Genomic DNA, 57,713 nt, shown 5'->3' with positions numbered 1-57,713 from the left:
AAGATGTTAGAATAAACTGGATTCCAGGGGTGTCTGGGTAGTTCAGCCAGTTGGGCATCTGACTCTTGGTGTCAGCTCAGGTCATGAACTTGGGGCTCAGGTCATGAATACAGCCACCTGCCAGACTCTGGGCTGAACAGGGAGTCTGCTTGAGATTCTCTCTCTCCCTCTCTGCTTCTCTCTCTCTCTCCAAAATAAATAAATAAATCTTTAACAAAGAAAAGAATAGAAAAGAATCTGGATTCCAGAAAGAGAAAGAGGAATTATGGGACAGAAAGTTTATTTAAAAATGTAATAGTTGATTAATCTCCCAAACCAAGGGAGAGATTTGGACATTCAAGTTTTCAAAGCTAATAGATCATTATCTGTGCCCTATTATCTCAATGTGAAAAGATGTTCTCCAAGAACATTTATAACAAAACAATTGAAAATAAAAAATAAAAAAAGAAACCTAAAGAAATTGAGAGGGAAAGAGTGCATAACTCACAAAGGAACCACTATTAGTCTGTCAGGGACTACCTCAGTGGAAACCCTATAGGCCAGGAGAGTGTAATAATGTACCCAAAGTGTTGAAGATAGTAACTGGCATCCAAGAATAGTCAATGGCAAATTCTGCTTCAGATATGAAGGAAAAGTAAAGACATTCCCAGATAAACAAAAATGAGGAAGCTGATCACCACTAGATCAGTACTTCACAAAAATAAAATAAACTAAGTCCTTCAAACTCAAATAAAAAGATGTTAGTCAGCAACATGAAAACATATGAAAGTATACAACAAACTGGTAAAAACGAAAAATATATTGTCAAGTTCAGAAAACTTTAAGTCTATAATAAGGTAGTGAGTTAACCACTTAACTATAGTATAAAGGTTAAAAGAGGGGAAAAGTACTAAAGTAACTCTAATGACTTTAATTGGTTAATAAATGAACAATATATAATGACATAAATTGGGACATCATAAATATAGAAGGTAGGAGTAAAAGTAGAGATCTTTTGTCAGCTATTGAAGGTAAATTGCTATAAACATAAAATGGTCACCTAGCTAACCCACACGCAGATTCTTGACCCACAGAAACCTTAAGATAATAAATGTTTGTTATTTTAAGCCATTACATTTCAGGATATTTTGTTATGCAATTAATACGTAATACATTGTCCTTGTGACATTTCTATATAGTACTCATTCTATTTCATAAAATGTTGATAAGCTATTTTATTCTATCATGTGAATTACTCTCATAATATAGAAATTATCCAAAGAAGATGTAGTGTGTACACACACACACACACACACACACACCCCCAATGAATACTATGCAGCCATCAAAAGAAATGAAATCTTGCCATTTGCAATGACATGAATGGAACTAAAGAGTATTATGCTGAATGAAATAAGTCAATCAGAGAAAGACAATTATCATATGATCTCTCTGATATGAGGAATTTGAGAGGCAGGGCAGGGGGTTGTGGAGGTAGGGAAGGAAAAAATGAAACAAGATGGGATCAGGAGGGAGACAAACCATAAGAGACTTAATCTCACAAAACAAACTGAGGGTTGCTGAGGGGTAGGGGGATAGGGAGAGGGTGGTTGTGTTACGGACATTGGGGAGGGTATGTGCTATGGTGAGTGCTGTGAAGTGTGTAAGCCTAATGATTTGCAGACCTGTACCCCTGGGGCAAATAATACATTATATGTTAATAAAAATAATTTTTAAAAAACAGAAATTATCTGTTTCTTGAAAGTTGTACATAAATTCTAGCTTGAATGTGAAAAGACAGAACTTTGACTACTTGCAATTTTATTTTATTATCTAACTTTGTTGACAACTGTATTTCCCTTAAAGTGTCCATTTAATTCAGATATTTGATATAGGAAGTTTGTGGTATCATGTTATAATCTTTAAATTCTTCTCTACCTGTTATTGGAAAAGAAATAAACCAAAATAGTAGTAAACTTTAAGTGGTAGTATAATGCATTATATTTGTTATTACCTTAATATTTTTATGGGTTTTTCAATTTTAAAATAAAAAGACTATTGAGGAATCAAAATTTGAAAAAAATGAAAATATAACAGTCTATAAGCATCTGTGGGTGTATATGTGAACATGTATTTGTTTATATAAAGAGAAAAGTTATAAGTGACTTAGTACAAGTATTTTCAGTAGAAAAATGAAGGAAAATGTCAGAAACCTACAAGGTAGGAAGTGACTGGAAAGAATTGGGTTTAAACAGAACATATACTACTATTTTCCTGAGAGGAAAGGTGAAAAAGGTAGAGTCTTACATAAAAAGTAAACTAAAGACAAGAAAAATAATTTTATATTTTGTTTTTAAAGTACAAGAACTTGAGGCTATTTACAGACCAAGGGTAAGGAAACATTTAATTTAGGAAGACTGCAACAAGAAGAAAAAGAAATAATTGATGCATTAAGGACTGCACAGCTTTCAACATTACTGAATACAGGGAGGGAAGGCAGACAATAAACACTTGATTATAAATTATTTATTGAGTATTTAGTGCCTTTCTGGAGAGTTATGTCCAATCAAACCCAGTAATTTTCCTAGTTCTAATTTACTATCTCATGGTAAATTAACTCCTATCTCCTTCTGCTGTGACAGTTTGTACTTTGATAACTTGATAGCTATCTGATTTTCTTCTCCGTGTTCTTCTAAGGAAAGGTATTTCTCAATGTGCCTTTTCCCCCACCCCGAGGCCCTAAACAATCTGGTGATAAGCTACCTTTCAACATTCACCTGATGCACACCAACCCACCCCCAGAACACAGTGAACTTCTTCTTATCCTTTCTTGGATGTCCCTGATTGCCAGCCCATGGATCACACAGTGTTCTTGGGCCTCCTGGGCAGGCTATCAAGCCCACCTCCTGGCTCCAGATTTACCTGGATAGGAAATAAATATTTATAGAAGATGTCAAAGTATCACTGAAAATTCTGCCCTCAGTGTCTCATAAGGGATCTTGATGATGTGTGTTCATAAATTTGATTTCTTTGCAATGTAAGCTATACTTCCAAAGCTTTTCCTCACAATCAAGAAGGCAAGAATTCCAAGACACATAAGAAAAATCAGTAACTTCTGAATTTATAATCAGAGATACTAAAGAATCCAGGTCAGAAAAGTTTAAGTAAATGGAACAGTCCTCAATAACCAGCACACACCCCCAAAGACCCTAAAATCTCACTGTGAGTTTTTAGGGTTAGGGGAGATACTTATTCCCAGGTACTACTGTCCCAGCAATTTCAGAGGAGAAAAATCATGAACCCAGACTTAGGGAAAGTCATCTCCAGAGCTTTCAGCAACCCCACTGGCTTAGACTAAGACTTCGGAGGTTTATGTCTTTCAAGACCTACAGTAATGGCACCACGTGCCTCCACCAATCTCATATCTTGAGTCAGCTCAAGAAGTCATTTTCAAAGTCTCAATAGCCAGGGAGGACCTTCTCCAATAATGAAACTATGTGTCCCATTCTCCTCCTGTTAGTGAGGAAATAAATTGAATAGTTTAACTCTGGAAATGCCTTAACCTTTACACTTCTGCCAGGACCCATAAGACAATGATTTTTCACAGACTCTCTTCTCCCTTCACTATGGTTTTCCTCCTCTGTAAGTGTTGTGCATCCTGTTGTCCTTGCCTACACCCAATCAACCATTTGACAAATGTACTTTGAATGACTGATAGTCATCACTTCTCGGCCTTTTGGCTAAGATCAAGTGAATGACTGATTGTCATGTCCATTGCATGCTGTTTCCTGATATGAAGGCTCATTGGAACACAGAAATGTTCTTGCTACTCAGAGGTTCAATAATCATACAACAACTCATCTCTTGAGTCCTAAATATGCAAAGACATTCTCTTCATCCAATCTACTGATTCTCTCCAGTTATTCAACCATGAGGGTCTTGTATTCCATCCTTGGAGTCCTTGCTTTGCTGTCCATAGTTCCTCAAGGTAAGACCAAAACCTTTCATTCCAGAGATATGAAAATATACATGAAAGAAAATACAAGGTCTTCCAAGAGTTTGAAAATAAATTAGACAGTTGCAGATTAATGAAGAATGTGAGAGGAGTGAATTGGCCCTCACAGGAAGAGTTCATGCTCATGACAAATTCTTAAGGTGGTCCCCTTCAGTGATTACACTTATTTTGAACTCTAACTTGAGGACTGTTGTTTGATGCAAAGATGGTGAAAGGATGTTCACAGAACACAGGAAACTTGAGCAATTGAAATAATGGGAAGTAAGTGGTGATTAGAAAGGCCAAGGGTGAAAAGGAGGCTTCCCCATCATAATCTGTGGTTCACAGAACTCTGATCACCAATCTCAGTAAAGACATCAGTGGAAATGACTTTGTGTATGATGGGAACTAAGATTCCATCTTAACACTATCCAAATGACCAATTATACAGGCATATTATTGAATGATTAATCTAACCATCCCAAGTTAATTTTTAAATCCACCAATACTATTTAATAAAAGTATATTCATCATTGGATTTATTATAGGAATTTATATTATTATCTATGGATTTACCTCTCTTTTCTGATGCATCCATTACCTTAGAGTACATTTTAATAGCTGGAAATTTAAGATTCCTCTCTTTGTTCTTATTTTTTATGTATTTTTGATGAGATAAAATTAACTCTTTTAAAGTATACCATTTCAGTGGTTTTCTATATATTCATAAAGTTGTGCAACCATCACTACTATCTAATTTCAGAACATTTCATCAATTCCATAAAGAAACTCTGTGTTCATTAGTAGTCATCCCCAATTCTCCCCTCCCTTCAGACTCTGGCAGTCTCTAATCTACTTTCTGTCTCTACCAATTTACCTATTCTGGGTATTTCATATAATCAAACAATATGTGACCCTTAAAGTCTGTTTTCTTTTACTTGGCATATTTTTCAAAGTTCATCCATGTTGAAGCATCCATCAGTGCTCAATTTCTTTCAACTGAGGAATGGTATTCTATTGAATGAATATACTACCTTTTACTCATCCATTCCTCAGTTAATGGACACTTAGATAGTTTCTACTTTGGAGCTATTATGGATGGTGTGCTATGAACATTTATATCCAGGTTTTTTTGTGGACATATTTTCAATTCTTTTGAGTATAAAACTTAGAATTGCTGTGTTATACAATAACTATGTTCAGGGGCACCTTCATGGCTCAGTTGATTAAGCATCTGAGTACTGATGTGGCACAGGTCATGATCTCGGGGTCCTGGGATCGAGCCCCAAATCAGGCTCCTCACTCAGTGGAAAATCTCCTTGTCTCCATCTCCCTTTGCCCCTCCCCTTGCTCACTCTTTCAAATAAATAAATACATCTCTTTTTAAAATGTACATTTGGGGCACCTCGGTAGCTCAGTGGGTTAAAGCCTCTGCCTTCAGCTCAGGTCCTGAACCCAGGGTCCTGGGATCGAGCCCCGCATGGGGCTCTCCGCTCATCAGGGAGCCTGCTTCCCCCCTCTCTCTGCCTGCCTCTCTGCCTATTTGTGATCTCTGTCAAATAAATAAATAAAATCTTTTTTTAAATGTACATTTAACTTTCTGAGTAATTGTCAAACAATTTTCTACAGTTGTATGTTTCATCTTATAATCCTACGCTGTGCATGAAGGTCCAATTTCTCTACATCTTCACCAACATTTGCTATTGTCTGTCTTTGTTATTATCATTATCCTAATTGCTGTAGCAATATCTCATTGTAGTTTTAATTTGCATTTAACTTGCAACTTAATGATGCTGATCATCTTTTCGTGTTTTATTGGCCATTTTTGTATCTTCTTTGTAGAAATGTTTATTCAAATCCTTTATTCACTTTTTAATTAGGTTGTCATTTATTATTGAGTTGCCAGTTCTTTATTATTCTGGATGGGAAACCTTTATCAGACATAGGTTTGCCAACATTGTCTCCCATTCTGTGAGGTTTTTTTCTTTTTTAAATCTTTTACTGTAAATGTTTGCTGTACCACTGAGTATGTTTTCAGGTTCAAGCTACAAACAACTCAAATTCAACTGACTTAAACAATAAAAAATATATATATATTATTGCACATAAGAAGTCCAAAGGTCAGAGAGTTCTGAACTGGTTAATCCAACAGATCACCCATACCATCAAATGTTGGAAGAGAGTCAGATTTATTCTTGACTAGCTTTTCCTATGGTCACAAGATACCTGTCACTGCTTTGGACATCATATCCAGATCCACCAAATTACACCAGTATAAACAGAGTACATTTCTTCTTATATTGAAAAGGAATATTTTCTCAGAAGCTCCCCAGAAATGAATTGCATACATACCCTCAAACTAATCACTGGCAGAGAAATAAAGAACACTATCATTGGCTTAAGCTAATACAGATTTTTACCTAGGATAACTAGAAGAATGGTAGACAACCAAACATTAGTATTTTAGCTATAAGAACACATACTAAGATTCTGATTCCAAAGCACATATATCTATACACTGTTGTTTAGTTTTGTCACCTTGCTTTAAAATTCATATAAGTGAAGTGATATAGTATGTACATTTTGTATCTGGCTTACTATAGGCCATACAACATGCATGGAATTCAGCTATGTTATTGTATACAGCTGTAGTTCATTTGTTTTAATTCTTTTATAGTGTTCCTTCATAGTAATATGCCACAATACATTTATTCATTTTACCATTGAACATTTAGATTGTTTCTAGGATTTGGCTGCTATAAAAACTGTTACTGCTGTAAATTTTTGCTAAATGATTCTTGTTGTATATGTGAACACATACTTATCATGTATATACCCAGGCATTAAAGTTTTTTCATAGAACATGTATATCTTCAACTTTAGGAAATAATGCCAAAGAGTTTCCCAAGCTGTTGAACGAATTTACAATATCTTCATCTGTGAAGAACAGCTCTTTTGGTCCACATGCCCACTAACAGTTTAAATAATCAAGGTATTAATTTATAGCCATTCAGCAGATGTATGGTAGTAACCAAATGTACCTCACATTCAAATTCCTATATTAGTAGTAAGACTGAAGATATTTTCATTTGTTTTCTTGGCCACTTTAATATCAATGCCCAAATATCTTTTAATTATTTTGTCCATTACCCCATTGGGTTGTTATTTTCTCAACAATCTGTAGGGTTTTAATATAAATTCTGTATGCAAATGCTTTATTACATGTCTTAAAACCATCTTCTACCCAATGGCTTGCCCTCTTACTTCCTTTATGATATCATTTTATAAAAAGAAATTTTAATGTCAACAGTCCAATTCATCAAACTTTGTTTTAATTTGGGCTTTTTGTGTTCCTTTGTCACCTAAAGTTCATAAAGATATTCTCTGAATATTTTCTTCAAAATGCTTTCTGTATCTTCCAAAAGTTTTATTATTTTGCCTGTCAAATTTAGATTGTAAATCTCTACCTGGTATTCATTTTCATGAAACTGGGGACAAATTTATTTAAATTTGTTTTTACCATATAATATAGCTAATTGACCCAACAACCTTTCTTGGAAAAAAAATTTTTTTCTCAATGATTTACAGTGCTTGTTTGTCATAAATCTAGTGTATACCCTAGGCTATCTACTCTGTTCCATTGCTCAATTTGTCTCTCTTGGCACAAATAATATACTGTTCTAATTAATGAGAATTTATGATGTCTTCATATATGGTAGAGAAGATGTCTACATTTTCTTTTTTTTCAAGGACTATCTTGAATATTCTTGCTCCTTTGAACTTCCATATATATTTTAGGATAATCTATTCAAGTACACATACATGCATATTTAGTGAGAATTTTCAGTAAGACTGTAGTGATTCTAGAGGTCAATTTAGGGAGAGCTGACATATTTACAAAATTAAATCTTTCTACAACTTTGTAATATTTTGAAATCAGGAAATGGGATCCCTCCAGCTTTGTTTTTTTCTCCCAAAGTTGTTTTGGCTCTTCAAAGTCTTTTGTGGTTCCATATAAGGAAAAATAATTGACATAAAGTAAAAAAAAAAAAAAAAAAAAAAAGAAGAAGAAAGAAAGAAAGAAAAGAAAAGAAAAAAATCAATGTAATCAAAAGCTGGTTCTTTGCAAATATAAACAAAATGTGTAGCCCCTTAGCCAGACTCATCAAGGAAAAAAAGAGAAAGGATACAAATAAATAAACTCAGAAATAAAAATGAGATTTAACAACTGACATCATAGAAATACAAAGGATTATAAGGGAATACTATGAAAAAATACATGCCAACAAATTGGAGAACTTGGAAGAAACTGATAATAAATTCCTTAAAGAATATAATCTTTAATAAATAGCAGAAAGAGAAATTAAGAAAATAACCTCATTTGCAATTACACCAAAAAGAATAAAATACCTAGAAATAAACTTAACCAAGGAGGTGAAAGATCTGTGTTCTGAAAACTATAAAACATTGATGAAATAAATTAACGACTACACAAACAAATGTAAAGATATTCCATGCTTATGGATTGGAAGAATTAATACTGTTAAAATGTCCATACCACCCAAGGCAATCTGCAGATTCAATGAAATTCCTATCAAAATACCAATAGCATTTCACAGAACTAATCCTAAAATGTATGGAACCACCAAAAAACCCAAATAGCCAAAGCAATCTTGAGAAAGAAAAATAAAGCTAGAAATATCACAGTTCTGGATTTCAAGATATACTACAGAACTGTGGTAATCAAAACAGTATGGTACTGGCACAAAATAGACACATCGATCAATGGAACAGAATAGAGAGCCTAGAAATAAACCCACATTTATATGGTCCACTAAATTGTGACAAAAAAGACATGAATACACAATAGGGAAGAAACAGTCTGTTCAATAAATGCTGCTAAGAAAACTAGACAACTACATACAAAAGAATGAAGCTACCACTTTCTAACACCACACACAAAAATAAACTCAGAACAGATTAAGGACCTAACTGTGAGAACTGAAACCACAAAAATACTACAAAGGAACACATGCAGTAATTTATTTTACATCAGCCATAACAACATGTTTCTAGATTTGTTTCTTAAAGCAAGGGAAACAAAAGCAAAAATAAATTATTGGAACTACATCAAAATAAAAAGCTTTTGCAAAGTAAAGAAGGCTATCAATAAAATAAAAAGGCAACCTGCTGAATAGAAGATATTTGCAAAATGGTATATCTGATAAAGAGTTAATTTGCAAAATATATAAAGAACCTATACAACTCAACACCAAAATAATAAATAATCCAATCAAAAATGGGCAGAGGGCTTGAACAGACATTTTTCCAAAGAAGACATAAAAATGGCCGACAGACACATGAAAAGATGCTCCATAGCACTAATCATCAGGAAAATGTAAATCAAGACCACAATGAAATATCACCTTATGATATCTGTCAGAATGGCTAAAATCAAAAAGAGAAGAAATAACAAATATTGACAAGGATTTGGAGAAAAAGAAACCCTTATATGCTATTGGTAGAAATGAAAATTGGTACAGCCACTGTGGAAAACAGTATGTAGGGTCCTCCAAAAAGAGAAAAATAGAATTTTTCTATTTTCTAAAAATAGAATTACTAAATCATCTAGTAATTCTACTACTGGGTATTTATCCAAAGAAAATGAAAACACTAATTTAAAAACATATATGCACCCCTATGTGTATTGCAGCATTACTTACAACAGCCAAGATACAGAAGGAACCTAAGGGTCCATCAATAGATGAATGGACAAAGAAAATGTCATATATACACACACATAAAACACACACAGACACACACACACATGGAATATTACATAGCTATAAAAAAGGATGAGATCTTGCCATTTGCAACAACATGGATGGACCTAGAGGTTATTACGCTAAGTGAAATAAGTCAGCCTGAAAAAGATAAATATTGTGATTTCATTCATATGTAGAATCTAAAAAATAAAACAAATGAATAAACAAACAAAAAGTAGTATCAGTTCTATAAATACCAAGAACAAACTGATGGTTGCCAGAGAGAAGGGGAATGGGAGGATAGACAAAAATGGGTGAAGAGAAGTGGGAGATACAGATTTCAAGTTATGGAACAAAAAAGTGTGATAATAAAAGACACAGCATAGGGGACAGTCAATGATATTGTAATAGCATTGTGTAGTAACAGATGGTAGCTACACTGTGGTGAGCATAACGTAATGTATAGAGATGTTGCATCACTATGCTGTACACCTGAAACATGTAGCATTGTGTGTCCACTATCCCCAAAACAATTAAAAAAAGAAAACAGAAATACTTCAAGTGAACAAGCTCACTTTATAACCAAGGAACTAAAAAGAGAAACAAACTAAGGTCAAAATCAGCTGAAGCAAGGAAATAACAAAGATTAAAGTGGAAATAAATGAAATAGATACCAGGAGAAAATAGAAAAAGATCAGTGAAATGAAGAGCTGTTTTTCTGAAAATATAAAATATACAGTCCTTTACCTAGACTATCTAAAGGGGGAAAAGAGATGGGTTTCAAATGAATAAAATAAAAAATGAAAAAGCAGACATTAAAACTGATACCATAAAAATATTTAGAACATAAGAGATTACCATGAACAATTATATGCCAATAAATTGGATAACCAAGAAAAAAATGGAGAAATATCTAGAAACATACAACCTACAAAGACTGAATCAGGAAGAAATAGAAAATCTGAACAGATCAATAATAAATAAAAGATTGAATCAGTAATTAAAAACCTTCTTACACAAATAACCCCAAGACCAAACAGTTTCACTGGTGAGTTCTACCAAATATTTAAAAAAAAAATTAACACCAGTTTTCCCCAAATGTCAAAAAAATTGATGAGGAGGGAACACTTCAAAGCTCATTTTATCTGGCCAGAAGTTATGCTGACATGAAAGCCAGACAAAGAACACTACAAAAAATAATAAAACCATGAACCAATATTTATGATGAATATAATGAAAAATTGCCAACAAAATATTAGCAAACAGAATTAAACAACATATTAAAAGTATGATACAACATGATCAATTGGGATTTAACCCTAAAATGCAAATATGGTTCAACATATCCAAATCAACAAGTGTAATACACTAAATTAATACAATAAAAGAAAAAAATCATATGATATTCTCAATAGATGAAGAAAAATCATTTGACAAAGTACAATGTGTATTAATGATTTTTAAAAATCCTCAAAAAATTTGGTATAGTAGGAACATACCTCAAAAATATAGACCTCATATGACAAAACCACAACAAACCATATTCAACTATAAATGTTTGAAAACTTTTCCTCTAAGATCAGGAAAAAGACAAGAGTTTCCACTCTCACCACACTTATTCAACATAGTTTTGGAAATCCTAACTAAAGCAATTACGAAAGACTAAGAAATACAAGGTATCCAAATTAGAACAGATTAAGTGAAAGTGTCTTTATTTGCAGATTATGTAATCATACATAACAAAACATTACCTAGCTAGAAAACTGTTGGAATTAATCAACAAATTCAATAAAGATTCAGGATATAAAATCAACATATAGAAATCAGTTTCATCTCTACATACTAACAACTAAATATCAGAAAAAATAAAGAAGATTAATTATCTCACTCACTATACCATAAAAAAACAAGAAAATATAAGTTGGGTTCAAAATGATGGCAGAGGAAGATCCTGAATTCACTCCGTATCAAGGCTACAACAACCATATATAGACAAATTTCCTCTGAAAAAGACCAGGAAACTAGATGAACACAACATCTATAGCAAAAAGGACAAAAAGGACAGCATGAGGATGAGTAGGAGAGGCAGAGACACCATGTTGCCAAGAAATCCCCACACCAGGTGTGGTGATCCACATTTGAGGGAAATCTCAAAAATGTGGAAATTTTCCCTTAAGAAGTAAGGAATGTGTTCTCCACATCAGGCACCACAACCCTTAGATGCTTCACAAACCCTCTATATTATGGGCTTTGAAAAACAATGGGGATTATTTTCAGGAAAACCACAGAACTGTAGGGAATAAGAACCCACTCTTAAAGGGCCTGATGGCAGACTCACTCTGGGACCCAGTGCAAAAACACCAATTTGAAAAGAGCCTAGACCATATGTGAAGAAAACCTACTTGTTAATCTTGAAATACCTGCCAGAAAAGAAGGCAACCATTGGGACTTTTCCAGGGATGCAGACACTAGCTAGTGCTATATTTGTGACCTCATACTAACTTGCTAAGGATGGCACTGACAGGTGACATTTTGAAACTATCTCTCTAACCTTTTAGAGACAGTGAACATGCCCAGCTGAGAACCCCATCAGTCCCTCAGAATAATTGTGCATCACTGTTGGGTCAGGCAACAGCTCAGCCAGTGCCCATGTCCCAGCAGAGCCATGTGTCACAGTCAGGCCAACCCCCACAGTGCAGCCATGTGTATCAGCCGCACCCATCCTACAAATATACCCCAGCATAGCAAACAGATGTGTACAGCACACATAGGAAACACTCTTGAGCATGCAACTCCCACAGTCAGAGGGGACTGCATTCCAGGGCTCCAGGTGATATAGCCTACAAAGACTGTTCCTTTAGGACTGAGAAAGGTATTTAATTTACCTATTAATAGAACCAACACAGAATCAGGCAATATGAGAAGACAGAGAATTACATTCCAAATGATAGAATAAAACAAAAACACTTTAAAAAAAAAAAGAGCATTAATAAAACAGAGATAAGAAATCTACCTGGTAACATAGATCAGTGGAACAGAATAGGGACTCCAGAAATAGACACTAACTCTATGGTCAATTAATCTTTGACAAATCCAGAAAAAATATCCAATGGAAAAAAGACAGTCTCTTCAATAAATGGTGTTGGAAAAATTGGAAAGAAGAATGAAACTGAACCATTCCCTTATACATACCAAAAGATAAACTAGAAATGGATGAAAGACCTCAATGGCAGACAGGAATCCATCAAAATCCTAGAGGAGAACATAGGCAGTAACCTCTTTGACATTAGCCACAGCAACTTCTTTTAAGACATGTCTCCAAAGGCAAGGGATACAAAAGAAAAAATTAATTTGGGGACCTTATCAAGATAAACACTTCTGCACAGCAAAGAAACAGTCAACAAAACTAAGAGGCAACCCACAGAATGGGAGAAGATACTTACAAATGAGATTACAGATAAAGGGCTAATATCCAAGATTTATAGAGAACTGCTCAAACTCAACATTCAAGGAACAAATAATGTAGTAAAAAAATGGAAAGTTAGCCAAACTATGGAAAGAACTTAGATGTCCATCAACAGATGAATGGATAAAGAAGATGTGGTATATATACACAATGGAATACTATGTAGCCATCAAAAGAAATTGCCATTTGCGATGATGTGGATGGAACTAGAGGGCATTATGCTTAGCGAAATAAGTCAAGTGGAGAAAGACAACTATCATATGATCTCCCTGATATGAAAAAGTGGTGATTCAACATGGGGGGTTAAGGGGGTAGGAGAAGAATAAATGAAATAAGATGGGATTGGGAGGGAGACAAACCATAAGTGACTCTTAATCTCACAAAACAAACTGAGGGTTGCTGGGGGGAGGGAGCTTGGGATAAGGGGGTGTGGTTATGGACATTGGGGAGGGTATGTGCTATGGTGAGTGCTGTGAAGTGTGTAAACCTGGTGATTCACAGACCTGTAACCCTGGGGATAAAAATATATTATATGTTTATAAAAAATAAAAAAATTTTTAAAAATGGGCAGAAGATATGAACAAACACTTCTCCAAAGAAGACATATAAATAGATAACAGACACATGAAAAAATACTCAACGCCACTAGCCATCAAGGAAATACAAGTCAAAACCATAATGAGATACCACCTTACACCGGTTAGAACGGCAAAAACTAAGAAAACAGGAAATAACAAATGTTGGTGAAGATGTGGAGAAAGGGGAACCCTCTTACAGTGTTGGTAGGAATGCAAGCTGGTACAGCCACTCTGGAAAACAGTATGGAGTTTCCTCAAGAAGTAAAAAATAGAACTACCCTAGGACCCAGTGAAAAGAAGGGGCACATGCACCCCAGTGTTCATAGCAGCATCCACAATAGCCAAACTGTAGAAGCAGCCGAGATGCCCTTCAACAGATGAATGGATAAAGAAAATGAGATTCATATATACAATGGAATATTATTCAACCATCAGAAAGGATGACTACCCACCATTTGCATAGACACACCTGGAACTAGAGAGGATTATGCTAAATGAAGTAAGTAAAGAAGAGAAAAACAATCATCATATGGTTTCACTTGTGTGGAACATAAGCAATAGCACAGAGGACCAGAGGGAAAGGGAGGGAAATCTGAAAGGGGAGAAATTATAGAGGAAGATGAACCATGAGAGACTATGGACCTCAGTAAATGAACTGAGGGTCTCAGAAAGGAGAGGCATAACAGGGTGGTGGGTATTAAGGAGGGCACATGTTGTGATGTGTACTGGGTGTTATACATAACTAATGAATCACTGAATACTACATCAAAAACAATTATGTACTATACAGTGGCTAACTAAACATAATAATAATAATAATAATAAATAAATAGAAATCTACCTAGTAAAAATTTGAAAGTAATGGTAATAATGATGCTCGATGAACATAAGAAAGGAATGGATAGGGGCACCTGGGTGGCTCAGTGGGTGAAAGCCTCTGCCTTTGGCTCAGGTCATGATCTCAGGGTCCTGAAATTGAGCCCCACATCGGGCTCTCTGCTCAGCAGGGAACCTCCTTCCCCCTCTCTTTCTCTACCTACCTCTCTGCTTACTTGTGATCTCTGTCAAATAAATAAATAGATAAAATGTTTAAAAAAAAAAAGGAGAGGAATGGATAAGCACAGTGAGATCCTCAACAAAGAGGTAAAAAGTATAAGAAAGTTTCAAACAGAAGTTACAGAGATGAAGAATACAATAATTGAACTGAAAAATACACTAAGGTAATCAACAACAGACTGGGTGAAGCTGAAAATCAGATCAATGAGCTAGAAGACAGGCAATAGAACTCATCCAGACAGAGCATCAAAAAGAAAATAAATTAATGAAGATAGCTTAAGGAACCTTTGGAACATGAAGTGTAATAACATTTGCATTATAAGGGACCAGGCAGAGAAGAAAGGGCAAAAAAACTTATTTAAAGAAATAATGGCAGAAAACTTCCTTAATCTGAAGAAAGAAATGAACATACAGATTCCAGAAATTTCCAAATAAGATAAACCCAAAGAGATCACACCAAGACATGTTATAATTAAAATAGTAAAAGTTGAAATTAGAAAAAAAAAAGTTGAAATTAGAAAAAAAGAATCATAAAAGCAGCAACAACTTATTATATACAAAGGAAACCTCATAAGACTATTCCCAAACATTCCAGCAAAAACTTTGTAAGCCAGAAGAGAGTGGCACAACTATTCAAAGTGCTGGAGGAAAAATATTCCAACCAAGAATTCCCTACATATTAAGATTATATTTCAGAATTGAAAGAGAGATAAAAAATTTCACAGACAAGCAAAAACAAAAGGGGTCCCTCACCACTAAACCAGACTTCCAAGATATGTTAAAGGTTCCTCTTCAAGTGGAAAGAGAAAGGCCATAATGAGAAGAAAATTATGAATAGAAAAAATTTCACTGGTTAAAGTAAATATATAGTAAAGGTAGTAAATCCATCATTTATAAAGCTAGTATGAATATTAAAAAACAAAAGTAGTAATCAGTAATATCTACAATAATTACATAAGGGACATACAAAATGAAAAGACATAAAATATGACATTTTATACAAAAACATGGAGAGGGGAGTAAAAAGGCAGTTCTTTTAGAATATATTTGAATTTAAGCAACCACCAACTTTAAATAGACTGCTATATACATAGAATGATATATATGAACCTCGTGGTAAACACAAACCAAAAACTTATAATAGATACAAAAAAATAAATAAATAAATAAAGAGAAGGGAAATCAAACATAACACTACAAAAGTCATTAAGTAACAAACAAAAAGAGCAACAGAAGAAGAAAGGAATGGAAAGCTACAAAACAACGAGAAAGCAATTAATAAAATGACAGTAAGTACATACCTATAATAATTACTTAAAATGTAAATGGACTAAATGCTCCAATCAAAAGACATAGGGTCTAAATGGATTTTTTTAAAAAGAAAAAAAAAGATCCATCTATATGCTGCCTAAAAGAGACTCCCTCCAGACTGAAAGATACATACAGACTAAAATGAAAGGTTGAAAAAACTTTCTACAGCAGTCATCCCTGGTCCAGCAAGTGAACAGAATTTTCATTCCAATATTCAAGCATATGTAAAGCTGATTATTGGAAGATTTATTGTTCTTCCTGTAAATGTTTGTCAGAATCTGAAATTATTGAAAGAATTTAAACAGTTTATTAACCTTCAAAGCAAATCATCATGTTAGAGTTGCATGCCTGGAATTTTCTTCTACTTCCTTCATTGCTACCACCTTTACAAGACAGTAAGAACTTTTTTTGTTTGTTTGTTTTTTGTTTTTTGTTTTTTCTTTTTATTAATTTTTTATTTTTTATAAACATATATTTTTATCCCCGGGGTACAGGTCTGTGAATCACCAGGTTTACACACTTCACAGCACTCACCAAAGCACATACCCTCCCCAATGTCCATAATCCCACCCCCTTCTCCCAAACCCCCTCCCCCCCAGCAACCCTCAGTTTGTTTTCTGAGATTAAGAGTCACTTATGGTTTGTCTCCCTCCCAATCCCATCTTGTTTCATTGATTCTTCTCCTACCCACTTAAGCCCCCATGTTGCATCACAACTTCCTCATATCAAGGAGATCATATGATAGTTGTCTTTCTCTTCTTGATTTATTTCGCTAAGCATGATACGCTCTAGTTCCATCCATGTTGTCGCAAATGGCAAGATTTCATTTCTTTTGATGGCTGCATAGTATTCCATTGTGTATATATACCACATCTTCTTGATCCATTCATCTGTTGATGGACATCTAGGTTCTTTCCATAGTTTGGCTATTGTGGACATTGCTGCTATAAACATTCGGGTACAGGTGCCCCTTTGGATCACTACGTTTGTATCTTTGGGGTAAATACCCAATAGTGCAATTGTTGGGTCATAGGGCAGTTCTATTTTCAACATTTTGAGGTACCTCCATGCTGTTTTCCAGAGTGGCTGCACCAGCTTGCATTCCCACCAACAGTGTAGGAGGCTTCCACTTTCTCCACATCCTCGCCAGCATCTGTCATTTCCTGACTTGTTGATTTTAGCCATTCTGACTGGTGTGAGGTGATATCTCATTGTGGTTTTGATTTGTATTTCCCTGATGCCGAGTGATATGGAGCACTATTTCATGTGTCTGTTGGTCATCTGGATGTCTTCTTTGCAGAAATGTCTGTTCATGTCCTCTGCCCATTTCTTGATTGGATTCTTTGTTCTTTGGGTGTTGAGTTTGCTAAGTTCTTTATAGATTCTGGACACTAGCCCTTTATCTGATATGTCATTTGCAAATATCTTCTCCCATTCTGTCAGTTGTCTTTTGATTTTGTTAACTGTTTCCTTTGCTGTGCAAAAGCTTTTGATCTTGATGAAATCCCAATAGTTCATTTTTGCCCTTGCTTCCCTTGCCTTTGGCGTTGTTCCTAGGAAGATGTTGCTGTGGCTGAGGTCGAAGAGGTTGCTGCCTGTGTTCTCCTCAAGGATTTTGATGGATTCCTTTCGCACATTGAGGTCCTTCATCCATTTTGAGTCTATTTTTGTGTGTGGTGTAAGGAAATGGTCCAATTTCATTTTTCTGCATGTGGCTGTCCAATTTTCCCAGCACCATTTATTGAAGAGGCTGTCTTTTTTCCATTGGACATTCTTTCCTGCTTTGTTGAAGATCAGTTGACTGTAGAGTTGAGGGTCTATTTCTGGGCTCTCTATTCTGTTCCATTGATCTACATGTCTGTTTTTGTGCCAGTACCATGCTGTCTTGATGATGACAGCTTTGTAATAGAGCTTGAAGTTCGGAATTGTGATGCCACCAACGTTGGCTTACTTTTTCAATATCCCTTTGGCTATTCGAGGTCTTTTCTGGTTCCATATAAATTTTAGAATTATTTGTTCCATTTCTTTGAAATAGATGGATGGTACTTTGATAGGAATTGCATTAAATGTGTAGATTGCTTTAGGTAGCAGAGACATTTTCACAATATTTATTCTTCCAATCCAGAAGCATGGAACATTTTTCCATTTCCTTGTGTCTTCCTCAATTTCTTTCATGAGTACTTTATAGTTTTCTGAGTATAGATTCTGTGCCTCTTTGGTTAGGTTTATTCCTAGGTATCTTATGGTTTTGGGTGCAATTGTAAATGGGATTGACTACTTAATTTTTCTTTCTTCTGTCTTGCTGTTGGTGTAGAGAAATGCAACTGATTTTGTGCATTGATTTTATATCCTGACACTTTACTGAATTCCTGTATAAGTTCTAGCAGTTTTGGAGTGGAGTCTTTTGAGTTTTCCACATATAGTATCATATCATCTGCAAAGAGTGATAGTTTGACTTCTTCTTTGCCGATTTGGATGCCTTTAATTTCCTTTTGTTGTCTGATTGCTGAGGCTAGGACCTCTAGTACTATGTTGAATAGCAGTGGTGACAATGGACATCCCTGCCGTGTTCCTGACCTTAGCGGAAAAGCTTTCAGTTTTTCTCCATTGAGAATGATATTTGCGGTGGGTTTTTCATAGATGGCTTTGATGATATTGAGGTATGTGCCCTCTATCCCTACACTTTGAAGAGTTTTGATCAGGAAGAGATGCTGTACTTTGTCGAATGCTTTTTTAGCATCTATTGAGAGTATCATATGGTTCTTGTTCTTTCTTTTATTGATGTGTTGTATCACATTGACTGATTTGCGGATGTTGAACCCACCTTGCAGCCCTGGAATAAATCCCACTTGGTCGTGGTGAATAATCCTTTTAATGTACTGTTGAATCCTATTGGCTAGTATTTTGTTGAGTATTTTCGCATCTGTGTTCATCAAGGATATTGGTCTATAGATCTCTTTTTTGATGGGATCCTTGTCTGGTTTTGGGATCAAGGTGATGCTGGCCTCATAAAATGAGTTTGGAAGTTTTCCTTCCATTTCTATTTTTTGGAACAGTTTCAGGAGAATAGGAATTAGTTCTTCTTTAAATGTTTGGTAGAATTACCCCGGGAAGCCGTCTGGCCCTGGGCTTTTGTTTGTTTGGAGATTTTTAATGACTGTTTCAATCTCCTTACTGGTTATGGGTCTGTTCAGGCTTTCTATTTCTTCCTGGTTCAGTTGTGGTAGTTTATATGTTTCTAGGAATGCATCCATTTCTTCCAGATTGTCAAATTTATTGGCGTAGAGTGGCTCATAGTATGTTCTTATAATAGTTTGTATTTCTTTGGTGTTAGTTGTGATCTCTCACTTTCGTTCATGATTTTATTTATTTGGGTCCTTTCTCTTTTCTTTTTGATAAGTCTGGCCAGGGGTTTATCAATTTTATTAATTCTTTCAAAGAACCAGCTCCTACTTTCGTTGATTTGTTCTATTGTTTTTTGGTTTCTATTTCATTGATTTCTGCTCTGATCTTTATGATTTCTCTTCTCCTGCTGGGCTTAGGGTTTCTTTCTTGTTCTTTCTCCAGCTCCTTTAGGTGTAGGGTTAGGTTGTGTACCTGAGACCTTTCTTGTTTCTTGAGAAAGGCTTGAACCACTATATATTTTCCTCTCAGGACTGTTTTGTTGTGTCCCACAGATTTTGAACCGTTGTATTTTCATTATCATTTGTTTCCATAATTTTTTTCAATTCTTCTTTAATTTTCCGATTGACCCATTCATTCTTTAGAAGGATGCCGTTTAGTCTCCATGTATTTGGGTTCTTTTCAAACTTCCTTTTGTGGTTGAGTTCTAGCTTTAGAGCATTGTGGTCTGAAAATATGCAGGGAATGATCCCAATCTTTTGATACCGGTTGAGTCCTGATTTAGGACCGAGGATGTGATCTATTCTGGAGAATGTTCCATGTGCACTAGAGAAGAATGTGTATTCTGTTGCTTTGGGATGAAATGTTCTGAATATATCTGTGATGTCCATCTGGTCCAGTGTGTCGTTTAAGGCCTTTATTTCCTTGCTGATCTTTTGCTTGGCTGATCTGTCCATTTCAGTGAGGGGAGTGTTAAAGTCCCCTACTATTATTGTATTATTGTTGATGTGTTTCTTTGATTTTGTTATTAATTGGTTTATATAGTTCGCTGCTCCCACGTTGGGGGCATAGACATTTAAAATTGTTAAATCTTCTTGTTGGACAGACCCTTTGAGTATGATATAGTGTCCTTCCTCATCTCTTATTATAGTCTTTGGCTTAAAATCTAATTGATCTGATATAAGGTTTGCCACTCCTGCTTTCTTCTGATGTCCATTAGCATGGTAAATTCTTTTCCACTCCCTCACTTTAAATCTGGAGGTGTCTTAGGGCTTAAAATGAGTTTCTTGGAGGCAACATATAGATGGGTTTTGTTTTTTTATCCATTCTGATACCCCATGTCTTTTGACAGGGGCATTTAGCCCATTCACATTCAGGGTAACTATTGAGAGATATGAATTTAGTGCCATTGTATTGCCTGTAAGGTGACTGTTACTGTATATCGTCTCTGTTCCTTTCTGATCTACCACTTGTAGGCTCTCTCTTTGCTTAGAGGACCCCTTTCAAGATTTCCTGTAGAGCTGGTTTGGTGTTTGCAAATTCTTTCAGTTTTTGTTTGTCCTGGAAGATTTTAATCTCTCCTTATATTTTCAATAATAGCCTAGCTGGATATAGTATTCTTGGCTACATGTTTTTCTCGTTTAGTGCTCTGAAAATATCATGCCAGCTCTTTCTGGCCTGCCAGGTCTCTGTGGATAAGTCAGCTGCCAATCTAATATTTTTATCATTGTATGTTACAGACTTCTTTTCCCGGGCTGCTTTCCGGATTTTCTCTTTGTCACTGAGACTTGTAAATTTTACTATTAGGTGACGGGGTGTGGGCCTATTCTTATTGATTTTGAGGGGCGTTCTCTGAACCTCCTGAATTTTGATGCTCGTTCCCTTTACCATATTGGGGAAATTCTCCCCAATAATTCTCTCCAGTATACCTTCTGCTCCCCTCTCTCTTTCTTCTTCTTCTGGAATTTCAATTATTCTAATGTTGTTTCGTCCTATGGTGTCACTTATCTCTCGAATTCTCCGCTCGTGGTCCAGTAGCTGTTTGTCCCTCTTTTGCTCAGCTTCTTTATTCTCTGTCATTTGGTCTTCTATATCACTAATTCTTTCTTCTGCCTCATTTATCCTAGCAGTGAGAGCCTCCATTTTTGATTGCACCTCATTAATAGCTTTTTTATTTCAACTTGGTTAGATTTTAGTTCTTTTATTTCTCCAGAAAGGGCTTTTATATCTCTCGAGAGGAATTCTCTAATATCTTCCATGCCTTTTTCGAGCCCAGCTAGAACCTTGAGAATTGTCATTCTGAACTCTAGATCTGACATATTACCAATGTCTGTATTGATTAGGTCCCTAGCCTTCGGTACTGCCTCTTGTTCTTTTTTTTGCGTTGAATTTTTCTGTCTTGTCATTTTGTCCAGATAAGAGTATATGAAGGAGCAAGTAAAATACTAAAAGGGTGGCAACAACCCCAGGAAAATATGCTTTAACCAAATCAGAAGAGATCCCAAATCGTGAGAGGGGAGAAAGGGGATAAAAAGAGGTTCAAAACGGAAGAAAGAAAAAGAAAATAAAAAAGAAAAAAAAAGAAAAGAATTAAAAAAAAAAGAAAACAAATAAGAAAAATATAAATATATATATATATATATGCATATATATATATATATATATATTAGATAAACTGGTTAAAAAACGTTTAAAAAGAAAATGGTAAAAGTTAAAAAAAAATTTTTACCAGAAGGCGAGAAAAAAAACAAAAAATGAAAAAGAAAAAAATTAAATTAACTGCAAGACTAAAAAAAATCACAGGGAAAAAGCCATGAGTTCCGTGCTTGGCTTTCTCCTTTTCTGGAATTCTGCTGCTCTCCTTGGTATTGAAACCGCACTCCTTGGTAGGTGAACTTGGTATTGGCTGGATTTCTTGTTGATCTTCTAGGGGAGGGGCCTGTTGTAGTGATTCTCAAGTGTCTTTGCGCCAGGCGGAACTGCACCGCCCTTAGCAGGGGCTGGGGTGAGTAATCCGCTGGGGTTTGCTTTCAGGAGCTTTTGTTCCCTGAGTGCTTTCCATAGAGTTCCCGAGGACGGGAATACAAATGGCGGCCTCCTGGTCTCCGGCCCGGAGGAGCCAAGAGCCCAGGGCCCCACTCCTCAGTGCGCCCTCAGAGAACAGCGCCAGTTACTCCCGTCTGCCTGACCTCCGGCCGCGCTCTGAGCTCACCGAGCCTGCGACCGGTTCAAGGTCACCCCAAGCTGTGAGCTTACTGTCGGCTCTGTCTCTGTAGCCGGCTTTCCCGTTCCAATACCTGCAAGCTCTGCGACACTCAGACACCCCCGATCCTTCTGTGACCCTGCGGGACCTGAGGCCACACTGACCCCGTGTGGGCTTCGCCCTGGTTTAGCCTCTGGAGCGATGTCCCTCAGCGGAACAGACTTTTAAAAGTCCTGATTTTGTGCGCGGTTGCTCCGCCGTTTGCCGGGAGCCGGCCCCTCCCCCTGGTGTCTATCTTCCCATCGCTTTGGATTCACTTCTCTGCCGGTCCTACCTTTCAGAAAGTGGTTGTTTTTCTTGTTTCCAGAATTGCTGCTGTTCTTCTCTTCGATCGCCGGTGGATTTGCAGGTGTTTGCAATCTTTAGATAAGCTATCTAGCTGATCTCCGGCTAGCTGAAGTAGTCTCAGCCTGCTACTTCTCCGCCATCTTGACTCCTCCCCAGTAAGAACTTTTTATTCACTCTAAACTTCAGTGTCCATAAACATGCCAAGCATATAATCTCTATTTGTGAAACAGGTGAATTAAGCATAACATACTTCATCATCAAATACTTGCTAAAGCCTAAGCTTTTAATTCTTTTACATATAGTAAAGAGAAATAATATCTTAAAAATGTATTCCATAAATTCACTCCAACAGCTCATATAAATTTCAGCAATCAGTCCACTGAAAAAATACATATGTAAATTGCATCACTTGGGTTTCTGAAAAGCTCTTTTAAAACATTAAGCTCTTAACTCTAATTCCAAATTCAATATAAACAATTCAAAATTGCCATGGAGACTTTCTTCTGGCTTCTGGTTTATTGTTTAAGGAGCTTAGAACCATCACTGCCATTTTCATAGCAAGAAAAGAAGCTGAACAAACTGAAAAGCAGCAACTCTTCTTAGATCCTCAAAGAAGTGAAGTCACAGGGCAAACTGCAACCCCCAAAATTAGACAGAGAGGTGGATATAGGGAGACTCAAAACTTCCCAGAATACAACCCCAGGTGCAACATCCATGAGAATCAATACAAGGGTAACTGACAAATTGTAGGAAGCTCAAGACAAATTTGAGAGTTAAAACTCCAGGGATTTAAAAAAAAAAAAAAAAAACAGACTTAAGGGTACTCTCACACTACTGTGAATTTTACCTCTCGGAGCACTAACAGGTTTTCTTATTGATGACTGGGAAGAAAAATCCTTTCATATTTCCAGTGGAAGGAGACAAGAGTAGTCATTTTGAAATATACTGAGAGCAATCTGTTCTTCTTAATGAAACCTGACCTCAAAAGAAACTATTTCAGCAGAACCTAACCACTTGGGGTCTTACCAGGGTCTCAGTAACCAGGTGAAAGTGAAACACCCAACTCTAACCCAATCTACCCTTCCACGTCAGGAAAGGAAAATAGCCAACTAGTCTTTTCAAGACTTTTTGTCTCACCTAAGTTGGGGAAGGGGGGCTGAGAAATAGTTTGTGAAGTTCATGGCCCTTTGAGGGGCATAGGCTCACTAAAAGACTGATATCTAAACATGGGACTAGAAAATGATTTCTCTGCCCCCACACCAAAATATCACAATAGGGGACTACAACTAAAAGAACTGCATGCCTCAGATCTTATTCAAGAGGTCATCTCAAGGGAAATCCAAAGGCAACAGAGAAATACAAAAGCAAAGAAATCTTGGGAAACTTTAACTTCTAAAAGCATTTCATTGCAAATGGTTTTTCATTTTGTATATTATTACACAAAACAATCACATCTCTGAGAACAACTTATTAAGAAACATAACCAGGAACAGTTTTGTCTTTGTTTTTGTTTTATCTTCTCTGAGCATAAATTTAATTTTTTTCCAGCTTTATTGGGATATAATTGACATATAAGACTGTGCATGTTTAAGGTAATAATATATGTTGATTTGGCACACTTATGTATTACAAAATGATTACCACCATAATGCTAATTAATACCTCCATTACAGCATGTAATTACCTTCTTTTTTTGTAGTGAGAACATTTAAGAATTGTTCTTTTAGCAAATTTCAAGTACATAATCTAGTATTATAACTAGAATCAGCATGCTGTACATTAGATTACTAGAACTAGTTCATCTTATAACTGGAAGTTTCTTTCTTCATTTCCCTTACCCCCTCAGCCCCTAGTAATCAATAGTTTTTTCTACCTCTATAAGATCAGCTTTTTCTATATTCCACATATAAATGCTAATATGTAGTATTTGCCTTTCTCTGATTAATGAAATAAAAAATTTATAAGACAAATTTGAGAGAATGTGTCACTAGAAGAAATGCCTTACAAGACATGATAAAAGAAATTCTTCAGGCATCCCTGGGTGGCACAGTCAGTTGAGTACCTGATTTAAGATCTCAATTTACATCTTTATCTCATGGTCTAGCCCCTCATTGTGCTTTATGATGGACATAGAGCCTACTTAAAAAACATAACAACAAAAATGAAAGAAATTCTTCATTTATATTCAACAGTAAAACACTGAAAGCTTTTCCTATAAGATCAGGAACAAGGCAAGGATGACCACCTCTCCCATTCCTATTCAACATTCCACTTGTACTTAGGTAAGTAAAAAAGATAAAATCATCCAAATTTTTTTAAAAAATGATTTATCTTCATGGGCAATGACATGGTTTTGTATTTAGAAAACCCTGAGACACTACCAAAAACTGTTAGAAGTAATAAAAGAATTCAGTAAGCTATAGACCACAAAATCAGCATACAAAAACCAGTTGTGTTTCTACACACTAACAACAAAGTATTCAAAAAAGAAACGTTGAAACCAATCCCATTTACAATAACATCAAAAGAACAAAATACTTAGGAATACAAAGTAACCAAGGAGATGAAAGATTTGTATACTGAAAACTACAAAATATTGAAAGAAATTAAGGAAGACACAAATAACTGGAAGGATAACCCATGTTCATGGGTTGAAAGAATATTGTTAAAATACGCATACCACTCAAAACAATCTACATGTTCAATAAAATCTTTATGAAAATCCCAATGTCATATTTTTGCAGGAATAGAAAAAACAACACCAAAACATTGTTTAAGGAAATATTTAAAACAAAGATTAAAAATTTAAGAATAGTAAAAAGTTTAAGAATGGAAATAATGAAGGAAGAAAGGAAGGAAGAAAACAAATCCTAAAATTTATATGAAACAACTAAAGTCTCTGAATAGTTGAAGCAATTTTGAGGAAGAAGAAGGAAGCTAGAGGTATCACTCTTCCTGATTTCAAAATGTATTACAAAGCATCTGTCCTTGATTTAAAAAGAAAAAGAAAAAAAAAACCTTCAAAGTAGGGATTAAGGGAACATAATTCAACATTATAAAGTCCATATCCAAAGACCCACAACTAATATCATTCTCAATGAGTAAAAACAGAGCTTTTCCTCTATGATCAGGTACAAAACAGAGATGTTCACTCTCACCATTGCTATTTAAAATAATATTGGAAATCCTAGCCTCAACAATGAGACAACAAAAAGATGTAAAAGGCATGCAGATCAGCAAGGAATAAGTCAAACTTTCATATTCACAGATAAAATAATATTCTAGAAACCTAAACATAGAAAACCTGACTAGGGGCCCCTGGGTGGCTCAGTGGGTTAAGCGGCCAATTCTTATTTCTGTTCAGGTCATGATCTCGGGGTTGTGAAATAAAGCCCCACTTTGGGCTATGCACTCAATACAGTCTGCTTGAGATTCTCACTCTCTCTGCCCCTCCTGTGGTTCTCTCTAAATAAATAGATAGATGAACATAGAGAGATGTTAGATGCTAGATGATAGGTTAGATAGATGATAGATTAGATAGATAGATAGATAGATAGATAGATAGATAGATATATTTTTTAAATCTTTTAAAAAACGAAAAGAAAACCTGAATGACTCGACCAAAAAATTGTTAGAACTGATACACAAATTGAGCAAAGTATTAGGATATAAAATCGGTGTACAGAAATCTTTGCATTTCTATGCACCAATAATGAAGCAGCAGAAAGGAAAAGCAATGAATTGATCCCAGTTATAATTGCACCAGATACCATAAGAAACCTAGGAATAAACCTAACCAAAGACATAAAAGATCTGTATTCTGAAAACTACAGGACCCTAATGAAAGAAATTGATGTTGACACAATAAAATGGAAAATTTCAGGCAGAAACCTCTTTGACCTCAGCTACAGCAACCTCTTATTAGATATGTATCCAGAAGCAAGGGAAACAAAAGCAAAAACGAACTAGTGGGACTTCATCAAAATAAAAAACTTCTGCACAGCAAAGGAAACAATCAACAAAACTAAAACAACCTATAGAATGGAAGAAAATATTTGCAAATGACATATCTGATAGAAGGTTAGTATCCAAAATCTATAAAAAAATTATCAAACTCAACACCCAAAAAAATAAATAATCCAGTTAAGAAATGGGCAGAAGACATGAGCAGGCAGACACAAATACTGCATGATATCACCTACATAGGGAATCTGAGAAAGTCAACATCATTCATAGTAACAGAATGGAATGGTTGTTACCTGAGGCTGGTACAAAAAAGGAGTCAGTCAAATGGTACAAAGTTTCAGTTACTCAGTTATACAATATAAATGAGTTCTCAAGTTCCAGTATACACGTAGTACTTATAGCTAACAATACTGTATTGTTTACTTACAACTGGCTAAGAGGATAGATCTTACACTAAGTATTCTTACCATAACAACCACAACTATAATAGTAATAAAGGAGGTGGGGGGAAATTTTGGTGGGTGATAGTTGACTTATGATGTTAATGGTGATGATGGTTTTATTGGTGTATGCTTGCCCCCAAATGTATCAAGTTGTATATAATAAATATGTACAACTTTTACATTTCAGTTATATCATAATAAAGTGATTAAAAATCAATTAAAGTGTCTATGAAAGTATTATAACTAAACAATGAAAGATATCATATAGATGATATAACTAAACAATGAAAGACATCATATGGATGGTGTATAGAGCATCACCAGTATACAACCCCCATGGTATCAATGACTGTAGCCATTGAACATCAGTAGCTGTTATCATCTTCAAAAGAGAGACAACCAGACATTATGGACCCTCCCAACAATATGCACACACACAAAACACCAAGTATGCTACAGCTGGTTCTGGGAGTCAAACATGAGTCTAATCTTAAAGCCTAAATCCAGTTGCCAGTCTGCTGAAATATGGAGGACACGAGAGCATGTTGAATTCCCCAAAAGTATGCAATCAGAAAAATATAAACTGGGAAACACTACAGCTTAAACATCTCAAGTTCTTCAACCGAAAAACTATAAAGAAAGGATTAGGAAAGGACTTACAGATTTAAAGGGAATATCAAAAACTGTAATGAGAAGAAAACCGAACTATAATGTCTAGGAATGAAGCCCAGGTAATAAAACTATTTTTTAAAGAAATTATCATTATAAAACTTAGATTTCAGGGTGCCTGGGTGGCATAGTCAGTTAAGCCTCCAAATCTTGGTTTCTGCTCGGGTCTGGTCTCAGAGTTGTGAGATTCAGCTACAGGTCAGGCAGCAAGTCTGCTTGAATTTCTCTCTCCCTCTGCCCTTCCCCAACCTGTCCTCACTTGCTCTCACCTTTTCTCACTCTCTCACTCTTTAAAATAAACAAAACTTAAAAAAAAAAAAACCATAGATTTATTTGGGAGCAAAAGATAGAAGGAAATGCCTACGTGACACAGAGAAAGAAACCAAAGTGAGACATTATGACTTGTGGGAGTTTGTGCAATCTTAAAAATGTCCTCAGTGAGGGAGACATGGCTTCGAGCCTAAATGGACTGGACAGTTAGAACAAGACCCAGCTTCCTCAGTTCCCTTCTCATACTCAGTTGATGATTTCTTTTTATTTCACCAAGAAAGTAAAAGCACCAAGAGATAACTTCCTCATTTTCCCATCACCATATGCTTTCACCTAATTTTATCTTACTCCTCCTCGTCTCCATTCTCCAATTTAGGGAGACCCTAAATTGGAGGGTCTCCACTTTCAACTAGATTTTTATCCCCACTCACTTTTTAAAGACTTCACTCCTGAGGTCAAACATTGTTTGTTGCATCATGAATTCCCACCCCTAAACAAATTGTCCATTTAACACAGAAATATACTATAATAGGTTTCATCAGAAACTCTCCTCTTCAGCTCACTGCCATACTCATCTACCCTATGCCATACTCATCTACCCTACCCATTTATCTTTCTTCAGTACCTCTACTTTTTTCTTCTGCTTACTTTTTTCTGAGCAAGTTCTCTATTGATGTTGTTTCCATTTATTATAAAACACTTTAGACATTAAAAGATACAAATACAAAATATAAGCTAATAATTTTTTTTTCTCTTTTCAAAGCCAGGATCTTATTTTTTAAACACACATGCTCTTTAGACGTCTACAGCTGCAGAATGAAGTGCAATGCTGATGAACATGCAATTAGATACTGCTCTGACTGGACCATCTGCTGCAAAAGGAAGAAATATCAACCTACGAAAAAAAAGGACTGGCAGGAAGATCTGGGTGACTCAGACAGTTAAGTGGCTACCTTTGGCTCAGGTCATTGTCCCCAGGTCCCTTTGCCTGGTGCTCCCCCTCCTTGTGCTCACTTGCTCTCTCTCTCTCACTCTCTAACAAATAAATAATAAAATATTTTTTTTAAAAAAAGAAAGGAAGGAAGGAAGGAGAGAAGGAAGAGAAGAAAGAAAAGAAAAGAAAGAAGTGGTGAAAAGTCTAACTCCATCTTCTTCAGATTCCAGGAAAAGAGGCTGAAAGTGTTTAAAACTATCTTTTCTATATAAGGGTAATTAATATGATGGATAAATTAAATTCATGGTAATTGTATGTTTAAATGGTAAGGTTAAAGTAAACATGAGTTTTATAAAGACTTACACTTTTTTTCACGTGTGTGCTTTTACATTAACTTCTTTCCTTCATCTCCACCACCATGTGTTATTCATCTATAATACCATATCCCAGCCCCATGAAGTACTGCCTGACCTTGGGCAAGTTCTATAGTCTCTCTCTCTATCAGTTTCCTTGTCTACAAAATGAGATAACAATAGTGCCTATATCATGGTGTTAGAAGAATTATACTAGGATATGTGAAGTTCTTAAGCAGTGCCTAACCCCAGTGTTAGCTCCATGTTAACTGTAATTTCATGGGACCACAGAATGTAATCTGTTCTCTAGTTTTTTTTGGAATTTATTGAATCATCCCTTGCGATCTAAGTTAAAATTGATATTTGCTAAAAGTCCATGTGATCTTGAAAATAAGGTGTATTTTCTATTTGTGAGATATGTAATCTTACATAAAGAATATGCTTATTCAACACTATTATATTTCAATAATCAAGGACTTCAACACTGGTAATGAGGACTTAGAAGAAGGAAGAGATTCAGGATGCATTTCAGAAGTAGGGCTGACAGAATTTAGTGGCCATAGGACATAATGAGAAGAAGGTATGAAAGATGATACTGGTCTTGCCCCTGCCCTGAGCTCCATTCACATAAGGTTAACACCAGTGCACCAAGCCATCAGACTTTAACCAGAGTTTCTATTCTCCATTACTTCCTCCCATTTCCCTTCTCTCACACTATATGAAACCCAGGACTGAAGATAAAAAAACAGTGATACCCCTCCCCACTATCTGTACTGTTCATCTTTCTTTACTCCTATTCTATCCCTCTTCCCTTTTATTCAAGACTTGGTTTAGGGAAGGAATAAACTCTTAATTCACCTGAACTCTCCAAAATCTATTTTAAAATCTGAATCCAAGTGTTCCTTTCAGTGCCCTAAAGAATGTAGTCTTTTTTTTTTTTAATTCAATTTAGCTAACATGTAGTATATTATTAGGTTCAAGGGTAAAATTTAGTGATTTATCAGTTGCATATAACACCCAGTGCTCATTACAACAAGTGTCCTCCTTAATATTAGGCCATCACCCAGTTGCCCCATCCCCCTTTTTTCCTCCCCCCTCCTCTCCAGCAAACCTTTGTTTGTTTCCACCCCATTTGGGACCATCCCCTGCCTGCTCTGTTCTCACAGGTCTGTGCCACATCTGTAATTTTTTCATGCTTCCAAAATGTACTGAACTGCTGTGCAGATTGCTCCCAGCACAACCCTAGGAGGCACCACTCACAGAGGCAATGAGGTGCATTGCACATTGATACATAACAGCTCAGTGGACCCCTTCCATATTTCATACACTTTGTCATGTCAGAGTCCCTCAGAGACTTCCCTGAGTTGGCACCTCTGATTTCCTTTCTCCGTTTGTGAGAGAGTCTTGCACAGAGATATATTTCTCAATTACAAGAAAAAAAGTTCATTATGACCAGTGTACGTCTCAATATTTAGAGAGAAGCTTGAGGAATGGTGAGGAGAGGGGAGCCATGGAGTATACAGGCCTTACGTGAAAGGTAACTTCTACTCAGTTCTAGCAGATTCTTGCCATGCAAGGGATGCCAAAGGAATGTTGCTGATTATACAACTATATATCTATATATCAGATTTATCTATAAGTATATATATGAGATATATATTAGATTTTATTATATATAAGAAATATATATTTATGTTTCATATATGAAATATAATGGGTAAATATAATGGGTATATAAGAAATATAATGGGACTATATATTTCATATATTATATTTCATAAATGAAATATAAATGCATATTATATATAAATATATATTCATATATTTCATATATCTATATATACATATATCAGATTTTCTTTACTCATTCATCTGTCCACGGACATCTGGGCTCTTTCTATATTTTAGCTATTGTGAGCATAATCTTTTGACATGCAGAAGTCTGCTGTTTGTTTCTCTCTTTTCAATGGGAAATAGTACACATTGTTCAGAATATGATAATGGTGAATTGTTTTAGACTTTTGAAAACAGGAAAAAAAGAAGATGAAATATGTTTTTTAAAATATTCTTAAAATCAAAATCTAATAAATTAGTAAGAAATTCCCAAATACTGTGAAGTGTGTAAACTGGGCGATTCACAGACCTGTACCCCTGGGGATAAAAATATATTATATGTTTATAAAAAATAAAAACTAAAAAAATTTAAATTAAAAAAAAAAAAGAAATTCCCAAATAAAATCCAGGTGTAAGGTAGGCAGCTTCTAAGATGGCTTCCAATGATTCCTGGCTCCTGGTATCCATGCTTTTCTATAATCCTTTCCTGTTGAGCCACTCACTTCTAATGGATCATATAGCATTGACTCTTGACAACATGGGTTTAAACTACATGGCTCCACTTAATACACAGATTTTTTTTTTCAATAAATATATTGGATGGGCACCTGGGTGACATAGTCTATTGAGCATTCAACTGTTGATTACAGTTCAGGTCATGATCTCAGGGTGGTGAGATCTAGTCCTCATGGGGCTCTGTACTCAGTGGGGACCCTGCTTGGGATTCTCTCCCTCTCCCCTTCTTCATACCCTTCCCTATGCTCTCTCTCAAATAAAAACAAGCCTTAAAAAAAATATGTGGCATATATACAATGTAATATTATTCAGCCATAAAAAAGAAGGAAACCCTGCCATTTGTAACAACATGGGTAAACCTAGAAGATATTATGCTAAGTGAAAAAGCCATATATAAACAAATATTGTATGATCTCACTTCTGTGTGATATCTCGAGGAAGTCAAACTCATAGAACTAGAAGGTAAAGTGGTAATTGCCAGAATTTGGAAAGTAAGGGAAATGGGGAGATGTTAGCCAAATCAAACTTTCAGTTATAAGATGAGTAAGTTCTGATGCTCTAATGTATGGTATGGTGACTCTAATTAATAAAATACCGTATATTTGAAATTTGCTATGAAAGTAAATCATATTATATTAATATGATAATATTATAATATAAATAATATAAATATTCTCATCACAAAAATAATTAGAAATATTTGAGGTGATGGATGTGTTAATTAGTTTGATTGTGGTAATCATTTCACAATGGATATGTACTTCAAATCATTGCATTTGACTGCTTAAACATAAGCAATTTTTATTTGTTAATTATACCTAGGCGCACCTGGATGGTTCAGTCATTAAGCATCTGCCTTCAGGTCAGGTCATGACCCCAGAGTCCTAGGATTGAGCCCCATATCAGGCTTCTTGCTCAGCAGGGAGCCTGCTTCTCCTTCTTCCACTCCCCCTGCTTGTGTTCCCTCTCTCAAATAAATAAAATAAATAAAATCTCAAATAAATAAAATCTTTTTAAAACTTTTTTAAAATTATACCTCAATAAACCTGGGGAAGAAAAGTCATAAAGAATGGTTGTTGTAACAGATATGTTCACTATCTTGAATGTGATGATGGTTTCATAAAAGTATATTTGTCACAACTTATCTAATGCTTTAATATTTAAATTTTTATGTCATTTCTATCTCAATAGTTTTTTTTTAATAGTCATAGTTATAAAAAATGACCTTGATGGGATATTATGCAGCTTTGGAAAATATCACTTATGAAGAGCCTTTAAAGAGACAAAAAATAGTTATGGTATATATCATGTTACAAAAGCAGGATATCTGAGTACAAGTATATGGTTTAGAACTACTTATAACAAAATATTAAATAATAAACTAGGTATACATAAAGTTTTCTTAAGAAATATACTGGTTCCTTCTGAGAGATGGAGCTCAAGTGTTAACTCTTCCTTCTTTGTAATTTTTAGAATTTTATAAATTGCCCAAAATTAGCATTTAATTTTTGTAGTAACATAAAAAAAAACAAAAAGTTTTATTTACTTAAGAAAAGAAAAAGTATATTTCTCAGTTCTCCATTAGTACCTTCGGAAAATCCAGGTCGGGGAGCAGTGCCTCTGTCAATAGGAAAAGCTGTCAAACAGGAAAGGGCCATCAAGTTTTTCCTCACATGAGCATTGCCAGCTCCTTTGCCTCAGGGAAGATCAGTGTAGCATATCTACCTGGAGCAGGGCATACCCCAGACTTGAGAAGTTTGCATGAGAGGGTGTGCTCAACCTTCCCTTGCTGCTCTCTGACAGCCAGAGTCAGACACTGCTACCAGTCTCCTCAACTGAGGCTCCCAGCCATGAAGCTGCTCTTTGTCATGCTTGCTTTGCTCTTCTTTTGGGACCCAGCGCTGGCAGGTAAAATGGGAATTTGGTGAGGGGGCGGGGGTGAGTCATTAGCCTAGAAAAGCAATTCCACTAAGCAAACCTATAAATGTCTTACCACCGTGGACCCTTCTATTTTCAAAGTGAAACAGCATCAACTGGTCTTACGTTAGCAAGACCTGAGCTTGAATTTTGCCTCTCCAATTTGTGTTAGCTGTGCAGCTTTAGGCAAAAGTCTAATCGTCCCTGAATCCTAGTTTCTTTATTCACAAAGTGGCAATAATACTAACCTCAGTCTTGCAAGGATTAAGTGTGATAATATATATAGAATAGACCTGTACACCACACATATGGTACCTGACTCATGAGAGCTATCATTATATCATCATTAGCAATACCCCAACCTCTTTGGGCACTATTGTCTTGTCCCTAAGTGAGGAACATGCCCAGCCATAATAGTCAAAACCAGCAAATGTGATAACTCAATTTGTTAAGCTTTCTAATTTGCTGAAATTGTTTATAGTTAGTTTATTATTTGTAGATGTCTTAGATACATGGGGAAACAGATTTGGAATGGCATGTCCCAAGAGAATTAATAAGTTTTATGTGCTAAAAGAAATGTCTGATCAGAGGAGATAGCAGGTAGGGAGACATGAGAAAGAACACTGACTGGTCTAATAGTTTAGCTTGCCCATATTCATTACTGACTTTAAAAACTCCTTCTTGGGGGCGCCTGGGTGGCTCAGTGGGTTAAAGCCTCTGCTTTCGGCTCAGGTCATGATCCCAGGGTCCTGGGATCGAGCCCCGCATCGGGCTCCCTGCTCCACAGAGGAGCCTGCTTTCCTTCCTCTCTCTCTGCCTGCCTCTCTGCCTACTTATGATCTTTGTCTGTCAAATAAATTAAAAAAAAAAAAATACTTCCAAAAACTCCTTCTTGAATATTCTCTTCACTCAGGGCTATTAAATCAGCTCAAATTCAGATATTATAGGATCGCATTTAATTTCTCATTCTCCCTCAAGTAATCCCTAGGTAGATGAATCACATTTTGGAATCATGTGACTCAGTAGGCTGGATATAAGAATCCATACAATCCAGGCCTCTTGAAGCTGTTGATGGGACCAATCCCGCTTTGGTTATTGGCAATGGTTTCATGGCTCCTAGATAGCCAACAAGATAGTATACAATATTGCCTTTAGTGTCTTATACCCTCCCAAAGCTCATCATTTCCATAGGAATTCCTTATCTTATTATGTGGACCATTACACTTCATCTTCTCAGGCTTTCATCTTTTTTTTTTTTTTTTTTTTTTTTTGCATGTTAGGAACACCTTTCATATTTTCATACTGCCTTGTATTTTTTTATTACTAACATATAATGTATTATTTGTTTAGAGGGTATGGGTCTATGATTCATCAGTCTTACAAAATACACAGTGCTCACCTCAATACATACTCTCCCCAATGTTCATCACCCAGCCACCCCATCCCTCCCACCCCCTCCACTACAGCAACCCTCAGTTTATTTCCTGAGATTAAGAGTCTCTTACAATTTGTCTCCTCTCTGGTTTCATCTTGTTTCATTTTTTCCTCTCTTCCCCTATAACTCTCTGTCTTATTTCTCAAATTCCACATATCAGTGAGATTATACAATAATTGTCTTTCTCTAATTGACTTATCTCACTTAGGGTAATACCTTCTAGTTCCATCCACATCGTTGCAAATGGCAATATTTCATTTTTGATGACTGCATAATATTCCATTGTAGATATACACATCTTCTTTATCCATTCATCTGTTGATGGATATCTGGACTCTTTCCATAATTTGGCTAATGTGGACATTGCTATAAACATTGGGGTGCAGTTGCCCCTTCAGATCACTACATTTATATATTTGGTGTAAATACCCAGTAGTGCAATTGCTGGCCATAGGGCAGCTCTATTTTCAACTTTTTGAGGAACCTCCATTTTCCAGAGTAGCTGCACAAGCTTGTATTACCACCAAGAGCATAGGAGGCCTCCCCTTTCTCTGCATCCTTGCTCAGCTTTCATCTTGCCAGCTAAGTAACCCTGATCCTTTTCTCTCCTTATAGGATAATTATCTTCCAAAGCATGGTAACTTGAACAGGATGTGTTGGCTCAAAATTTCTACAGATGACCAAATATTTGACACCCTTTTCCTTTTAAGACCTTCTTACATATGTAAATTTAAAATATTCATATTTTGATAATTCTACAGAATAGCAGTTCTATAAAAGCGTAAGTTTGAAATACCTTGGACCCCAATAAGACATAGTAAATCTTCAGAATAGATTTCTTCCTCCTCTAAACTCATAACACCATTCTATGCTTCACTGCACTTGTCATCTCTCACAGATATTTTGTGTTTCTTCTCTTTTTTTGTCTAGACTGAAAATTCTTAAGGTATATATCATACTCAAATCTGTACCCCAACGGCACCTGGATTTATGAAAACTGGTTTGGGAATGAATACAGAATTAAATGATGAGCAAATGACTACATGCATAGGTAATCTGATTGTTCCAAGTATATTAACTGGCCAGTTTGGGCAGACTTCCAAGTTATTAATTGTCATAGCTCAGACTAACATAACAAAATACTGAGGATTGTGTGGTTTAAATAAAATGTATTTCATCACATTTCCAGAGGCTGGAGAGTCCAAGATCAACTGCAGGCTGATTCAGTCTCTGATGAGAGCTATCTTCCTGGCTTTTAGACAATCAACCTCTCCACCAGTCCTACAGAATCAAGGCCCCACACTTTACAACCTCAATTAACTATAATTACCTCTCAGAGTCCCTTTCCCAAAATAGAGTCACATTGGAGTTTAGAGTTTCAACTTATGAATGGAGAGGGAGAGGGAGGAAAGATGTATTTTTTTTTTCAATTACAGAACCAAACATTATAATCAAGTCTCCTTGGAATCCAGTTTGACAAAAATGGAAGTACCAATTCTATAGTCCAAAAAGACCCATAATGAATTATTTATTTATTCATTTTCTTTCTAGGCTTGAATCCACTGGCAACAGAAATACACAAAAAATGCGACAGGAATGGTATCTGCAGACTTGAGTGCTACACAAGTGAAATGTTAGTTGACTACTGTGGGTTTCAGCTAGAGTGCTGTGTCAAAGGAAACCCAGACCCCTGACAAAAGAAGCCAGAGAACACCAACGAACTTCAAAGTCTTTGACACCCTCTCCACTGTCTTTCACACAGCGAGGGAATTTAGATTACACTGTGACCCTGTCATGTGTCCACGACTGTGGGTTTTAGCATTTTTTAAAAGCCATCAGAATCTTAGGATTTTGTATTTGAAAAGCTGAACTTCTGCCTTCCTAAAGACAGCTAAGCTTCTCATGAAAACTTAGGATGTATTTTATCATTTCAAAGTGATATCCATGTTCTTCTCAGTGCTGATTTCTCTCTTTCCTCATAGAAAGGATGTTTTAAGTATTTATCAAGGCCTCAAGTTACAGAAACATCTTTTTACACTTGGGCTTTACCCTACCATCCCTTCAGCTGTCTCTTTGGACTGTGCATCTTAGAGAAACAGATCTGCCCTAGCCCCCTAATGACCCTGTATGCTTCTCACATAGACTGCATAGACAAGGCATAACTGCACACTGGCCCAAGTCTTGACTGAGTCTGACCACACAGTTCTTCTTGAAACACAGGGAAAATATCATGTTGTAATGGGCAGTCTTTAGCAGGTTCTCAGCCACCTCCTTTCAGGAAGTGAAAGCACGGGACTTTCCATCGCAACCATCTTGGGTTCAGCTACAGTTATCAGACCACTTGGCTATCGTTTGCAGCTGACTCCTCAGCAGCACAGTGACCCAACATCTCTGCTACCCATCATCTGGTCCCTTTGGTTGGGTTTACCTGTAGCTCTAGGAGCTAACACCATGCTGATCTTGCTTTGATGTGTATGTAAGTAATAAATTTTCTCAGTTCATTTTGACTCACTATTTTCTTTACTGGTCAACATTATATAGGTGTGGTGGGCAAACCTACAACTTCTCTTATAGTGCTCTTTATCCTACTGACTACAGCGATGCTGTTGCATGTCTGCCCAATTTCTCAATACCATCAGCCCACATACAGATGCATGAGTGTGGCGTTCTGCACATGCAGTTCAGCATGAGGGTGTAGTAGCAAAGGGGGTAGGTTCTGGGCATGGAGCAATTCTTTTTAACCTCAGTGTTGGATCCAGCTTGGACTCTGGCAATTCTGAAAAGGTGGAGTTCTAGCTGCAAATAGCTGATTGCTGACCTGGTACATGGTTGAGGAAACAATACCTAAGTCCTGACTTAAAATGACAGTACCATCTTTGGAAGCAATGAAAAGAGAACAGTAAATGAGAAAAATGAGGGGTTGTGAGAGGTCCTACCCACTCAGATGCTCTTCAGCCTTTGATTAAACCCAGTGTTGGTATCTTTAGGGAGGAAGATGTTAAAAACACAGTAGAGTGTGTCCTCCCCTCAGAGACCCAAACTCTCCTGTGGAGTCAGTAGGAGATGGTTTAAATGGAATGGTATTAAAGATGGTCTGGGGGTGCCTGGCTGGCTCAGTGGGTTAAGCCTCTGTCTTCGGCTCAGGTCATGATCCCAGAGTCCTGGGATCGAGCCCCACATCGGGCTCTCTGCTCAGTGGGAGCCTGCTTCCTCCTCTCTCTCTGCCTGCCTTTGATCTCTCTCTCTCTCTGTCAAATAAATAAAATTTAAAAAAAAAAAAAAAAAAAAAAAGACGGTCTGGAATGGCAGTCATGATTATTAAGCATCCAAAGTAAGGAATACATCCACACAGGTCCCCGTAAAACTCTCAGACTCTGAAGGAGGCAGGAGAATCCTTCCATAAAAGGCACCGAATCTTATGGAGCTGTGACCTTACAGCATCCAGGGAGGCTTAGGCTTGCTTCTCATTTGACTCTTTCACTTCAGATGTACACTCTCTATACACACAGGTATATAATTGCTGAAAGCAATTCAGTCTGCTTACTATCTGAAGAGCCTCTTTTTCCAAATGGGTAAAAGGACACAGTTCTCCCATCAGAGATGTGATCTCCAAAACAATGGGAAAAAAACTTGAGTTTTCTCTGCTGAAACAATATAAACTCTCAGGAATCCTGTTAAGTCTTGGACAAACAGAACTTCCCACTATTACAAAAAAATAAAGATGGATGTAGGCCAATACAACACCTTCCTTATCTTACTGTTCATAAACCCAAAACTTTACATCCATATGCCATGTCAGGAAATGAATTCTGTTATTAACAATGGTAGCTGCAAACTGTTTTATTCTTTTGATGCAAAGTGTTTATGTAACCCAAGCAACCTCTAGCTTTTCTGGGCTCCTGTAAACATGGAACCTGAAAGGAAATTGGCTAACCATGGCTAGTCTCTGTACCTGGAGACATCCAAAAGAATCTTAATTCTAAGATCAAAAGCCTTCTTTAAAATAATGTACTTACCAAATATCTCAGTAAAGCAACAAAATGTGGAAGGGTATTTTCACAATTTAGAGCTAACTTCCTTCAGAATTCTTTTTGGATATCACTCCCTGACATCCCACTCATCCAGTGACAAACTACTACACTCTTTAAAAATAATACATGGATTCCATCAATAAATGAATAGATAAAGAAGATGTGGTGTGTGTGTATAAAAATGTATATATTATTATATATTATCAATATAGTATATATATTATATATAATGTATATACCATTTCCTATATATATAAAATATAATAATTACACTGCATATGTTATATATGCATTGTATACACACACACAACAGAATATTAGTCATAAAAAAGAATAAAATCCTGACATTTGTGACAAGGTTGGCCCTAAAGAGTATTATCCTAACTGAAATAATCAGACAGAGAAAGAGAAATACCGTATGATTTTATTATATGTGGAATCTAAAAAACAAAACAAATGAACAAACAAAACAGATTCTTAAGTACACAGAACAAACTGCTTGCCAGATGGGAGGTAGGTTGGAGGACGGGTGAAATAGAGGAAAGTAATTAAGAGATACAACTTCCAGTTAGGGGCGCCTGGGTGGCTCAGTTGGTTTAGCACCTGCCTTCAGCTTAGGTCATGATCCCTGGAATCAAGTCCCGCATTGGGCTTCCTGCTCAGCAGGAAGTCTGCTTCTCCCTGCCTGCTGCTCCCGCTGCTTCTGTGCTGTCTCTCTCTCTCTGTCAAATAAATAAATAAAATCTTTAAAAAAGAGAGATATAATTTCAGTTATAAAATACATAAGTCGCAGAGATGAAAAATACAATAGAGGGAATATAATCAATAACATTGTAATAATGTTGCAAGATATCTGGTGGCTACACTTATCATGGTGAGCGCTGCGCAATGTACAGAATTTTTGAATCAATATGTTGTACACCTGAAGCTAATATAACATTGTGTGTCAATTACACTTCAATAATAAATAAGAGAAAATAAAATAAAGAAAGAATAAAAGTGACACTTTTACTCTAGAAGCTGGAATAGAGATTCTGAGAAGACTCGAGAGCAACTAAAAGCTCTGTTTTTAAGGAAATTCACTTTTGCTTATAACTGACTTAAATAAGAAATAGAACCGACCTCTGATAAACTAGAACTGACCTAGCTGATAAACTAGAACTGCCTTCAAAGATTCTGAAATCAAGGCAACTACCACAGAGATCAATTTTTATCTGGTCTTCTCCTTTTGCTCAGTTTTTCTGGAGTGACACAAGACAGCGTAGAAAAAGAAAATCTATTGCTTTTCCTAGTATTCTGAGTGACTCTCTTCGCCAACTGCTTCCTGGGACCATGAAGCATCCTCATCTCCCTCCTCTTCTCATATATCATAGGATGGTGGGACAGGCTTCTTAGTTTGAATGTGTCCTAAAATCACTTAGAATATAAAAATGATCATGTGAGCCTTGCTTAATTGGATCAGAATTCCATAAAGAACAGGATGTTGATTTTCTGTTGCTTTCTATTTCAGAACATTTATCACTCAGGATTGGCATTTCAATTCCTACTAGCTTACTTAAATACTGGAAACCCCCATTTATTCGTATATTTGCTTGAATGTGCAATCCATGCTCTTCTGAGTCAACACCTGTGAATTATTTGCTTTACTCCAAAGAGTTCATTCTCTTTTTGAGTTTATTTTTAACACCTATTTTGAATTGTCAGATATCCTTGTCTTCTTTGGGTTTACTGGACCCAAAGTTACTGGAGGATTATTGTGACATTTTGTGATGTCACATTTCCTTCATTCTTCATGTTCCTTGGAGTTTTGTGTAGCTGATCTCACGTCTCAAGTAGCAGTATCCTCCTCCAATTGCTATTAGCTTCATTCAGATGGCAGACACTTTTCATTAGTCTTGCTTATTTCTGGGACTTTCTCTGACCTGGTGTGGATAGACCTGTGCTCCTGTTGTGGCAAAATTCTTAAGTTTTTGTGTCTTCTCTCAAAATTCAAGACACCAGGGTGATTGCTAAAAAACTTCTTCTCCCAAAGGTAGAACTATGGCTCAGCATTGTAACTTCTTCCTTGTCATAAACTTTGGCTTCCCTACTGTGTTCACTCCCTTCTTCCAGGGCTCATTCTTGCCACCACCCTCAGAAGCACACACAAGGAGACAGCCACAGAGTGGGGAAATATGAGTTTGGCGCTCAGAATTAGGGGAGTCTGCAGGCCAGGTAGCTACCACTGTATATGTATTAGAATGACCAAAACTCAGAACATTGACAACAACAATCCTGGCAAGGATGTGCAGTAACAGGAACTTTAATCCTTGCTCTAATCAATGCAATTTCAGAACTGCAGAAATTCAGAAATTCAGCCATTTCGGAAGACTGTTTGTGAGTCCTTAAAAAGCTAAACATACTTTGATCGTATGATCCAGCTATCACACTAATTGGTATTTATCCAAAAAAATTGATAAAACACAAAAACCTGTACAATCATGTTATCAGCAGCTCTGATAATTGCCATAACTTTAAGGTAACTGTAACATCCTTCAGTAAGTGAATGGATAAATGAACTATAGTATCCACAATGGAATTATTCAGCACTAAAAACAAATGAGCCATCAAGCCATAAAAAGATGTGAAGGAGACTTATATTCATATTGCTAAGCAAAAGAAGCCCATCTAAAAGGGCTGCATACTATATGATTCCACCTATGTGATATTCTGGAAAAAGCAAAACTATGGAGACAATAAAAAAATCAGTGGTTTACACTGGTTTAAAGGTGAGGAAAAGATTAATAGATGGAGCATAGAGGATTTTTAGGGCAGTGAAGATACTCTGTATGATACATAATGATGGACACATGTCAATATGTCCAAAACCATGGTATGTACAACTTCCAGAGTAAAGCTTAGTGGCAGCCTGGCTGGCTCAGTCAGTCGAGTGTGCAACCTTGATCTCAGGGTTGTGAATTCTAGGCCTATGTTGAGCATAAAACTTACTTTAAAAAAAAAAAAAAAAGGCACCTGTGTGGTTCAGTGGGTTAAAGCCTTTGTCTTAGGCTCAGGTTATGATCCCAGGGTCCTGGGATCAAGCCCTGCATTGGGCTCTCTGCTCAGCAGGGAGCCTGCTTCCCCTCCTTCTCTCTCTGCCTGCCTCTCTGCCTGCCTGTGATCTCTGTCAAATAAATAAATAAAATCTTAAAAAAAAAAAGAGAGAGAGAGAGTGAAGCTTAATGTAAACTACAAGCTTTGGGCAAAATGATGTGTCCATATAGATTAATCAGTTGTAATAAATGTATCTCTCGTGCAGGGTGTTGATAGAGGGCAGTGAGTAAATGGAAATCTCTGTACTTTCCACTCTGTTTTTCTGGTGAACCTAAAACTGCTTTAAACAATTACAATCTATTAATATTTCTAAAAAAGAAGGAATGATGCTGATGTATCAGTTGCTGATATATGCTACAACATGGATAAATCTCAAATGCATTATGATTTGGGGTTTTTTTTTTTTAAGATTTTATTTATTTAACAGAGAAAGAGGGACAGCAAGAGAAGGAACACAAGTGGGGGAGCAGCAGAGTAAGAGAGAGAAGCAGGCTCCCCACAGAGCAAGGAGCCCAACACTTGGTTTGATCCCCCAGGATCATGACCTGAGCCAAAGGCAAATGCTTAACCAACTGAGCCACCCAGGCACCCCATAAAGTGCATTATGTTAAATTTTAAAAGCCCTGGGACAAGACAGCAGAGAACTAGAAGGAGGTGCCATTTCAACCTGTCTGCTAAAGTGAGCTGATTACCTACCAAAGAATTCTGATCACCCATAAAATCAGCCTGAGATTAGACTTATACACTTCTGGATCTCTACAGGCAGTGGGCAGCTAAAGCAGAGTGGGAACATTGGACTGATATCAGAAGATAAACAAAAGGGGGAGGGAGCCACCAAAAGCGACCCATTGGAAAGTAATAACCCAATACAAGAGTGTCCTGTTATTGGGACCAGCATTAACTTGGAGTCTGGCTGAAAGCACTCCAAAAGAGCAAAAAATTGTGGGGGGAAATTGCGGGGATCGGGTAGTTAGGGACAGGCGCTTAAGTCCGCCGACCCAGGACAGCCATCACTGGCGCTGAGCCAGAGAGAGTACAGCAAAGAAGCCAGGTCTTGGACCCTGAGCCACCAGCACCTGAGAGCATCTGGGTGGCTGTGCCCGTGAGTGTAAGGAAACCTTGCCAGCCAGCAGAACCACAGCCTTTTGCACTCTCCACGAGCAAGCTGCGGGACAAGAGTCTGAGTCCTGCCCTACACCCTCCCCTGAGAGAGGTGCGTGCAGGCACCAGCCAGTGCTCTCTTGGACCCAGAGACTCTGAGCACTCCCAGCCCAGGCCAGCGGGAAAATCTCAGTGCACTATTGCTGCTTGAGACCTCTCTGGTTTGGGGTTCAAGCAGGAGTTCTGTGACCCCAGAGATGGTGACTGGGAATGTGCTCTGCCAGTGGCATAGGGAGAATTTCTGTGCTCTGGAGCACACAGAGGGGGAAGAAACTGAGGTTTCTCTCTGACAGGGAGGTCTGGGTGCAGTTTGCTTTACTCTAAACCTATCAAAAGCTGCCAAAGGGCAAGTAAACAAACAAACAAACAAAAAAAAAAAAAAAACCTCCAGAGAACAAAAGCCTGAAAAACCGGTTTCCTCAGAGCCCACCCCCTTGATGGGGACAGGAGGACTTAACTCTAGGAATGTTTTTGCCTGAAAACCCAAAGGGCAGGTCCTTCCCCCAGAAAGCCAACCAAAAAAAAAAAAAAAAAAGACAGGAGGACAACCACCACTACTTCATATATACAACTTTTATTTTTAATTCATTTGCACTATTCTGGTTCTTTTCATATATCTATATCTATAGATATAGATATAGATATAGATATAGATATAGATATAACTTCTTAAGCTATTTACCATCACAATGAGAGGTTCAGTACATCAAATTCCATAATAACCTTTTAACCTGAACTCATTGATACATATACCTGTGTATTTCTTTTGCTTGTCTATTTTTTAATTTTTATTTTATTTTATTTTTTTAAAAATATTCAAATAGAGATAAACTTCAAGGTAATCCCCTTTCCCCAATCAATGCTACCCCATAGGTAAACCAGTTTTAACCCCCCTTTATCTTAGGAAAGTTGAGTCCTTTAACAAAGATATCAAGATACATCCAAGAAGAATCAAAATAACCTTCCTCACCAACACTAAGAATTTATAACCACTCTTTCATCTTTTTCTTCTGTCAGTGTTTCTGTGTATTTGTTTTTGTCCTGGTAGTATACAAATCTTATATTTGGGGTTCTTTTTGACAAGGTTCTTTCCCCCCCCCCTCTTGTCATCTACTTTTGTTGCTCTTTTTTTTGGTCTGTTTTTGTTTGTATACTTCATAAATCTTATCTTGGGGGCCCATTATTTTATCTTTCTTTTTTTTTTCCTATCTCTCTCTCTCTCTCTCTCTCTCTTTTTTTATCCTTTCTTTCTTTTTGGAGGGGACTCTTGATTACTCAGAAGCATGTCGGTACATTCCGCTACACATCCATTCAGCCATCTCTCACCAAAATGACTAGGAAGAGGAATGCTCAACAGAAGAAAAATTCTGAGACTGGGCCTTCTGCATCAGAGCTATTGTATATGGACATAGACAGTAAGTTGGAAAGGGAATTCGGGCTAACAATTATCCAGGCAATAGGTAGGTTGGAGAAAGCTGTTGATGACAAAATGGAATTGATTAGGACAGAATTGAAAGCCACCAGGGATGATGTTCACAATGTTCTCAATGAGTTCCAAAATAATCTAAATTCTCTAAAAGCTAGGGTAACTGAGGCAAAACATAGAATTAGTGATCTGGAGGACAAACAGAGAAAAAGGATCAGGAGGAAGCCTGGAACAAACAGCTTAGAAGCCATGAAAACAGAATTAGGGAAATAAATGACACCATGAAACATTCCAACATCAGAATTATTGAGGGGAAGGAGAAAGAAAGAAGACTAGAAGATACAGTTGAACAAATTCTCCATGAAAATTTTCCAAATCTCGCAAATGGAACCAGTGTTCATGTACTAGATGCAGAAAGGTCTCCCCCCAAGATCATAGAATCTAGAAAAAACTTCGAGACACCTGATAGTGAAAATGATGAATCATAACTGTAGACAGGCTCTCTTGAAGGCAGCTAGGACAAAGAAGCTCCTTACATACAGAGAAAAGCCCATCAGAATAACATCAGACCTGTCCACAGAAACCTAGCAATCCAGTAAGGGCTGGCAAGATGTATTCAGGGCACTAAATGTGGCCAAGAATACTTTATCCAGAAAGACTGACATTCAAAATGGATGGAGAGATAAAGAGCTTCCAAGACCAGCAAGTTTTAAAGAGTATGTGACCACTAAGCTGACACTGTAGGAAATATTAAGGGGAGTTCTATAAAAGAGGGAAAAATCTAAGAATATCATTGAACAGAAATATATAGAGACAATCTATAGAAACAAAGACTTCACAGGTAACATGATGTCAATAAAAACATATCTTTCAATAATCATTCTCAATGTGAATGGCTTAAATGCGCCCATAAAACGACACAGGGTTGCAGATTGGATAAAACAGCAGGACCCATCCATATGTTGTCTGCAAGAGACCTATTTTGAACCTAAGGATACATCAGACTGAAAGTGAAGGGATGGAGAAGCATCATTCATGCCAATGGGCCTCAAAAGAAGGCTGGGGTATCAATTCTCAGATCAGATAAATTAGATTTTAAATTAAAGATTATAGTCAGAAATAAAGAAGAACACTACATCATTCTTAAAGGGACTATCCACAATTATAAATATTTATGCCCCCAACAGGGGAGCAGCCATCTACACAAGACAACTGTTAATCAAGATAAAGAGTCATATTGATATGAATACATTAATAGTAGGGAATCTTAACACACCACTCTCAGTAATAGATCATCCAAGCAGAAAATCAATAAAGAAACAAGAGCATTGGAGAGGAGTCAAGATGGCGGAGAAATAGCAGGCTGAGACTACTTCAGCTAGCAGGAGATCAGCTAGATAGCTTATCTAAAGATTGTAAACACCTACAAATCCAATGGCAGATCAAAGAGAAGAAGAACAGCAATTCTAGAAACAGAAAATCAACCGCTTTCTGAAAGGTACAACTGGCGGAGAAGTGAATCCAAAGTGCGGGAAGACAGACTCCGGGGGAGGGGCCAGCTCCCAGTAAGCGGCAGAGCAACGGAGCACAAAATCAGGACTTTTAAAACTCTGTTCTGCTGAGGGACATCGCTCCAAAGGCTAAACCAGGGTGAAGCCCACACGGGGTCAGCATGGCCTTAGGTCCCCAGGGTCACAGAAGGATCGGGGGTGTCTGAGTGTCGCAGAGCTTGCAGGTATTAGAACGGGGAAGCCGGCTACAGAGACAGAGCTGAGGAGTGAGCGCCCAGCTCGGGGTTACCTTGAACCGGTCACAGGCTTGGTGAGCTCGGAGCATGACTGGAAGCCAGGGAGACAGAAGTAATTGGGAGCTGTTCTCTAGAGAGTGCACTGAGGAGTGGGGCCCCAGGCTCTCGGCTCCTCTGGGCCAGAGACCAGGAGGCCGCCATTTTCATTCCCATCCTCCGGAACTCTATGGAAAGTGTTCAGGGAACAAAAGCTCGGGAAAGCAAACCCCAGCGGATTACTCAGCCCGGCCCCTGGTAAGGGCAGTGCAATTCCGCCTGGGGCAAAGACACTTGAGAATCACTACAGCAGGCCCCTCCCCCAGAAGACTAACAAGAAATCTAGCCAGGACCAAGTTCACCTACCAAAAAGTTAAGTTTCAATACCAAGGAGAGAAGTGGAATTCCAGAGGAGGAGAAAGCAAAGCATGTAACTCATGGCTTTCTACCCATGATTCTTTAGTCTTGCAGTTAATTTAATTTTTTTTCTTTTTCAATATTTTTCCCATCTTCTGCTAAATTTAACTTTTAACCTTTTCTTTTTTAACATTTTTTAACTAGTTTATCTAATATATATATATTTTTTTCTTTTTTATACTTTTTCTTTATTTGTTTTCTTTTTTAAATTGTTTCTGTTTTTTTTTTTTCCTGAACCTCTTTTTATCCCCTTTTTCCCCCTCACGATTTAGGATCTCTTCTGATTTGGTTAAAGCATATTTTCCTGGGGTTGTTGCCACTCTTTTGGTATTTTACTTGCTCCTTCATATACTCTTATCTGGACAAAATGACAAGGCAGAAAAATTCACCACAAAAAAAAAGAACAAGAGGCAGTACTGAAGGCTAGGGACCTAATCAATACAGTCATTGGTAATATGTCAGATCTAGAGTTCAGAATGATGATTCTCAAGGTTCTAGCCAGGCTCAAAAAAGGTATGGAAGATATTAGAGAAGACCTCTCAGGAGATATAAAAGCTTTTTCTGGAGAAAGAAATAAAAGAACTAAAATATAACCAAGTTGAAATCAAAAAAGCTATTAATGAGGTGCAATCAAAAATGGAGGCTCTCACTGCTAGGATAAATGAGGCAGAAGAAAGAATTAGTGATATAGAAGACCAAATGACAGAGAATAAAGAAGCTGAGCAAAAGAGGGACCAACAGCTACTGGACCACGAGGGGAGAATTCGAGAGATAAGTGGCACCATAAGACGAAACAACATTAGAATAATTGGGATTCCAGAAGAAGTAAAAGAGAGGGGAGAAGAAAGTATAATGGAGAGAATTATTGGAGAGAATTTCCCCAATATGGCAAAGGGAACAAGCATCAAAATCCAGGAAGTGCAGAGAACCCCCCTCAAAATCAATAAGAATAGGTCCACACCCCGCCACCTAACAGTAAAATTTACAAGTCTCAGCGACAAAGAGAAAATCCTGAAAGCAGTCCGGGAAAAGAAGTCTGTAACATACAATGGTAAAAATATTAGATTGGCAGCAGACTTATCCACAGAGACCTGGCATGCCAGAAAGAGCTGGCATGATATATTCAGAGCACTAAACAGGAAAAATGTGCAGCCAAGAATACTATATCCAGCTAGGCTATCATTGAAAATAGAAGGAGAGATTAAAAGCTTCCAGGACAAACAAAAACTGAAAGAATTTGCAAACACCAAACCAGCTCTACAGGAAATATTGAAAGTGGTCCTCTAAGCAAGGAGAGAGCCTAAAAGTAGTAGATCAGAAAGGAACAGAGACGATATACAGTAACAGCCATTTTACAGGCAATAAAATGGCGTAAATTCATATCTTTCAATAGTTACCATGAATGTTAATAGGCTAAATGCCCCAATCAAAAGACACGGGGTATCAGAATGGATAAAAAAACAAAATCCATCTATATGTTGCCTACAAGAAACTTATTTTAAACCCAAAGACACCTCCAGATTTAAAGTGAGGGCATGGAAAAGAATTTACCATGCTCATGGACATTAGAATAAAGCAGGCATGGCAATCCTTTTATCAGATCAATTGCATTTTAAGCCAAAGACTATAATAAGAGATGAGGAAGGACACTAATTCGTACTCAAAGGATCTGTCCAATAAGAAGATCTAACAATTTTAAATATCTATGCCCCCTATATGTGAGCAGGCAACTATATGAACCAATTAATAACAAAATCAAAGAAACATATCAACAATAATAAAGTAATAGTAGGGGACTTTAACACTCCACTCAATGAAATGGACAGACCATCCAAGCAAAAGATCTACGAGGAAATCAAGGCCTTAAAAATGACACACTGGACCAGATGGACATCACAGATATATTCAGAACATTTCATCCCAAAGCAACAGAATACACAAACTTCTCTAGTGCACATGGAACATTCTCCAGAATAGATCACATCCTCGGTCCTAAATCAGGACTCAACCGGTATCAAAAGTTTGGGATCATTCCCTTCATATTTTCAGACCACAATGCTCAGAAGCTAGAATTCAATCACAAGAGGAAATTTGGAAAGAACTCAAATACATGGGGACTAAACAGCATCCTTCTAAAGAATGAATGGGTCAACCAGGAAATTAAAGAAAAACTGAAAAAATTCATGGAAACAAATGATAATGAAAACACAACGGTTCAAAATCTGTGGGACACAACAAAACAGTCCTGAGAGGAAAATATATAGCGGTACAAGCCTTTCTCAAGAAACAAGAAAGGTCTCAGGTACACAACCTAACCCTACACCTAAGGAGCTGGAGAAAGAACAACAAAGAAAGCCTAAACCTAGCAGGAGAAGAGAAATCATAAAGATCAGAGCAGAAATCAATGAAATAGAAACTAAAAAAAAAAAACAACAACAACAACAATAGAATGAATCATCAAAACTAGGAGCTGGTTCTTTGAAAGAATTAATAAGATTGATAAACCCCTGGCCAGACTTATCAAAAAAAAAAAAAAGAGAGAGAGAGAGAGAGAGAGAGAGAGGAAAGGGACCCAAATAAATAAAATCATGAATGAAAGAGGAGAGATCACAACTAACACCAAAGAAATACAGACAATTATAAGAGCATACTATGAGCAACTCTATGCCAACAAATTTGACAATCTGGAAGAAATGGATGCACTCCTAGAGACATATAAACTATCACAACTGAACCAGGAAGAAATAGAAAGCCTGAACAGACCCATAACCAGTAAGGAGATTGAAACAGTCATTAAAAATCTCCAAACAAACAAAAGCCCAGGGCCAGATGGCTCCCAGGGCAATTCTACCAAACATTTAAAGAAGAACTAATTCTTATTCTCCAGAAACTGTTCAAAAAAATAGAAATGGAAGGAAAACTTCCAAACTCATTTTATAAGGCCAGCATCACCTTCATCCAAAAACCAGACAAGGATCCCATCAAAAAAGAGAACTACAGACCAATATCCTTGATGAACACAGATGTGAAAATTCTCACCAAAATACTAGCCAATAGGATTCAACAGTACATTAAAAGGATTATTCACCACGACCAAGTGGGATTTATTCCAGGGCTGCAAGGCTGGTTCAACAGCCACAAATCAATCAATGTGATACAACACATCAATAAAAGAAAGAACAAGAACCCTATGATACTCTCAATAGATGCTGAAAAAGCATTGACAAAGTACAGCATCCCTTCCTGATCAAAACTCTTCAAAGTGTAGGGATAGAGGGCACATACCTCAATATTATCAAAACCATCTAGGAAAAACCCACTGCAAATATCATTCTCAATGGAGAAAAACTGAAAGCTTTTCCGCTAAGGTCAGGAACACGGCAGGGATGTCCATTATCACCACTGCTATTCAACATAGTACTAGAAGTCCTAACTTCAGCAATCAGACAACAAAAGGAAATTAAAGGCATACAAATTGGCAAAGAAGAAGTCAAACTATCACTCTTTGCAGATGATATGATACTATATGTGGAAAACCCAAAAGACTCCACTCCAAAACTGCTAGAATAGAACTTGTACAGGAATTCAGTAAAGTGTCAGGATATAAAATCAATGCACAGAAATCAGTTGCATTTCTCTACATCAACAGCAAGACAGAAGAAAGAGAAATTAAGTAGTCAATCCCATTTACAATTGCACCCAAAACCATAAGATACCTAGGAATAAATCTAACCAAAGAGGCAAAGAATCTATACTCAGAAAACTATAAAGTACTCATGAAAGAAATTGAGGAAGACACAAGGAAATGGAAAAATGTTCCATGCTCCTGGATTGGAAGAATAAATATTGTGAAAATGTCTAAGCTACCTAAAGCAATCTACACATTTAATGCAATTCCTATCAAAGTACCATCCATCTTTTTCAAAGAAATGGAACAAATAATTCTAAAATTTATATGGAACCAGAAAAGATCTCAAATAGCCAAAGGAATATTGAAAAAAAAAGCCAAAGTTGGTGGCATCACAATTCCAGACTTCAAGCTCTATTACAAAGCTGTCATCATCAAGACAGCATGGTACTGGCACAAAAAACAGACACATAGATCAATGGAGCAGAATAGAAAGCCCAGAAATAAACCTTCAACTCTATGGTCAACTGATCTTCAACAAAGCAGGAAAGAATGTCCAATGGAAAAAAGACAGCCTCTTCAATAAATGGTGTTGGGAAAATTGGACAGCCACATGCAGAAAAATGAAATTGGACCATTTCCTTACACCACACATGAAAATAGACTCAAAATGGATGAAGGACCTCAATGTGAGATAGGAATCCATCAAAATCCTTGAGGAGAACACAGACCTCAGCTGCATCAACATCTTCCTAGAACATCGCCAAAGGCAAGGGAAGCAAGGACAAAAATAAACTATTGGAATTTCATCAAGATCAAAAGCTTTTGCACAGCAAAGGAAACAGTTAACAAAACCAAAAGACAAATGACAGAATGGGAGAATATATTTGCAAACGACATATCAGATAAAGGACTAGTGTCCAGAATCTATAAAGAACTTAGCAAACTTGACACCCAAAGAACAAATAATCCAATCAAGAAATGGGCAGAGGACATGAACAGACATTTCTGCAAAGAAGACATCCAGATAGCCAATAGACACATGAAAAAGTGCTTCACATCACTCGGCATCAGGGAAATACAAATCAAAACCACAATGAGATATCACCTCACACCAGTCAGAATGGCTAAAATTAACAAGTCAGGAAATGACAGATGATGGCAAGGATGCGGAGAAAGGGGAACCCTCCTACACTGTTGGTGGAAATGCAAGCTGGTGCAACCACTCTGGAAAACAGCATGGAGGTTCCTCAAAGTGCTGAAAATAGAACTACCCTATGACCCAGCAATTGCACTACTGGGTATCTACCCTAAAGATACAAACGTAATGATCCGAAGGGGCACGTGCACCCAAATGTTTATAGCCAGAATGTCCACAATAGCCAAACTATGGAAAGAACCTAGATGTCCATCAACAGATGAATGGATCAAGAAGATGTGGTATATATACACAATGGAATACCATGCAGCCATCAAAAGAAATGAAATCTTGCCATTTGCAATGACGTGGATGGAACTAGAGGGTATCATGCTTAGTGAAATAAGTCAAGTGGAGAAAGACAACTATCATATGATCTCCCTGATATGAGGAAGTGGAGATGCAACATGGGGGGTTACGGGGGTAGAAGAAGAATAAATGAAACAAGATGGGATGTGGAGACAAACCGTAAGTGACTCTTAATCTAACAAAACAAACTGAGGGTTGCTGGGGGGAGGGGGGTTGGGAGAAGAGGGGTCGGGTTATGGACATTGGGGAGGGTATGTGCTATGGTGAGTGCTGTGAAGGGTGTAAACCTGGCGATTCACAGACCTGTACCCCTGGAGACATAAATATATTATATGTTTATAAAATATTAAAAATTAAAAATTAAAAAGAAAAAAAAAAGAAACAAGAGCATTGAATGACACATTGGACCAGATGGACCTCATAGATAATACACAGAACATTCCATCCTAAAATAACAGAATAATCATTCTTCTTGAGTGCACATGGAACCTTCTCCAGAATAGACTACATACTGGGTCACAAATCAGGGCTCAACTGATACCAAAAGATTGAGATTATTCCCTGCATAGTCTCAGATCACAATACTTCGAAACTGGAGCTCAACCACAAGGAAAAGTTTGGAAGGAATTCAAACACCTGGAAGCTAAAGTTCACCTAGCTTAAGAATGCTTGGATCAACCAGGAAATCAAAGAAGAACTTAAACAATTCATGGAAACCAATGAGAATGAAGACACTTCAGTCCAAAACCTATGGGATACAGCAAAGGAGGTCCTACGGGGGAAATATATAGCCATCCAAGCCTCCCTCAAAGAAAATGGAAAAATCCAGAATACACCAGCTGTCTCTACACCTTAAAGAACTGGAGAATTAACAACAAATTAAGCCAACTCCACACACAAGAAGGGATAAAATCAAGATTAGAGAAGAGATCAATGAGATACAAACTAGAGATTCAGTAGAACACATCAACAAAACTAGAAGCTGGCTTTTTGAAAGAATCCATAACATCGATAAACCATTGGCCAAACTAATATTAAAAAAAAGAGAGAAGGCCCAAATTAATAAAATTATGAATGAAAAAGGAGAGATCACAACTAACACCAAGGAAATAGAAACAATCATCAGAAATTATTATCAACAGTTATAGGCCAATAAGTTAAGCAACCTAGATGAAATGGATGCATTCCTGGGAAACCATAAACTCCCAAAATTGAACCAGGAAGAAATGACAACCTGAATAGACCAATATCTAGTAACAAGATTGAAGCAGTGATCAAAAACCTCCAAAAAAAAAAAGAGCCCAGGACCCGGCAAATTCCCAGGGGAATTCTATCAAACATTCAAAGAAGAAATAACACCTATTCTCCTGAAGTTGTTTCAAAAATTGAAGCAGAAGGAAAACTTCCAGACTCTTTCTATGAAGCCAGCATTACCCTGATCCCCAAACCAGGCAAAGACCCCACCAAAAAGGAAAATTTCAGAACAATATCCCTGATGAATATGGATGCTAAGATTCTCAACAAGTTTCTATCTAATAGGATCCAGCAATGCTTGGAAAGATTATCCACCATGACTAGGTGGGATTTATCCATGAGATCAAGGGTGTTTCAACATTCACAAATCAATCAGTGTGATAGAACAATCAATAAGAGAGGAGAGAAGAACCACATGGTCCTCTCAATTGATGCAGAAAATGCATTTGACAAGATACAACATCGTTCCTGATTAAAACACTTCAAAGTATAGGGATAGAGGGAACATTCCTGAACTTCATAAAACCTATCTATGAAAAACCCACAGCGAATATCATCCTCAATGGGAAAAAGCTGACAGCCTTCCCTTTGAGATCAGGAACACAGCAAGAATGCCTACTCTCACCACTCTTGTTCAACATGGTACTAGAAGAGGTCAAACTCTCTCACTTCACAGATGACATGATACTTTATATGGAAAACCCAAAAGACTCCACCCCCAAACTACCAGAACTCACAGCAATTCAGTAATGTGGCAGGATACAAAATCAATGTACAAAAATCAGTTGCTTTCTTATACACTAACAGTGAAAATATAGAATGGGAAATTAGATAATTGATTCCATTTACTATAGCACTAAGAACCATAAGATATCTAGGAATAATCCTAACCAAAGAGGTAAAGGATCTGTGCTTGAGGAACTACAGAACACTCTTGAAAGAAATTGGAGAAGACACAAAAAGATGGAAAACCATTCCATGTTCGTGGATCAGAAAAATAAACTTATTAAAATGTCTATACTGCCTAGAGCAATCTATACTTTCAATGCCATCATGATCAAAATTCCAACAACATTTTTCAAAGAGATGGAACAAAGAATCCTGAAATTTGTATGGAACCAGAAGAAACCCCAAATTGCTAAGGAAATGTGAAAAAGTAAAGCAGAACTAGGGTCATCAAGTTCCCTGATTCCAAGCTTTACTACAAAGCTGTGATCACCAAGACAGCATGGTACTGACACAAAAACAGACACATAGACCAGTGTAACAGAGTAGAGAGCCCAGATATGGACCCTCAACTCTATGGTCAAATAATCTTTGACAAAGCAGGAAAAAATATACAGTGGAAACAAGACAGTCTCTTCAATAAATGGTGCTGGGAAAATTGGACAGCTATGTGTAAAAGAATGAAACTCAACCATTCTCTTCACCATACACAAAGATAAGCTTAAAGTGGATAAAAGACCTCAATGTGAGGCAGGAATCTATCAAAATCCTAGAGAAGAACATAAGCAGTAACCTCTTTGACATCAGCCACAGCAACTTCTTTCAAGATATGTCTCCAAAAGCAAAGGATACAGAAGAGAAAATGAACTTTTGGGACTTTATCAAGATCAAAAGCTTCTGTACAGCAAAGGAAACAGTCAACAAAACAAAGAGGCAACCCACGGAATGGGAAAAGACATTCACAAATGACACTACAGACAAAGGGCTGATACCCAAGATCTATAAAGAACTTCTCAAACTCAACACACACAAAACAGAGAATCACGTTAAAAATGGGCAGAAGACATGAACAGACACTTCTCCAATGAAGACATACAAATGGCTCTCAGACACATGAAAAAAATGTTTATCATTAGTCATCAGGGAGATTCAAATCAAAACCACATTGAGATACCACCTTATACCAGTTAGAATGGCCAAAATTAACAAGACAGTAAACAACAAGTGTTAGAGAGGATGTGGAGAAAGGGGAACCCTCTTACACTGTTGGTGGGAATGCAAGTTGGTACAGCCACTTCTTTGGAAAACAATGTGGAGATTCCTTAGGAAATTAAAAATAGATCTACCCTATGACCTTGCAATTGCACTACTAGGTATTTTTCCCAAAGATACAGATGTAGTGAAACTAAGGGCCACCTGTACTCCAATCTTCATAGCAGCAATGGTCTCAGTCACCAAACTGTGGAAAGAACCAAGATATCCTTCAGCAGATGAATGGATAAAGATATGGTCCATATATACAATGGAGTATTATACTTCCATCAGAAAGGATGAATACCCAACTTTTGTATCAACATGGATGGGACTGGAGGAGATTATGCTGAGTGAAATAAATCAAGCAGAGATAGTCAATTATCATATGGTTTCACTTACTTGTGGAGCATAAGGAATAACATGGGAGATGGAGAGAAGAAGTGAGTTGGGAGAAATTGGAGGGGGAGACAAACCATGAGAGACTGTAGACTCTGAGAAACAAACTTAAGCGTTTTGGAGGGGAGGAGGTGGAGTGTTGGGTGAGCCTGGTGGTGGGTATTAAGGAGGGCACATATTGTATGGAGCACTGGGTGAGGTGCATAAACAATGAATTTTGGAACACACATACCAAAAAATTTTAATTTAATTTAAAAAAATAAGTAACAAAAGAAGAAAAAGAAGAGCAATAATGAAGGCCCTGAAGCAGGAATCAGTGTGGCATATGTAAGAAAAGAAACCACTGTGGCCAAATTACAGAGTAAGGGGACAACAGAGAAGAGGGTCTCAGGGAGATGGGCAAGGGATACCACTGTTTGTGATTCTGTGTTACAGCAGCCCTGGGAAACCAATTCACCAACTTAAACTACCTCTAGAGGCTTCTTAGCATCTCTCTAAAATTTGCTTGTCATTGTAACTGCCCCTAGGAGTTGAGCAAAGACACTGGTATGGACCTGCTTGCCTTTGTCCTTGTGTTGAGATGAACCTTGAACTCCCCACTTAATTAAATATCACTCTCACTGCTGGGTTAGGAAATGGCAGTGACTTTTTCACTAGGTATTGTGACTGATAAAAGAGATTAAAGACCTTTTACAATGAAAGGTCAGGTCATAGTCCTGGAAAAGAATGAGCTAAAGAGAAATCACAGTTGTCGTAAGGAAATAATAAGAGCAGGAGCTGATGCTACTGAGATGTTGGGGACTAACCGCACTGAAGTGATGACTCATTTGTGGGTGGTTTAACAGGTTTTGTAGGAATAGGTTAGGCAGTGAGAATAGATACTATGAGAATAGCCAGCGCTGGTTGAGAGAAGTGAACAGACCTCCTGAATGTGCAAATATCCCATTAAGTCTGTAAGTCCTTGACAGCATTATCTTTTCTCTGTCCTCAAAGGTAAAATGCTACTGTGTCAGTGTGAGTAGTAGGTATTTAAGTAACAATAACTTGAAATACATGAAACTGTAGCCAAGAAGGTTTAGGCAGATGAAGCCTTGAAAGAAAAAAAAGACAAAGCAATTGCTTTCATTTTGTTACCAAACATAGTATATATTTCCCAAGATAAGCTAAAAATTACATTTTTATTGTTCACATAGAAATTAAGGGAATTTGGGGGGCACCTGGGTGGCTCAGAAGGTTAAGCCTCTGCCTTTGGTGCAGGTCATGATCTCAGTGTCCTGGGATCGAGCCCCGCATCGGGCTCTCTGCTCAGCAGGGAGCCTGCTTCCCCCTCTCTCTCTGCCTGCCTCTCTGCCTACTTGTAATTTCTCTGTCAAATAAATAAATAAAATATTAAGAAAAATTAAAGGAACTTTTTTGGAAACATCATTAGTATATAACTATGGCCTTCTGGCAAAAAGAAAAATAAATATAATTGAATACCAAACATTTCCTTGATACTATACAAATCAATTATATAATAATATGCACTGAGTCCAAATATTCATAAATTTCATATGCATTCATTTTCTGCTCTATGACTATGAAACACACTGAGCTATAAATACTTAAAATAATTAACCAACCGCTGTAATTAAGAAACACTGAATATCATAAAACCAGAAGTCATAAGTGTAATAAAGCAAGCTCGACCCCTACCTGTGTTGTAATGTTTAGTGCAGTATCGTAAATCTTTCTCTTCTTTCAGCAGAAACTGGGGCAAAGTGAGTCCTTCAGCCACTTGCACAGGTGCTTCATCTTGCCATTCAAAAATGAGATCATTCACTGTGTTCCCAACTAAGCAAAACATAATAAAAATATTTATAGCAAAAAGACCATTCAA

The 57,713-nt window shown here is 37.0% G+C and overlaps 2 protein-coding genes across 2 annotated transcripts; both read left to right on the top strand.

Annotated features, from left to right (window-relative positions):
* Positions 1–3,909: 3,909 nt before the first annotated feature.
* LOC309863147 (beta-defensin 43-like) lies at positions 3,910–29,115 on the top strand (the record flags this gene model as incomplete). The annotated part of the gene is made up of 2 exons (XM_082727614.1): positions 3,910–3,967; positions 28,970–29,115. 2 exons carry the CDS (start codon positions 3,910–3,912, stop codon positions 29,113–29,115), a joined length of 204 nt encoding a protein of 67 aa, XP_082583740.1.
* Positions 29,116–33,656: 4,541 nt separating this feature from the next.
* DEFB134 (defensin beta 134) lies at positions 33,657–36,852 on the top strand (the record flags this gene model as incomplete). The annotated part of the gene is made up of 2 exons (XM_082728970.1): positions 33,657–33,714; positions 36,710–36,852. The coding sequence occupies 2 exons, from the start codon at positions 33,657–33,659 to the stop codon at positions 36,850–36,852; spliced, it is 201 nt and encodes a 66-aa protein (XP_082585096.1).
* Positions 36,853–57,713: the final 20,861 nt, after the last annotated feature.

Source organism: Mustela nivalis (assembly GCF_964662115.1).
Source record: "Mustela nivalis genome assembly, chromosome: 4".
Lineage (NCBI taxonomy): Eukaryota > Metazoa > Chordata > Mammalia > Carnivora > Mustelidae > Mustela > Mustela nivalis.
This window is presented reverse-complemented; position numbering and strand designations above follow the sequence as displayed.